Here is a 56,094-nt window from a genome sequence, read left to right as displayed (position 1 = left end):
CACACGTGTGAGTGAGAGCGTGCACGTGTGTGTGTGTGTGCACGTGTGTGTGTGTGTGTGTGTGTGTGTGTGTGTGTGAGTGTGAGTGTGCTGAGTGTGTGTGTGTGTGTGTGTGTGTGTGTGTGCACACGTGTGAGTGAGAGCGTGCACGTGTGTGTGTGTGTGCACATGTGTGTGAGTGTGTGCACATGTGTGTGAGTGTGTGCACATGTGTGTGAGTGAGTGTGCACGTGTGTGTGTGAGTGTGCACACGTGTGTGTGTGCGCACGTGTGTGTGTGTGCACATGTGTGAGTGAGTGAGGGCATACCTGTGTGTGCACATGTGTGTGAGTGAGTGTGTGTGTGCACACGTGTGTGAGTGAGGGCATACCTGTGTGTGTGAGTGTGCACACGTGTGTGTGTATGAGGGAGTGAGTGAGGGCATACCTGTGTGTGAGTGTGTGTGTGCATGTGTGTGTGTGAGTGTGCACATGTGTGTGAGTGAGTGTGAGTGTGCACACGTGTGTGAGTGAGTGAGGGCATACCTGTGTGTGTAAGTGTGCACACGTGTGAGTGTGTTCACATGTGTGTGTGTGAGTGTGCACATGTGTGTGTGTGCACATGTGTGTGTGCACATATGTGTGAGTGTGCACGTGTGTGTGTGAGTGTGCACACGTGTGAGTGTGTGTGCACAATTGTGAGTGCACACGTGTGTGTGTGCACATGTGTGTGTGTGCACACGTGTGAGTGTGTGTGTGCACATGTGTGTGCACACGTGTGTGTGTGCACATGTGTGAGTGAGTGAGGGTACATTTGTGTGTGTGTGCACATTTGTGTGTGTGTGTGCACATGTGTGAGTGAGTGAGGGCACATTTGTGTGTGTGTGTGCACATGTGTGTGTGAGTGTGCACATGTGTGAGTGAGTGCATACTTTGTGTGTGTGTGTGCACACGTGTATGTGAGGCATACGTGTGTGTGCACACACGTTTGAGTGAGTGTGTGTGCACACGTGTGAGTGTGTGTGTGCACATGTGTGTGTGAGGACATACATGTGTGTATGAGTGTGCACATGTGTGTGTGAGTGTGCACACGTGAGTGAGGGCATACATGTGTGAGTGTGCACATGTATGTGACTGTGCATACACGTATGTGAACATGTATGTGACTGTGCATACATGTGAGTGTGCATACATGTGACTGTGCATACACGTATGAGTGTGCACACGTGTGTGTGAGTGTGCCCGCCCCACCCACACCGTTCCAGCCGTGGAGGACCCCCTGAAGCCCCTCACCCCAGGGCTGAGGCTGGACCTGGTCACGTCCGGGGCGGTCCCTGCGTGTCCCGAGTCCCCGCTCCTGCACCCCTCACCCCATGGATCGGCCCGGGCATGGCCCGTTGCGGGTCTGGAAGGCGATGCTGTGGTCTGGGCTGTGCAGGGTGGGAGAGGAGCAGCTCCGGGGGGGGCACTGGGGGGGTGCTGACCCGGCCGTGGTCATTCAGTGCCTCTTACGGATGGGGCCCTCTGGGCTGTCCGCCGGTGCTGGGCTCGCTGCTGAAGCCCTGGGGAGCAGGAGGGGGGCACCCCGAAAGCGCTGGGCTCTGGGCTCTGTCCCTGCCTGGCCATGGCATCCTTGGGCCTCAGTTTCCCCCCCTGCAAAGGGCTTTGTGCTGATGACTTGGAGCATCCCAGTGGCTGGTCCAGGTCTCCCTGCACTGCTCCCATGGGATGCTTGTCCTCTGGGGGGGGGACGGGACGATGACACAACGGTGCTGGTGGTGTCCCAGTGACCACCCTGGCTCGTGAGACATCCCCAGGCTTGTCCTGAGCTAAACCATCCTGGTTTGGTGCTGTCCCACCATAGCAAAGCCCCGGGGGTGCTCAGGAGCCCCTGGCTCAGGGACACCCCGGCAAGGGAGATGTGGTGTGGGCATTTGTGACACTCCGGGTCAGGCCAAGGGGGCTCTTTACCATCAGCTGGTACCCAAAGGCCCCCCCCCCCACCCCATCCTGGGGTGCTGGGTGCTCAGTGCAGTCACTGCAGTGAGCCCCAACCTGAGCACAACCCCGTCCCCTTGCTCCCATCACCCAGCAGAGCCCTGGGGCACCCTCAGCCGCTCCTCCCACCTCAGCACCCTGACCCCAGAGGGTGAGGATGGGGCAGGATTCAGCCTTGGCTGTGCGATGCTGGGGCTGCTCTCAGGATTGGGGATGTTGGGAGGGGAAAGAGCTCTATAGGGCTGATGGCGGGCTTGGAGCTGTGGTGGCATCACCATGGCAGGATGCTTTGTGGTGGCATCACCTTGGTGGGTACCCTGCAGTGGCACCACCATGGCAGGATGCTCTGTGTTGGCACCACCATGGCAGGATGCTCTGCGGTGGCACCACCATGGCAGGATGCTCTGCGGTGGCACCACCATAGCAGGATGCTCTGCGGTGGCACCACCATAGCAGGATGCTCTGCGGTGGCACCACCATAGCAGGATGCTCTGTGGTGGCATCACCTTTTGGGATACTCCATGGCACAACCCCGGTGTGACACCCACTCATGACACTGCTGTGACAGGAGCAGGGGGATGCCCTGAGCCCCCCCCCCCCCCATCACCCAGGAGCTGCCTTGGGGCTCATCCCCCCCAGACCCCACCCCAAGGGGCTCCTGCATCCCCCCGCTGCAGTTTGATGTCACGTAACCACGATCACCACGGACTGACCCCCAGCCTGGCCCAGGGGGGCAGCCCCCCCCCCGCCCTGTCCCTATGGGGGGGACACATCCTGCGTGTGCCCAGGATTGCGCAGGGAGATATTTAAAATAAAGGATTTTATGGAAAGCCTCGGGAAAGTTTGGTTCCTCCTTGTTCCCGTGGCCTGGGGTCATTCCCCGTTCCTGGAATGTGGGATTTGACCCTCCCGGGATGCTCAGCCCTCAACTTCCCAACGGCATATTTGGATGAGGGTTGGGATTTTGGCAGGACAAGGACCTTTTCCCTTCCCCTCATCGCTTCATTCATGCTTGTGTCACTGTTCTTATCCCTCCCTGCTCTGCAAGCGTGGCAAGGCAGCAAGGGGAGGTGGGAGAATCCTGTCCCCCTTCCGAATCCCTGGGCTTTTCCTTATTTTTCCCCCTGGAGCTGCCGAATTTCCCGGTTTATTCCCAGTTCCTCCCATCTTGGCCTCACTGGGAGGGAAAGGTCTGGTCGGATGGAGAAGGGACCCCTTTGCCTTCACGGATGGAGGAGGTTTGGGGGCACCTCCAGGGCAGGTCCAGTTTTATTGTTGAAGGAGCCCCCAAACCCTGGGAATTCTGGGCTGTCCAAGTGTGTTTTCCCATCTCGGAGCATCCTCGTGGAGCTCCTGCATCCTCCTCCCACTGCTCAGCACCCAAAGGGAAGGTGGGAAGGGAGGCCATGGAAGTCCTTTCCATGGATTTAGCCCCAAATGCTGCTTTCCCAAAGACCCCAAACCTGCTCCGAAGCTGCTGCTGCTCCAAAGCTGCTTCTCCCATAGCCAACAAGCCCAATGAACCTGCCCCAAGGGATGGAAGGATAACGTGGCTTCTTATGGGTTTAATGGTTAATGAAGTCACGTCCTGCCTCCTTCTCCTCCTCCATCACCTTCCCTCTGTGGTTCTCCCAGTGCCAGAGACCTTTAGCATCTTGGATCCCCCCCATTGTTTCCTGCTCTCCCCGACCCCCGGGCATTGGTGCCCCCCCCCAGAGGATACCTCCAGCACCCCCTCATAGCCCCGCAGTCCATCTCCCCCTCCCCAGCTGCCCCATGCACAGGCTCTGCTGTCCCACCACCATCACCCCGATGTGAGCTCCCCATGGGCACCCACAGCCTGAGGGGGGCTGGGGGGTTGCAGACCCCTCACCCCCACCAGTACCCCGGCCTCGGCCCCAAACTGCCCCCATCCCCACTCCTAATGCGGCCCCAACCTCTGCCTTTGCCCCAGTCCTGTCCCCACACCTACCCCAGCCTTGTCCCTTCCCCAATCCCATCCATCCCTGCCCCATCTGTATCCCCACCCTATCCCCATCCCCATTCATCTGTATCCCCATCCCTGACCCTATCCCTACCCTCATCCCCATCCCTATTCCCATCCCCGTCTGTATCCCTATCCCTATGCCTATGCCTATCCCTATCCCTTTCCATATTTCTTTCCCTATCCCCATCCCTACTTCTATCCCCACCCACATACCTATTTCTGTCCCTATCCCTATGCTTATCCCCATCCCTACCCCTATCCCTATGCATGCCTATCCCCATACCTATCCTGCCCATCCCAATGCCTATCCTTATCCCTATCCCTATCCCCACACCTATTCCTACTCCAATTCCTATCCCTATTGCAATCCCTTTCCTTACTTCTATCCACACCCCCACCCCTACTTCTATCCCTATCCATATGCCTATCCCTATCACCATCCCCATCCCTATCCCTATGCAAATGCCTATCCCCATACCTATCCTTGCCCCAATCCTAGTCCCTATCCTTATCCTTATCCCTAGCTCTGTCTCTTCCCTATCCCTATCCCCAGACCTATTCCTGCCCCAATTCCTATCTCTATCCCTAAGGCAATGCCTACCCCCACACCTATCTCTATCCCTACCCCTATGCGTATGCCTATCTGCATCCCTATCCCTACCCCAGTCTTTATCCCATCCCTATACATACACCTATCCCCACACCTATTCCTACCTTGACTCCTATCTCTATCACAGAGCCTTTCCCTACTACTATCCCCACCCCCACACCTGTTTCTGTTCCTATCTGTATGCCTACCCCTATCCCCATCCCTATCCTTGCCCCAGTCCTAGTTCCCATCTCTATCCCTATCCATGTCCCTATTAGCTATCCCTATCCCCACGCCTATTCCTACCCGAATTCCTATCTCTATCCCAATGCCTACCTCCACACCTATCTCTATCCCCATCCCTACCCCTATCCATACACCTCCCCCCATCCCCATCCCTACCGCTATCCATACACCTCTCCCCATCCCCATCCCTACCCCTATCCATACACCTCTCCCCATCCCCATCCCTACCCCTATCCATACACCTCTCCCCATCCCCATCCCTACCCCTATCCATACACCTCCCCCCATCCCCATCCCTACCCCTATCCATACACCTCTCCCCATCCCCATCCCTATCCCTATCCATACACCTCTCCCCATCCCTACCCCTATCCATACACCTCCCCCCATCCCCATCCCTACCCCTATCCATACACCTCTCCCCATCCCCATCCCTACCCCTATCCATACACCTCTCCCCATCCCCATCCCTACCCCTATCCATACACCTCTCCCCATCCCCATCCCTATCCCAGCTCCTACCCCTATCCCCACCCTCCCACCACCCTCACCCTCGTCCCCCGTCCCCCCCTCCCTCCCTATGGGGCTGGGCCGCTGCGGCCGCTCCCTCCCGCTGTTTACAGCCAACACGGGGCCGGCGGCACCAGCGGGCCGGGACCGGCTGCGCCCGGGGCGAGGGGTACAAACCCCGGCCCCGGGACCCGCCCCGGGACCACGACCGCGACCATGGCCACAGCCGCCCCCCGAGCGCCGGTGCCCGCAGCCCGCGAGCACGCTCTGGCCGCCACCCGCGACTACAGCCGCAGCCCCCGGCTCAGTGAGTGCCCCCCGAGCTGCGGTCCCCATGGGTGCTATGGGGGCGGCGCCGGGCGGGTGGGCGCTGGGCCCTGGGGACCCCCATTTGTCAACGGCGGGGACGCTTGGGAGGGTGCACAGCGGGGTGACGGGGGCGGTTGTGGGGCTGTCACCCCCCCGCTTGGCGCTGGGGAAGGTGGGGAGGGTATCGCTGCCCCCCAAGGGCTGTGGGAGCTATGGGTGCCGCTTGGGGTGGTGGAGCCCGTAGTGACCCCCTTGGCGTGGGGGACCCACGCAAACCCCTCTTGGTGCTCCGGGACTCCACGGCCCCAGTGTGGACTCCAGCGGGATGTGGTGGTGCCATGGGTCCCGCCAGGGTGTCCTGGGGGTCATCATCCATGTGGGGAGCTGGGGACCCCCCCTTGTGCTGCTCCCAATGGGGATGGGTGGGGAGCCGCTGGTGGAATGTGGCGTTACCGCGACCTCCCCGCGCCCGTACCCCGGGCCAGGCGCTGTGCGGGTCTCCCCGCGCAGCACCCATGGGTGCTGGGAGCTCTGCCCGCCCCCCCAGCGCCCCGTCCCCAGGCTCGGAGCCGCCAAGGACGCTCCCTGTGACCTTCCCTGTTCGCTGTCCCCTCCCGAACCGGCTCCGCCCGGAGCTCAACCGGCTCTGCCCGGCTCCCGCCGTGGCTGCCGGCAGCAGGGAGTCACCCATGGGTGACTCCTTCCCTCGGCAGGGCACGGGGCCAGGGCTGGGGTGCGCGGCGGGTGCCAGCCAGCACCCATGGGTGAGGGGTCATGGCGGCTCCCATGGGGTCCCAGCATGGGGGCCCGGAGTGAGGGCCCACTATGAGATCCTGGCAGCCTGGGGTCCCAATAAGGGCGACCAGTATGGGCTCCCAGCGGCCTGGGGTCCCAGCAGTGTGGGGTCCCCGGGTGGGGTCCCGGCACAGGGTCCCTGCCTGGCACTGGGCACAGCAGCACTCACACGGTCCTCACTGCAGCCCGGTGCCCGGATCCATGGGCAGCAGGGGGTGAGCAGGGCGGTGGGGCAGGAGCAGGGGCAGGGGCAGGGGCAGGAGCAGGAGCAGGAGCAGGAGCAGGAGCAGGAGCAGGAGCAGGGGCAGGGGCAGGAGCAGGGGCAGGAGCAGGAGCAGGAGCAGGAGCAGGAGCAGGAGCAGGAGCAGGAGCAGGAGCAGGAGCAGGAGCAGGGGCAGGAGCAGGAGCAGGAGCAGGAGCAGGAGCAGGAGCAGGAGCAGGAGCAGGAGCAGGGGCAGGAGCAGGAGCAGGAGCAGGAGCAGGAGCAGGGGCAGGAGCAGGAGCAGGAGCAGGGGCAGGGGCAGGAGCAGGAGCAGGAGCAGGAGCAGGAGCAGGGGCAGGAGCAGGAGCAGGAGCAGGAGCAGGAGCAGGAGCAGGAGCAGGAGCAGGAGCAGGAGCAGGCAGGGGCAGGGACAGGAGCAGGAGCAGGAGCAGGAGCAGGGGCAGGGGCAGGAGCAGGAGCAGGAGCAGGAGCAGAGCAGGGGCAGGGACAGGAGCAGGAGCAGGAGCAGGAGCAGGAGCAGGAGCAGGGGCAGGAGCAGGAGCAGGAGCAGGAGCAGGAGCAGGAGCAGGAGCAGGAGCAGGAGCAGGAGCAGGAGCAGGAGCAGGGGCAGGAGCAGGAGCAGGGGCAGGGGCAGGGGCAGGAGCAGGAGCAGGGGCAGGGGCAGGAGCAGGAGCAGGAGCAGGAGCAGGAGCAGGGGCAGGAGCAGGAGCAGGAGCAGGAGCAGGAGCAGGAGCAGGGGCAGGAGCAGGAGCAGGAGCAGGAGCAGGAGCAGGAGCAGGAGCAGGAGCAGGAGCAGGGGCAGGAGCAGGAGCAGGAGCAGGAGCAGGAGCAGGAGCAGGAGCAGGAGCAGGAGCAGGAGGAGCAGGAGCAGGGGCAGGGACAGGAGCAGGAGCAGGAGCAGGAGCAGGAGCAGGAGCAGGAGCAGGGGCAGGGACAGGAGCAGGAGCAGGGACAGGAGCAGGAGCAGGAGCAGGGGCAGGAGCAGGAGCAGGGGCAGGAGCAGGAGCAGGAGCAGGGACAGGAGCAGGGGCAGGAGCAGGGACAGGAGCAGGAGCAGGGGCAGGGACAGGAGCAGGAGCAGGAGCAGGAGCAGGAGCAGGAGCAGGCAGAGCTCTCCCGAGAGGCAGGACCGGGATCCGCAGCCGCTTCCCAGCGGAGCCGTTGGCACAGCGAGCGGAAGAAACACTTCCCACCTCCTGGCCTCTGCCTTGTTCCAGCTGCATGGGAAACATCCCAGCCAGCAATGCCACTGCCTGCAGAGGGGCTCGGGGCTGCTGGCACATGGTCTGCCCCACGGCCTGCCCCGTGGTCTGCCCCATGCCCTGCTCTGCGGAATGCTTTAAACTCAGTAACTGCAGCCTGGGAGCAACTTGGGGGCAGGGGGAAGATGGATGGAAGGATGGGTGGAGTGATGGATGGATGGAGGGATGGGTGGAGTGATGGATGGATGGATGGATGATGGATGGAGGCAGGAATGGATGGATGGATGGATGGATGGATGGATGGATGGATGGATGGATGGATGGATGATGGATGGAGGCAGGAATGGATGGATGGATGGATGGATGGATGGGTGGATGGATGGATGGATGGATGATGGATGGAGGCAGGAATGGATGGATGGATGGATGGATGGATGGATGGATGGATGATGGATGGAGGCAGGAATGGATGGATGGATGGATGGATGGATGGGTGGATGGAGGCAGGAATGGATGGATGAGTGGATGGATGGATGGATGGATGGATGGGTGGATGGATGAGTGGAAGGATGAAACAGGAGGTCAAGGGCAGCAGCCCAGTGGCACAACGGCTGTGCTGTGCAATCCCAGCCTGATAAGGGCAGTTTGGTGGGACACTGGGCTTCTCTGCCGTGTCCCAGCCAGCCCTGTTACCTGTGATGCTCATCTCCTGCCAGGACTCTGCACTGGGTCTGGGCATGATGGCAGCCCCAGGCCGGGGATGGTGCCTTTGGGAGCTGTGTCTGATGGGGTTTGGGATGTGGCTCTACCCAATGGCGACATGGGAAGCAGGAGAGGAAGTATCAGGGAGATCCCCAAGCCCTGGGCACCCTGACACATCCCTGCTTGGGGCTGTGCTGGGCAGGGGCTGGGTGTTGAGCTTGGGAGGCTGTGCCCCCAGTCCAGGTCCTTCCAGGCTCCACGCAGGAGCCATGGGGTGATTGAGGGGGAATGAGGGGATTGTGGGGCTCAGGGAGGCTGATGGTGATGGAGATGTGGGGTGATGGTGATGGAGACGTGCGGTGATGTTGATGGAGACGTGGGGTGATGTTGATGGAGATGTGGGTTGTTGGTGATGGAGATGTGGGTTGTTGGTGATGGAGATGTGGATTGCTGGTGATGGGGATGGAGACGTGGGTTGCTGGTGATGGAGATGGGGATTGCTGGTGATGGGGATGTGGGTTGTTGATGATGGAGATGTGGGTTGCTGGTGATGGTGATGGAGACGTGGGTTGCTGGTGATGGGAATGTGGGTTGCTGGTGATGGAGAGCCAGGATGCTGGCAATAGAGACATGGACTTGCTGCTCCCGTGGCCCTTTTCCCACCTCACCAGCACCCCACTCACTCCCCGGCACTGCCGCTGCAGCATCCCAGCACTTCCAATCATGGCTAACCCGGAGAAGAGGCTGGGATCCCATTGCCCTCCAGACCCCTGGCAAGCAGAGCTGGCCTGCTGGCCTGTCCCCTGCCGTGGGGTCGGGGGGCTGATGTGCTCCTGGGGCTGCAGCCATTGCATGTCCGTATCCCAGTGCTGCCCGGCTGGGGTTGTGCCATTATCCTCCCACCCCCATGGCATCACCCCACCCCCCTCTATGGGGCGAATGCTCTGCCCCACAGCATGCCTCACTCCCCAGGCCCCACACCTCCCCTCTCCACCACTTCTCCATCACTTTCCTCCTGGGGCCACCCTTCCCTTAACCCATCTGGTGCCTCCATCACCCGTCAGCATCCCGGCCGCGCTCCTTCCCCCACCAGCCCTGTTTTGTCTGCGGCCCATAGACCAGCGCCAGCCCCACAAACGAGGTGTTTGGGGGGGGGGGGGCTCTTTCTTCCTCGCGCCCCCTCGTTGCCTTCACGCTTGGCTGCTCCTGCCTTTCTTTGCCTCCCCTCCCGTGACGTGCAGGTGTGTATGGGAACCCTCGGCCGCCGGGGCCCTAATTAGTGGCATAGAGTGTGACCCCCCGCCGGGCTTTTCAGCGGCTCTGCCGCGCTGGGGCAGGCCGTGGGTTTGACAGCGCGGCACAAAGTGACCCACGGCACAATGGGCAGGTTGGGGAGGGGGAGCGCGGTCACTTAGGGACTGTCGGAAAAGTCCCAGGGCGGCCCCGGCGCTGCGGCGGGCAGGGGCTTGGAGGGGCAGGATGAGGCCGCCCGGCTCTCGGGTGCGGGACGCACCCGATGATGGATGGTGCTGGCAGGCAGAAGGGTTGGGGCTTGAAGGGGTTGCACCTGCGGCATCAGCCTGGCACGGGACGGGACGGGGTAAGCTTGGCACTTGGTGAGCAGCACCCAAGGGGGATGCGGGATGCATCCAGAGCATCCCATGGCTGCCCTACCCCATGGGTGCAAGTGCTCCATGCAGGTCTCTGAGGGACACTAGAGATGTATCCTGGTGCCCCAGGGTGGCTCTGGACCTGCTGAGGCACCTCCTCATCCCTGTCCTTGCTCTGGACCAGAGGATTTTGGGGGGTTTACGGGGTATTTATCAGTCCCATTCCTCATCTTTGCTGCAGCTCAGTGCCCCTTCTGCCCACCCCATGGGCTTCAGCACACGTGGTGGGAGAAGGGTTGGAGGTACTGACGGTTGTATGCAACCCCCTGGTCTGTGGTTTGGGATAGGAGTCTGTAATTGGGGATAGGGGTCTGTGACTCGGGATAGGGGTCTGTAGTTTGGGATAGGGGTCTGTAGTTTGGGATAGGGGTCTGTAGTTTGGGATAGGGGTCTGTAGCTGGGGATAGGAGTCTGTGACTAGGGATAGGGGTCTGTAGTTTGGGATAGGGGTCTGTAGTTTGGGATAGGGGTCTGTAATTGGGGATAGGAATCTGTAATTGGGGATAGGAATCTGTGACTTGGGATGGGGGTCTGTAGTTTGGGATAAGGATCTGTGATTCAGGGTAGGGGTCGGTAGTTTGGGGTAGGGGTCTGTAATTCAGGATAGGAGACTGTAATTTGCGCTGGGGCCTGTGCAAAGCCCCTTGGTCGGTGCATGAGGATGAGCACCCCTCCCTGCTCACCCAGTCCTAAAGGCCAAGCTGCCCACCCCTGTGCAGATGGGAGCAACTCCTTACAGGGCAAATCCACCCCAGCCCACCCTGCATCCCCTCCATGGGGCGGGCGGTTCCCTCGGGAGCGCTCGGAGCAGGAGGAGGCCCGGAGCCGGGCTCCCCTCCATCCCTTCCCTGCGGCAAACGGGGCTCTCTTTGGAGCAGAGCCCTAAGGCGTGTGGCGCGGTGACGGCCGCCGGCACTGACTGGGAGCAATTAGCGGCGGGTGTAGCCGGGTCGGGTCCCCTTTGTCACCGGGGCCGCGGCGGCGGTTACCGGTGCGTGAGCGTCAGCGCTAACGGAGATCGCAAGTGACAGGAGCTGTGAAGTTGGGGCCGGGGGTGTGGAAAGGCCACGGTGAAAGCCTTCGCCTTTGCTCCGGCCCCTGCAGCCCGCTTCTCCCCCCCCCTCCCCTCCGGCCGCCCCATCGCCGTGCCCCCTCCCCGGCCATGAGCGGCCGCCGCAGCCCACCCACCCCGATGCTGCTTCTCCATCGCCCCCCTCTCGGGCATCACAGCTCAGCGGCTTCATTAGCGGAATTAGCGCTTTCCGGTGGCAGGGGCTCCCCCCCCCCCCATCCCAGCCCTCCTCCTCCTCCTCCTCCTCCTCCTCCTCCTCCTGCTCCTCTCCTTTCTCCTCCTTTTTCTCCTCCTCCTTGGTCCCCCCCCCAGCCCTGAGCCTCTCTGGCGGCCCTCGCTTGGGCTCACTGTTGTGATCTCCTTCCCTATCACGATAGAACCGATTCAACCGCGGAGATGAGGGTGTTGGAACCACACAACCGGCCGCGGTGGCTCTGGTACCAGTATTGGCACCGGCCCTGCCTGGCTCCCCCTCCCGTCCATGGATGGATGGGTAGGAGGGAAGGGTGGAAGGACAGAGGAACGGGAGGGAGGGATGGATGGAAGGGATGACCCAGTGCCACAGCCATACAGCACCAAGCAGTGCTGCCAGAGGGTCAGATGCCCTCCATGGGATGAGACAGCCCAGGGCACCAGAAGGAAAGCCGGGAAGATCCCGATGGATCTGTCAGCCATCAGGGCTGGGCTGCAGATCCCTGTGCTCAGGGACAAGGCCCAGTCCCCATGGCCGTGGAACAATATCCCATGTGGGTGGCTGCCCAAGAGCTGGGGCTCGGAGGAGACACAGGCAGAGAAGAAAAGAGCCCAACAAAACTCTGTTTGTGATGGAGCTGGAGGGGAAGTGGAAGGGGAATGGACACTTGGGGAATAAAGGAGACAAAAGGAGGGAGGCTGGCAGCAGAGAGAGCTCCAGGCTGCTGAATGGTGACCAGCAGGAGCCGGGAATAACTGGGTACCAGAGGGAAGGCTCATTGGCAAATTAGCTTGGGAGATGGGACCCTGTGAAGCTCATGGGTGCATCAAGGCCAAGGGCAAGGTTCTGCCCCTGGGTACGGGCATCCCCAGCACAAACCCAGGCTGGGGGATAGCGGATGGAGCAGCTCGGGAGCACACCTCACCCTGTGAGGGTGCTGAGGCGCTGGCACAGGGTGCCCAGAGAAGCTGTGGCTGCCCCATCCCTGGCAGTGCTCAAGGCCAGGTTGGACACAGGGCTTGGAGCAAGCTGCTCCAGTGGAAGGGGTTGGGGTTGGAGCTGGAGGAGCTTTGAGGTCCCTTCCAACCCACCCCATGCCATGGTTCTGTGATAGCAGCACTGGATGGTGCTGGGGGGGATGGATCCTGCCCCAGCACCCAACAACTGGGGGTGGCGATGGTGGGAGCCCCCCTGGCCCCACACTGTGTCCTTTCCCCTCAGCCTACAAGACTGTTTGTGGTGTCAACGGGCCCTTGGTGGTGCTGGACAACGTGAAGGTAGGACCCCGGCTGCAGGAGGGTGATAGGGGGACCCCTTGTTGTGGTCCCGGCTGCCAGCCTGTGCCCTGTCCTCTTGGGGTCTCATCCAGCTCCCTCCCATGGGCACGCAGCAGCCCCTGGGTCCCTGCCCCAGCTCCAGCCCTTGTCCCTTGTGCCACTACCCAAGCCCCAGCCCCTGTTCCCTATGCTCCTGTCCAAGCTCCTGCCCTGTCTCCAGCCCCATCACTGACCCTGGTCCCCACCCCATCCCATGCCCCCAGCACTGGGTGTCACTTTAGGGTCACCTCGGTGTCACCCTCCTGTCCCTGCTGCTGGACCGAGTGGGCTCTGGGCGCCCAGCGGGACCCTCGAGGGGCTGCGTTGCCCCGGGGCTGTTCCTATGGCCCCTTTCAGGCCGAGCGGGCGGGATGGAAATGAAGCAGCTCCATGAAAGAGCCGGGCCCTGGCGGGGGTTTCCTTCCCTCCCTTGTCCTTTATGGAAAGGTCTTTAGGGAGGAATTAAAGTCCGGAGTTCACAGGGCCCGGAGCCCGGGAGCGAGGCGGAGGAGATGGAGGTGGCAAACAGCACAGGGCTGGCTCATGGATGCTATCCCTGAGCCAAGGGGCTGCAGAGAAGTCCCCTGCATCCACCCCGGGGGTCCCGGCTGGGCTGGGGACCGGGGGGGATCAGTCGGTACCCCTGGTACCCATGGGTGCTGGGTGCCCTCTGGCCGATGGTGGCAGTGCGATGGGTCTGTCCGCTTCTGGGGTGTGTGTGTGGGGGGGAAAGGGGGTGAACTTGTGAGTGCTCAGGTCCTGGTGGGTCCGAGAGCACCCGTGGGGCAAGGGGAGCACCTGCAGCGATGGGGAAACTGAGGCACGGCGCAGGCAGCATCCTCCCCTCGATGCCTCCTCCTGCCCGGGTGGGCAGCGGCTGCAAGGGGTGGTTGGGGGGGGGGGGAAGTAAAGCCCCCCCCACTTCATCTCACCCTGCCCCTGTCCCTCCAGTTTGCCCAGTATGCTGAGATCGTGAACTTCGTGCTGCCCAATGGCACCAGCCGCAGCGGGCAGGTCCTGGAGGTGATGGGCTCCAAAGCCATCGTCCAGGTGAGTTTAGGGTGATGGGGACGTGATGGGACGGGAGGCGGGGTGGCATGGGGACGAGGTGGGATGCGGACACAGGGCACTGCATGTCCTGGGCTCTGTCCTGGGGCTCTGTCCCCCTCCAGCGGTTGCTGCTGTCCCAGCTACTCCAGGCTGTGTCCTGGGATAGGCAGTGTGATTCCTGGCTGGTCCATGGCCCTTCGGGAGCTGTGCCGGGGCTGGTGGTGGGGCACCGGTGGGGATGGAGCTGGTGCCTGCTCCGAGCAGGAGCATCTGGGTACCAAATCGAAACGATGACATCTGCCCAGCATCAGCAGGATGCAGGGAGCAGGTGTGGGCATGACCCCATCCTGCTGGTCCCCATCCTGCTGTCCTCCCATCCTGTTGCCCCCATCCCTCACCCAAGCTGCCCTCCCAGGCTGCCCACCCACTATCGCCAATGGGAAGAGCCCATCCGGGTGATGCTGCCACCTCCTTGGGACCCCATATCCCTGCTTAGGACCTCCCGAAGCTGCCTTCTGCTCCACCCCAGCAGGAAAACCTCAGACCTCCTGCCATCCCCCCCCAATCCCTAGCACTCTATGGGGCCAGGACCAGGCTGGGCAGTGTGTTCCTGGGGTACCCCAAACTGGGGCAGCCCAGCAGCGGGGTTTCACTAGGGCTGGTTCGGGGCTCTCAGGCTCCATTATCCAGGAGCATGGAGAGAGCCATTATCCAGGTCCTCTCCTGCCTGGATGTCCCTTCATCAGCCACCCATCGCGGTGTCTGCATGGCCAACGCGGTTAGTGAGCACCAAACCTTGCTCCTCTAATGCCACCCGGTCATCTGCAGTGCCCTTTTAATCCTATTAGGGAATCAGCCTCGGGAGGGGAAAAATAGGGATAAAAAGGGGAAAAAGGGGGAAAAAACGAATAAAAGGGGGGAAAAAGGTGCTTTTTGCAGCAGCATCTTCATGGGGGGGGTGGCCTGCAGGGACCTGCACCCATGTCAGTGCTGCGCCCCTCACCAGCCCTCGTGCCTCCGGCATTCCTGGGATGCTCCCGGCATTCCCAAGCTGCCCTTTATCCCGGGAGCAGCACAGCTCTAATTAAAGCAGCGATCTGGAGGTTAATTCACATAAATGGTGTCAAATATTATACGGATCAAACCGCTCTGGGTTAACGCACCAGGGCCGAGGCCCCTGGCCTCGATGCATTGAGCGTGCTCTCCCCCTTCCCCTGCTCCCCCCACCCGGGAGCCCCCCTCAGAAGGGGGTTTTCTTAACCCCAGGGGCTCCCCGCTCTTTTCTCACCTCTTCCCGATGGGTTTTCGGGTGAGCGGATCCCGTCCCATCCCGATGGATGGACCCCCCCCCCCCATTCTCTAATCCCCTGTAATTGCCCCCCGCCGGGCTCCTGCCCCCGGGGTCTCCGCAGGTGTTTGAGGGAACATCTGGAATCGATGCCAAGAAAACCTCCTGCGAGTTCACCGGGGACATCCTGCGCACCCCGGTGTCCGAGGACATGCTGGGTGAGCCTGGGGGGTGCTGAGGGGGGGGACACCCCAGGCACAGCCACACTGGGGGGACATAGCACAAGTAGTATGGGCGGGCGGTGAGCACATCCCTGGGGATGCTCTCCAGTCCCGTCCGGTGAGTGCGAGGGATGGAGGGGCACAGGCAGCACGGTGAGATGGTGATGGTCGCCTTCATACGGGATGGAAGCATCCCCCGGGGTGCTCTCTGCCCTGTTATCCCTGGAGGAATGGCTTGGGCTGGACTGGGAGAAGGTTTTTGGGTGAGGGCAGTGAGGGTGCTGAGGCGCTGGCACAGGGTGCCCAGAGAAGCTGTGGCTGCCCCATCCCTGGCAGTGTTCAAGGCCAGGTTGGACACAGGGGCTTGGAGCAAGCTGCTCCAGTGGAAGGGGTCCCTGCCCGTGGCAGGGGTTGGAGCTGGAGGAGCTTTAAGTTCCCTTCAACCCAATGCATTCCATCCTCCCCATCCCCGCTGAGCCCCGAGATGCGGGCAAGCATAAGCACCAAAGGGGGCTGCTCCGCATCCCCATGGGGACCCCCCTCCCCGGGCAGAGCCGGGTGCTGGAGCCCCCCCCAGGGCTGTTAAAGCCCCCCCCTCCCCTCCGCAGCCCCATCAGAGGGCGCAGCAGCCCCGGAGCAGCGCCGGGGCTCGCAGGGGTCGCTGCGGTCGCTGCGGTCCCCGGCGCAGGGACCCGGCTGCCACTCGGCCTCGCTCCTTGAGCATCTCCGGCCGCCTCCTTCCCCCGGTGCCGGCAGCGGGGAGCGGGCAGGGCCCCGCTGCAAAGGGCAGCGCAAAGGGCAGGCTGCCTGCGTGCGGTGATGCGCAGACAGGTCCATGCCCCCCCCCCGCCCGCTCCTTTCCCAAGCAGATCCCTCCCTACCCCTGTGCAGGCTCCGGCTGTGAGTGCCCAGGATGGGATGGGAGCCATCCCGATCCTCCCTGCCCAGTATCAAAGGGGGGCTCCCCCTCTTTTTGCCCCCGCACTGGGGTCCCCCAGAGCTTTGTCTCTTCGTGCCGTTGAGCACCAGCGCCATTGACCTTTCATGCTGCGTGCTCCAGCCCTGCATCAGCCTGATCTGCTCTGACAAGGACGATGGCTCCTGCTCGGCTGGGGACCAGAGGAAGGTCCCATGGGGCAGCGGGTGGGATGCTGCGGGATGCAGCGTGATCGGCATCGATCCCACGGCTCGGAGCCGGTCGATGTGGCTGAGCAGGAATAGGGATGCAGATGCTCTCTGGGAGCATTGTACCCCTCCTGAGCACCGCTTTTGGGGGGGGTCTTGGTATCACCCCACCTGTACAGGAGCTGTGGAACCCGAGGGGAGGTGACGGACGGTGGCTTAGGGGGGTCTCTGGGTACTTGGCCCCATGTGCTGGCATCTTCCTGCTCCAGGGGCTGTGGCGTCACCCATAGGAGCAGGATGGGAACCCCACATCCATGGGCAGGGTGTTCCCAGGGACCAGCAGCTCTCTCCTTGCAGGTCGGGTCTTCAATGGCTCTGCAAAGCCCATCGACAGCGGTCCCCCGGTGATGGCTGAGGACTTCCTGGACATCAATGGTGATGGCCCTGGGTGCTGTGGGAGGGGACCCAGCTCCATAGGGGAGTCCAACCCCTCCCCATTGGGGTGCCCTGGGTGCCTCATTTCCCTGTGCTGCTCCAGGCCAGCCCATCAACCCCCACGGCCGCATCTACCCCGAGGAGATGATCCAGACCGGGATCTCGCCCATCGACGTGATGAACAGCATCGCCCGGGGGCAGAAGATCCCCATCTTCTCCGCTGCTGGTCTCCCCCACAACGAGGTGGGTCCCCGTGGGGTGCTGAGCCCCCAGTATGAGGCAGAAGAGGAGGATGAGGGTGGAAGAGGAAGCATTTGGGGCGGTTGGAGACTCTTCTGCATCCCTCCCCTCCCTGCTGTGCTTTGGCTCCATGCTCAGCTCTGCTCACCATGATGGGCCAGACCCACACTGCTGTGGTCCCCCATCCATGCAGTGTGATGGGCTGGGGCATCGCTACCCCGTGCCTCAGTTTCCCCATCACAGCAAGAGATAAAGCAAAGCCCACCCTGGCTCTCTTCCACTGGTCCCCCCCATCTCCATCCCCTGCCCTCGGGGGGGCGGATCCTGGTCCCGGGGGTGCTGTGAGCCATCGGGGGGGGGTCCATGTGCTGTCCCATGCCCTGCAGATCGCAGCACAGATCTGCCGCCAGGCCGGGCTGGTCAAGAAGTCCAAGGACGTGATGGATTTCCATGAGGACAACTTCGCCATCGTCTTCGCGGCCATGGGGGTGAGCTGGGGCAGGGCAGCCCCCAGTGCCCCTATGGGATGCGTGGGCAGCCGCGCTCCCTGCATCGCCTCGTCCCTGCCTGCCCCCGGAGCCAGCCCGCTCCTGCTGACCACGGGTCCCCCCCCGGGCAGGTGAACATGGAGACCGCTCGCTTCTTCAAGTCCGACTTCGAGGAGAACGGCTCCATGGAGAACGTGTGCCTGTTCCTCAACCTGGCCAATGACCCCACGTGAGCCAGTGCCGCGGCTCCAGCACCTGCTGCTCCTCCTCCTTCCTTCCTCCTCCTCCTTCTCCTCCTCCTTTTTCTTCCTTCCTCCTTCTCCTTCTCCTTCTCCTTCTTTCCTCCTCCTTCTCCTCCTCCTTTTTCTTCCTTCCTCCTTCTCCTTCTCCTTCTCCTTCTTTCCTCCTCCTTCTCCTCCTCCTTCTTCTCCTCCTCCTTCTCCTTCTTTTCTCCTCCTTCCTTCCTCCTCCTTCTCCTCCTCCTTCTTCCTTCCTTCCTCCTTCCTTCTTCCTCCTTCTCCTCCTCCTTCTTCCTTCTTCCTTCCTCCTTCCTTCCTCCTCCTTCTCCTCCTCCTTCTTCCTTCCTTCCTCCTTCCTTCCTCCTCCTTCTCCTCCTCCTTCTTCCTTCCTTCTTCTCCTCCTCCTTCTTCCTTTCTCCTTCTTCCTCCCTCCTTCCTTCTTCCTCCTTATCCTCCTCATCATCGTGTCCTCCTCCTCCTCCTCACTGAAGGACCCCCTGGGCCTGTTGGCAGTGACCAGCAGGGGACTCATCCCCCAGCCCCACACCTTGTGGGTCCCCATCCCATCCTGCAGCACTGGGAGCCCCGGGCGGGCCATCACCCAGTCCCACCTCAGGGACCCCAGGAGGTGTCCATGGGTGCCCTGGGAGGGCGGGGGGGGGCTCGGGAAGGGGAGCTGGGATGCGGGATTCTCACCGTGTCCCACGGCAGCATCGAGCGGATCATCACCCCTCGCCTGGCCCTCACCACCGCCGAGTTCCTGGCCTACCAGTGCGAGAAGCACGTCCTGGTCATCCTGACCGACATGAGCTCCTACGCCGAGGCGCTGCGGGAGGTCAGTGCCTGCCCCCCGGCACCCATCCGGGTCCTCCCTGTGCGGCTGCGGGTGCTCGGGGTGCCCAGGGCGTTTGGGGCACTTGGGATGCTTGGGGCCTCCAATAACACTGGGGCTCCCATGGTCCTTGGGGTGTCTGGGGTTCCTGGGGTGCTGAGGATACTTGGGGCATTTGGGATGCCTGGGATGCTCAGGGTGCTTGGGACACTTGGGGTGCTTGGGGTGCCCAGGGTGTTTGGGGCACTTGGGATGCTTGGGGCCTCCAATAACACTGGGGCTCCCATGGTCCTTGGGGTGTCTGGGATTCTTGGGGTGCTGAGGATACTTGGGGCATTTGGGATGCCTGGGATGCTCAGGGTGCTTGGGGTGCTCGGGGTGCCCAGGATGCCTGGGATTCCCAGGATGCTCTGGGTGCTGGGGGTGCTTGGGGTGCCTGGAATCCTTGGAGCACTTGGGATGCTTGGGGTGCTTAGGGTTCGCAGGGTGCTTGGGGTGCCCAGGGTGCTGTAAGCACTTGGGGTACTTGGGGTGCTTGGAGTACCCAGGACCCCGGGTCTCCCAGGGTACGTGGGGTGCTCAAGGTACCTGGGGTGCCCATGATGCCGTGGGTGCTTGGGGTGCCCAGGATACTTGGGGTGCTTGGGCTGCCTGGGATACTCATGGTGTCTGGAGTGTTTTTGGGTTCCCAGAGTACTTGGGGTGCTTGGGATGCCCAGGTTGCCTGGGGTACCCAGGATGCTTGGGATGCCCAGAAGAACTGCATGAGCTTTAAGGTCCCTTCCAACCCAAATCATTCTATGTTTCCCCTATGAACTGGGGCATTTGGGATGTTGAGGTGCCCACGGTGCTGGGGGTTCCAGGGGCTCCCAGGATACTTGGGGCACTTGGGGTGTTCAGGGTGCTTGAGGAGTGCTTGGGGTGCCCAGGGTGCTGGAGCACTTGAGGCACTTAGGGTGCTTGGGGTACTAGGGATACCTGGGGTGCTTGGGATGCTAGTGGTGCCCAGGGTGCGGGGGGTTATTGGGGTGCTCGGGGTGCGCAGGATACCTGGCACATTGGGATGCTCAGGGTGCTGCGAGCACTGGGGGTGCTGGGGGTGCTTGGGGTACTCAGGGTGCCCAGGATACATGGAGCACTTGGGGTGCTCAGGGTGCTTGGGATGCCCGGGGTGCACAAGGTGCCTGGGGTTCTGGGGGTGCTTGGGGTGTTTGAGGTACCTGGGGTGCCTATGGTGCTGGGGGTGCTTAGAGTACCAAGGATACTTGGGGTGCTCAAGGTGCTTGGGATGGCCGGGGTGCCCGAGGTGCCTGGGGTACTGGGGATGCTTGGGATGTTCGGGGTGCCCACGGTGCTTGGGGCGCTTGGAGTACCAAGGATACTTGGGGTGCCTTGGGGTGCTCAGGGTGCTTGGGATGGCTGGGGTGCCTGAGGCGCCTGGGGTACCGGGGATGCTTAGGGTGTTTGAGGTACCCGGGGTGGCTCGGGGTGCTTGGGATGCTTGGGGTGCCCGGATGCCGTGGGTGCTCGGGGTGCTTTGTGATGCTGGGGTGGGGGGGATGCTCTGTGGTGCTCCGCGCAGCCCTCGCTCCAGCCGCATCCCGCAGGTATCGGCCGCCCGGGAGGAGGTTCCGGGCCGCCGCGGCTTTCCCGGTTACATGTACACGGACCTGGCCACCATCTACGAGCGGGCCGGGCGCGTGGAGGGCAGGAGCGGCTCCATCACCCAGATCCCCATCCTCACCATGCCCAACGACGGTCAGCGGCGCCCGGGGAGCTGGGGGCAGCCACTGGGAGAACAAAGCTCGCGGGGATGCTTTAGGGTTATTCCCCCCCCCCCCCAAATCATCCCTCTGGTCCCAGCTGGAGCAGAGCGCTGGGGTTCACCTAAAGGATGCATTGGGGCAGTCACTGGGGGGTGCAGACCTGGGTTTGGGTGCCCATGGAAGCATGGAAGCCTAAACCAGGCAGTGTTGTTCAGCCCGGTGATGGGGGAGCTGCCTCCTGCTCAGCCTCAGGGCAATGCCCATTCCCCATGGCCACGCTGCTCTGGTGACCCCCAGCACGGGGCATGGCCGTGTCCCATGCCTGCCCATGCAGCCAGACCCGGTTTGGGGGCTCACCCCCTCCTCATCGTCCCCCAGACATCACCCACCCCATCCCCGACCTGACGGGCTTCATCACCGAGGGGCAGATCTACGTGGACCGGCAGCTCCACAACAGGCAGGTTCGTTCCCAACCCGTTCCCGGCTCACGTGGGGCCGGGAATCACCCGAGAGCACCGGGATGGGGATGCTGAGGGCATCTGGAGCCCAACGTGGGGCAGTGGAGCCCGTGCCTGCATGGGGGAGCAGCAGGAGGATGTGTTGGGGTCCTCTCGCCCTGCAGATCTACCCCCCCATCAACGTGCTGCCCTCCCTGTCCCGGCTGATGAAGTCGGCCATCGGGGAGGGAATGACCAGGAAGGACCATGGGGATGTCTCCAACCAGCTGGTAAGGGGTGGCCGGGAGGGGGATGATCAATGAGCCCCTGCATGGGGATGGGATCTCGGTGCTCTTGGTCCTGGTGGCTTCAAGCATTTGCTTTTGGCACCTCCATGGCTTGAAGGGGAGCTCTGGGGAGAGATGGAAGGTCCAGCTCTGGGGCAGCGGCACAAGAGGGACCTGGAGCTGATGGAGTGAGGCCAGAGGAGGCCATGGAGATGCTGCAAGGGCTGGAGCAGCTCTGCTCTGGAGCCAGGCTGAGAGAGCTGGGCTGGGGCAGCCTGGACAAGAGAAGGCTCCTCAAGGGGAGACCTGAGAGCAGCTCCAGTGCCTGAAGGGGCTGCAGGAAAGCTGGAGAGGGGCTTGGGACAAGGGATGTAGGGATGGGAAGAGGAGTTTGGGCTTCCAAGAGGGAAGAGTTGGATGGGATACAAGGAAGTTCTTCCCTATGAGGGCGGTGGGACATGGGAAGGGGTTGAAGCTGTGGCTGCCCCATCCCTGGCAGTGCTCAAGGCCAGGTTGGACACAGGGCTTGGAGCAAGCTGCTCCAGTGGAAGGGGTCCCTGCCCGTGGCAGGGCTTGGAGCTGGATTAACCCAAGCCACCCCCTGCTCCCTCCTTGCTGCACCCGTGGCTCTCCTGCAGTACGCCTGCTACGCCATCGGGAAGGACGTGCAGGCCATGAAGGCGGTGGTGGGGGAGGAAGCGCTGTCTCCCGATGACCTGCTCTACCTGGAGTTCCTGCACAAGTTCGAGAAGCACTTCATCAGCCAGGGTAGGGCACGGGGCCCGAGCCGGGGATCGGCTCCGCAGGGGCACCCCCGTAGCATCTCCCTGTCCCCTTTGCCTCCTCCTCCATCCAGGCCCCTATGAGAACCGGAGCATCTTCGAGTCCCTGGACATCGGCTGGCAGCTCCTGCGCATCTTCCCCAGGCAGCTCCTGAAGCGCATCCCCGAGAGCATCCTGGCTGAGTACTACCCCCGGGACACCAAAGCACCGGCGCAGGACCCGGCCACCACGGCCCTGTGACCCCCCCCTCCCGGGGAGCAGCCTCATGTACCCCAAAACCCACCCGGACCTGCCAAAGGTCCCTGTGGTGGGGCTGCCGACGGGGTTGGGTACCGGGAGGGTGGGCTCTTGGCAGTGGCATCGCACTGTGGGGAGGAACCTCATCTCTTGCTTAATGAAACCAGTGTGGTCGCCAACCCCATTTGTGCTTCCCATTGGGGCCACTTCCTCCCCATTCTTGGGTGCTTCTGGTCATAGAATCCCAGAGTGGTTTGGGTTGAAGGGACCTTAAAGCTCCTCCAGCTCCAAGCCCTGCCACGGGCAGGGACCCCTTCCACTGGAGCAGCTTGCTCCAAGCCCCTGTGTCCAACCTGGCCTTGAGCACTGCCAGGGATGGGGCAGCCACAGCTTCAACCCCTTCCCATGTCCCACCGCCCTCATAGGGAAGAACTTCCTCGTATCCCATCCAACTCTTCCCTCTTCCAGCTGGAAGCCCTCATCCCATCCCTGCATCCCTTGTCCCAAGCCCCTCTCCAGCTTTCCTGCAGCCCCTTCAGGCACTGGAGCTGCTCTCAGGTCTCCCCTTCAGGAGCCTTCTCTTGTCCAGGCTGCCCCAGCCCAGCTCTCTCAGCCTGGCTCCAGAGCAGAGCTGCTCCAGCCCTCGCAGCAGCTCCACGGCCTGCTCTGGCCTTGCTCCATCAGCTCCAGGTCCCTCTTGTGCCTGGATCAGGGCTGCAGTGGGGTCACCCCAGAGCGCTGCAGAGGGGCAGGATCCCCCCCTCACCCTCCCCTGGACCCCCAAAGGGAACCCCGGACTTTGGGGTTGAAGCAGGAGCTCAGGTCTCGCTCCCCAGGGTCCCCCACAAGAACAGGGTCACTGTGGGGGTCCCCATCTGCATCCCAGGCCCTTCGTGCCCCCAGCTGGGGCTCAGCTCCCGTGGGGGCTCCGTGGGCACCAAGAGGAAGATCACATCCCCATCCAGCCCCGGCCGTGTGCAGGGGCTGCCCGTGCCGTGGATGGGTACCCACGCACAGTGGGACCAGGCTGGCGACACGGAGGGGACATGGGACATCACAGCTCCGGTGTGATCCAAGTCCCTTTATTTGGGGGTCCGGGTGCCATTTACCTCCTTAAATAGGGAGATTTGAGTCTGCAAAGGGGAACGCAACAGCCAGCAGGCACCCTGGGGTGGCAGAGCGTGGCTGCCCGCTCCGGTCCCATAGGGTCTTGAGTCAAACCCCATCTGCAGCAGCTCCAGTCCCACCCCTGTCCGTGTCCCCTCAGTAGACACATGTGGGACCTGGTGTTACCGCACTTTAACTGAAGCCCAGGAGCATGGAAGCTGCTGGAAGAGAAGGATGGGAGCCCATCAACTCCTCACCCATCTCCTCCTCACCCATCACCTCCTCACCCATCTCCTCCTCACCCATCTCCTCCTCACCCATCACCTCCTCACCCATCTCCTCCTCACCCACCTCCTCCTCACCCATCTCCTCCTCACCCATCTCCTCCTCACCCATCACCTCCTCACCCATCTCCTCCTCACCCATCTCCTCCTCACCCATCTCCTCCTCACCCACCTCCTCCTCACCCATCTCCTCCTCACCCATCTCCTCCTCACCCATCTCCTCCTCACCCATCTCCTCCTCACCCATCTCCTCCTCACCCATCTCCTCCTCACCCATCTCCTCCTCACCCATCTCCTCCTCACCCATCTCCTCCTCACCCATCTCCTCCTCACCCATCTCCTCCTCACCCATCTCCTCCTCACCCATCTCCTCCTCACCCATCACCTCCTCACCCATCTCCTCCTCACCCATCACCTCCTCACCCATCTCCTCCTCACCCATCTCCTCCTCACCCATCTCCTCCTCACCCATCTCCTCCTCACCCATCTCCTCCTCACCCATCTCCTCCTCACCCATCTCCTCCTCACCCATCTCCTCCTCACCCATCTCCTCCTCACCCATCCCTCCTCACCCATCTCCTCCTCACCCATTCCTCCTCACCCATCTCCTCCTCACCCATCTCCTCCTCACCCATCACCTCCTCACCCATCTCCTCCTCACCCATCACCTCCTCACCCATCACCTCCTCACCCACCTCCTCACCCAGCCCTGGCTCCAGGCAGGGTGATGCCTCCTCCCCTACCCTGGCTCCCCGCTGCCTCTGGCTGGGCGGGCGAGCGGCCGGGTCCTGGGGAGGCCACTGGAAAGCCGGGGCCTGAAGGGGGAGCACCCGGATGGAGCCGCCCCGAGGTCCTCGTCCCCTGCGGAGAGATGGGAGATGTGGGTGAGGGCAAAGGCAGAGCCAATGGGGACCCGGTGCTTGTCACCAGTAGGGACCACAGAGCATCAGGTGGGGTAAGGGGACAGCGAGGGACGGGGGTGCTGGCACCTCCGCAGTCATGGAACCATGGGATGGGTTGTGTGGAAGGGACCTTGAGGCTCCCACCCCTGCCACGGGCAGGGACCCCTTCCACTGGAGCAGCTTGCTCCAAGCCCTGTGTCCAACCTGGCCTTGAACACTGCCAGCGATGGGGCAGCCACAGCTCCTCCATTCAACCCCTTCCCCAGTCCCACCACGCTCACAGCGCTGATCCCACAGACTGACCCCGCTCCCCTGGGATGCTCCCTCCACGCGGACCTCATCCAGCCCCATTATCCCCCTCCCAAGCCCTTCTCCGTACCAGGATCCGGCCATTCCTCAGCCTCAGCATCGCTGTGCTCCTCCGGGGCCGCATCCAGGGCACGGCGCCGGCGCTGCAGGATGGCCTCGAGCTGCTGGTCCCTGCCCTTGAGGCTGCTCTGCCGCGCTCCAGCCCTCCTGCTCGCCCTCCTCATGGCACCCTGGGGACCAGGGCACACAGCGGGGTGCTGAGGGGCAGCATCCCGGCACTGGGACACAGGGATGACAAGGGACAGGGGCTGGATGCTCACCAGGATGCTCTGCAGCTCCAGCGCCGCGCTCCTCCGCTTGCTGCCCGTCACCGATGCACCCTGCAGGAGGAGATGCGGCCTCATCCTGCTGCTGGTGCTGCCCAAACCCATCCCAAGTCCTTGGGTCCTCCCCGAGAACATCACCGCATGGGATGGGGACCCGTGGTCCCTCCCTACCTGTCCCAGGGGGGCCCGGTCCTTTGCGGGCCTCAGGACCACGCCGTTCTTTATCCGCTCCATCATCTCCTGCACGGCTCGAGCTTTGGCATCCTCAGCTCCTGGCTTGCCTGGGCAGGGAGCACCACACTGAGACCCTGCACGCCCGTGGCAAGGCTCAGTCCCTGCTGGGGGTCAGGAGACGGCACCTCCCTGCGGTGTCCCCATGCCCGGGGTCCATCCCTTGCTGCCAACCCCAACCATGACCCAGGGCTGGTAGCACCCTGCTCATCCCCATCACGCGCTGGGCAGGAGCGGGGGTGCTGCGTCCTGGGCACCTTCCTTTAGGGAATGAGGGGCTCACAGGGTGCCCCTTCAATGGCACCAGGACCCCCCAGTACAGATGCAATGGGGCCCATGGTGGGGACTTACAGCGCTGCAGGTTCACCAGCCCCTTCCTCTGTCTGATGGCCACGAGCGGGCTGGAAGGGAGAGGGGAGGTCAGAGCCCATCCGAGCTGCACCAGGACCCCCAACACCAGACACGGTGCCCAGTGACCCCCATCTGTATCCCATGGGGACGATGCCCAGGGATGGCGTGGGGACAATTCCCAGCGCCGTGGGGTGAAGGTTTCCCGGCCCAACTCATCTGCTATGGCAGGGACAGCCCGGAAGCCCCACGGCACCCATGGGGTGTCCTTCGGTGTCACTTACTCCACAGGCACAGTGGGTGCAGGTGGTGGCAGCGGTGGTGGTGGTGGTGGTGGTGCAGCCATCGCTGGGGCCTGGCTCTGCACCAGTGGGTCCTGGGCCAGCTTCTCCTGCAGCAGCCCCACTGCAATGGGGTGAAGTGAGGGCTGCTGCCCCTCGGAGACCGAGACACCCCTTGGGCATCCCTATGGGCAGCTCTATGGGCATCTCTATGGGCACCCCTACGGGCATCCCTTGGACATCCCTATGGACACCCCTATGGACACCCCTATGGGCATCCCTACGGGCATCCCTTGGACATCCCTATGGGCATCCTGACAGACATTCCTATGGGAACTCCTATGGGTATCCCTATGGGCATCCCCTGGGCATCCCTCTGGGCACCCCTATGGGTATCCCTATAGATGTCCCTATGGGCACCCCATGGGGATTCCTCTGGGCATCCCTTGGACATCCCTCTGGGCATCCCTCTGGGCACCCCTATGGGTATCCCTATAGATGTCCCTATGGCACCCCATGGGGATCCCTATGGGCATCCCTGGGGCTCCTGCTCCCACCTTCCTCCTGCAGCTCCCGCAGGCGCTGCTCAGCCTCCTGCAGCCGCATCCTCAGCTGCAGCTTCTCCTCCTCAGCCACAGCCAGGGCTGCCCGGGCCTCATCCAGCTCCTCCGGGCCCGGGCGCTTCCCCAGCTCCTCCTCCAGCTCCTGCACCTACGGGAATGGGGGTGCTGGAGCTGGGACCACGGTGCTGGCCCTGTTGGGGCCATGGGGGCTCCACGACCCACATTGGCCACTTGCAAGGAGCTTCAAGCTATGGTGAGGGCGACTGTGGGCTGGGTGGTGGCAGCTTGGGGGTGCTAACCCAGGGTGGGGGCTAACCCCACTGTGTGGTACCCCAGCCATGGGACCCGACAGTGCTGGTGGAAACCCATGGAAGAACGGCCTGTTTGGGAACCAGGCATGGGATGGGCACGGAGGGGGTGATGGGGGTCTGGAGAACAACCCCTCATGGCTGGGTACCAGCATGGGATGGGCATGGAGAGGGTGATGGGGGTCTGGAGAACAACCCCTCATGGCTGGGTACCAGCATGGGATGGGCATGGATTGGTGATGGAGGGGTCTGGAGAACAACCCCTCATGGCTGGGTACCAGCATGGGATGGGCATGGAGGGGGTGATGGGGGTCTGGAGAACAACCCCTCATGGCTGGGTACCAGCATGGGATGGGCATGGAGAGGGTGATGGGGGTCTGGAGAACAACCCCTCATGGTTGGGTACCAGCATGGGATGGGCATGGAGGGGGTGATGGGGGTCTGGAGAACAACCCCTCACGGTTGGGTACCAGCATGGGATGGGCATGGATTGGTGATGGGGGTCTGGAGAACAACCCCTCACGGTTGGGTACCAGCATGGGATGGGCATGGATTGGTGATGGAGGGGTCTGGAGAACAACCCCTCATGGTTGGGTACCAGCATGGGATGGGCATGGAGAGGGTGATGGGGGTCTGGAGAACAACCCCTCATGGTTGGGTACCAGCATGGGATGGGCATGGAGAGGGTGATGGGGGTCTGGAGAACAACCCCTCATGGTTGGGTACCAGCATGGGATGGGCATGGATTGGTGATGGAGGGGTCTGGAGAACAACCCCTCACGGTTGGGTACCAGCATGGGATGGGCATGGATTGGTGATGGAGGGGTCTGGAGAACAACCCCTCATGGCTGGGTACCAGCATGGGATGGGCATGGATTGGTGATGGAGGGGTCTGGAGAACAACCCCTCACGGTTGGGTACCAGCATGGGATGGGCATGGATTGGTGATGGAGGGGTCTGGAGAACAACCCCTCACGGTTGGGTACCAGCATGGGATGGGCATGGATTGGTGATGGAGGGGTCTGGAGAACAACCCCTCATGGCTGGGTACCAGCATGGGATGGGCATGGAGAGGGTGATGGGGGTCTGGAAGAACCTCCCCATGTTGGGCACCAGAGTGGGATGGGCATGATGTGGGGGGCTGATCCTGGTCACATCCAGTTCCTGCACCCACAGGAACCTCCACCAGCGCGGTGCCGTGACCCATCCCTATGTCACCCCCTGTGTCACCCCTGTGTCACCCCTGTATAACCCCTATGTCACCCCCATGTCATCCTTATGTAACCCCCTGTGTCACCCCCATGTCATCCCCATTGCCACCCCTATGTCACCCCCATGTAACCCCCTGTGTAACCCCCATTGCCACCTCCATGTCACCCTTGTGTCACACCCATTGTCAACCCTATGTAACCCCCTGTGTCACCCCCATTGCCACCCCTATGTCACCCCCATTGCCACCCCTATGTCAACCCCTTTGTCACCCCTATGTAACCCCCTGTGTCACCCCCATTGCCACCCCTATGTCACCCCCTTTGTCACCCCTATGTAACCCCCTGTGTCACCCCCATTGCCACCCCTATGTCACCACCATTGTCACGCCCATTGTCACCCCATGTAACCCCCTACGTCACCCCGTGTCACCCCCATTGCCACCCCTATGTCACCACCATTGTCACCCCCATGTCACCCCCATTGCCACCCCTATGTAACCCCCATTGTCACCCCCATTGCCACCCCTATGTCACCCCCTTGTCACCCCCATTGTCACCCCTATGTAACCCCATTGTCACCCCCATTGTCACCCTTATGTCACCCCCATTGTCACCCCTATGTAACCCCCATTGTCACCCCCATGTCACCCCCATTGCCACCCCTATGTAACCCCATTGTCACCCCCATTGTCACCCTACCCCCACCCCCTATGTCACCCCCATGTCACCCCCATGTCACCCCCATTGTCACCCCTTGGGGACAGCCCTGACCCTCTGGCGCTGCTCCCTCCTGGCCTCCTCCAGCTCCTGGGTGAGGCTCCCCACGTCCTGCAGTGCCGCCAGCAGCTGGGCACTGGGCCCCGTGCCCTGCAGCAGGATGGAGCTCTGCCGCTTCGCCTCCTTCTTCTGCACCAGCATCTGCCATGGGGACGGGGGCTCAGCGGGCCCGGAGCAGGAGGAGCTCCCTTTGCCGTGGGCAATGGGCTTGGCTGCCCTTGCCCCGGAGGCTGGGAGTGAAACCCACGGGATCCCAGCCCAGGGAGCTGCGATGGGTGACCCCGAGCATCCCCATCCCCTTGGTGCCGGAATATCGGGGTGTCTCCATCACTGAATCAGAGAGGTCTGGGGTGAAGGGACCTTAAATCCCATCCACCCCCAACCCCTGCCACGGGCAGGGACCCCTTCCATAGAGCAGCTTGCTCCAAGCCCCTGTGTCCAACCTGGCCTTGAGCACTGCCAGGGATGGGGCAGCCACAGCTGCTCTGGGCACCCTGTGCCAGCGCCTCAGCACCCTCCCAGGGAAGAGCTTCCCAATATCCCATCTCCAGCTCCCATTGAGGGACGCCAGCGGCAGCAGCACCCCGCTGCTCTCCCACCCCATGGGTGCCTTTCCCCCCCCCCCCCCAGCACCCATGGCCAGGGTGCCCCGGGCCCTGCCTGCACCTCATGGGCGAAGGCTTCTGCGTGCAGGCGCAGGTCCTGCTCCAGCTCGAGCTGCTGCACGGCCTCGCAGTAGTCCTGGGTGATGATGTGGGACACTGCAGGACAGCGACGTCTCAGGGGGTCCACGGCACCCCAGCACCTCGGCACCATGTGGGGACACCCAGGCCCCAGCGCCATCCGTCGCCATCACCGGCTCCCCCGCACTGGGTGGCACTGGGGCACCCAGCACCCATCTCACCTCTCTTGAAGGACCTCAGCGCCCGCTGGCTGGTGCCCAGGGCCGCCCGCAGGCGCTGCTGCTCCTCCTGCCCCAGCTCCAGCTGCAGCGGGACAGGGGCCGGGATCATCCAGGGGGTCCCCCCATGGGATCACCCCCGGGACATCAGGGAGGTGATGAAGGGTTGGATCCAACCCCTGAGCTCAGTGAGGAGCTGCAGGGATGAGCAGGGGGTGAGGATGGAGGGGAAGGGCTGGGAGGTGCCATTGGGGGGGGTCCCATTGGGTACCTGGTCCTGCAGGTCCTGCTTCTGCCGCTGCAGCTCCTGGATCTGGCTGCTGAGGTCCTTGCGCTGCTCCAGCAGCCACGAGACCTTGTTCTGCAGGGCTGGGGGCAGAGCGCAGGGAATGCGGGGTGGGAATGGGGAGCGCAGAGCCCATCCCTGGGGCTGGGATGCCACAGGGACCTCCCCAGCTCACCCCCGTCCTGCTGGAAGCTGAGGCGGGGAGGTGAGGCAGGGGCAATGGGGTGGAAGAGCGAGTCCCTGGGCTGTGCTCAGCACCCTTCTCCTGCCCAAAGCTGCCCTGAGCATCCTCAACCCATGGGAAAAGAGCTTGGATGATCCCAAGGGAGGGTTTGGCTGGAAGGGGGGTCCCTGAGGGCGCATCTCCAGGTACGGACACAAACCCAGGCAGAAGAGGGAAACGGGGTGGGAAACCAGGATGGGAAAGAGGGAAGCTGGGCAGCAGCACTTTCAGTTCAGCTTTTCCCTCTGGCTTCAGATTCACTTTCTCCTGTTTATCCGGAACAAGGACCAGGAACAACCCAAACGCCAGGGCCAGGCTGAGCCGAGCTTAGGCAACCCCGGGATGGGGCTGGTGCTGTGCTGCTTCTAGGTGGGGATGGGACGGGATGGGATGGGGATGGGATGGGGATGGGGATGGGATGGGGATGGGATGGGATGGGGATGGGATGGGATGGGACGGGATGGGATGGGGATGGCGTGGGGATGGGGATGGGATGGGGTGGGATGGGATGGGGATGGGATGGGATGGGGTGGGATGGGATGGGGATGGGATGGGGTTGGGATGGGATGGGGAAGCTGAAGGCATAACGATAGTCTAGCAATGGCGGAGCGATGGGGATGGGATGGGGATGGGATGGGGGTGGGGATGGGATGGGGATGGGATGGGGGTGGGGTGGGGATGGGATGGGGATGGGATGGGGATGGGATAGGATGGGGATGGGATAGGATGGGATGGGATGGGGATGGGATGGGGATGGCGGTGGGATGGGATGGGGATGGGGATGGGGATGGGATGGGGATGGGGATGGGGATGGGATGGGGATGGGGTAGGATGGGGATGGGATGGGGGTGGGGTGGGGATGGGATGGGGATGGGATGGGGATGGGATAGGATGGGATGAGATAGGATGGGATGGGGATGGGATGGGGATTGGGTGGGATGGGGTGGGATGGGGATGGGGTGGGGATGGGATCACCCTGGCTCACCCTCAAGCTGCTGCTCATAGCAATGGGCAGGGTCAGGGTCCTCCTCAGGGGGCACCTCCTCGAGCAGAACTTCAGGGGCTGCTTGGGCCAGGCTGAGCCTCTTCAGCTGCTTGTTCTCCTGCTTCACCTGGGGTGGGATCATGGAGCCATGGAAGGCTTTGGGTTGGAAGGGGCCTTAAATCCCATCCAGCTCCAACCCCTGCCACGGGCAGGGACCCCTTCCACTGGAGCAGCTTGCTCCAAGCCCCTGTGTCCAACCTGGCCTTGAGCACTGCCAGGGATGGGGCAGCCACAGCTTCAACCCCTTCCCATGTCCCACCGCCTTCATAGGGAAGAACTTCCTTGCATCCCATCCAACTCTTCCCTCTTCCAGCTGGAAGCCCTCATCCCATCCCTGCATCCCTTGTCCCAAGCCCCTCTCCAGCTTTCCTGCAGCCCCTTCAGGCACTGGAGCTGCTCTCAGGTCTCCCCTTCAGGAGCCTTCTCTTGTCCAGGCTGCCCCAGCCCAGCTCTCCCAGCCTGGCTCCAGAGCAGAGCTGCTCCAGCCCTCGCAGCATCCAGGTGGGTGCTGCCCTGGGTGCTGTGGGGATGCAGCCGCAGCCTCGCACCCCCAGGCTGCTGCAGGGTGACCCTGGCAGGGTGCTGGAGCCCAGCCCCACCTGCGCCGCGTAGGCCTCGGCTCGCTCCCGACACGTCCGCTCGATCTCAAACTCGGTCTCCAGCGCCGAGAGCTCGGCCAGCAGCGCCTGGGATGCTGCAGGGGCGCGGGATGGATGCAGGCACCGGCTCAGGTCCCCACTGCACCCTCCCACCGGCTCCATCAGCACCGGCTCCAGGGAGGGCTGAGGTCGCCCCAAGGCACAGGACCGGGGCAGGATGCGGCGCTGATGGGACGGGGCTCACCTTGCTCCAGCTCAGCCAGGCGCTGCTCAGCTTCACCCAGCTCCTGGCCATGGCGGGGATGCTGTGGGGGGAAAACACACCTGGAATTCCATTGGCACGGCACTGCCTTGGCATGGCTTTGTGTTGGGATAGCATTGCACTGGCATTGCAGTGGAACAGCACCAGCTTGGATGGCATTGCATTGGCACAGCACTGTGCTGGGATGGCATTGCATTGGCATGGCATTGCATTGGCACAGCACTGTGCTGGGATGGCATTGCATTGGCATGGCATTGCATTGGCACAGCACTGTGTTGGGATGGTGTTCCATTGGCATGGCATTGCATTGGCATGGCATTGTGGATGACATTCCATTGGCATGGCATTGCATTGGCACAGCACTGTGCTGGGATGGCATTGCATTGGCATGGCATTGCATTGGCACAGCACTGTGTTGGGATGGTGTTCCATTGGCATGGCATTGCATTGGCATGGCATTGTGGATGACATTCCATTGGCATGGCATTGCATTGGCATGGCATTGTGGATGACATTCCATTGGCATGGCATTGCATTGGCACAGCACTGTGCTGGGATGGCATTGCATTGGCATGGCATTGAATTGGCTCAGTAATCCATTGGCACAGCATTGCATTGGCACAGCATTGTGTTGGGATGGCATTCCATTGGCATGGCACTGCCTTGGGATGGCTTTGTGTTGGCACAGCGTTGTGTTGGGATAGCATTGCACTGGCATTGCAGTGGAACAGCACCAGCTTGGGATGGCATTGCATTGGCACAGCACTGTGCTGGGATGGCATTCCATTGGCATGGCATTGCATTGGCACAGCATTGTGTTGGGATGGCATTCCATTGGCATGGCATTGCATTGGCACAGCATTGTGTTGGGATGGCATTCCATTGGCATGGCATTGCATTGGCACAGCATTGTGTTGGGATGGCATTCCATTGGCATGGCATTGCATTGGGATGGCTTTGTGTTGGCACAGCGTTGTGTTGGGATGGCATTCCATTGCCATGGCATTGCATTGGCTCAGCATTCCATTGGCATGGCATTGCATTGGCACAGCACTGTGGATGGCATTCCATTGGCTCAGCATTCCGTTGGCATGGCATTGCATTGGCACAGCACTGTGCTGGGATGGCATTGAGTTGGGCCAGCATCCTGTTGCATGGCATTGGCTTGGGATGGTATTCCAATGGCATGGCATTATGTCGGCCTGGCACTGCTTTGGCACAGCATTGTCTTGGTGTGGAATTGTTTTGGCATGGAATTGCATTAGCAGAGCACTGTGTTGGTGGGGTGTTGCATAGGTGTTGTGTTGGCATTCTGCTGGGATGGCATCCCATTAGCATGGCATTCCATTAGCATGGCATTGTGTTAGCATGGCATCCCATTAGCATGGCATCATACTGGCATCCCATTAGCATGGCATCCCATTAGCATGGCATTGCACTGGCATCCCATTAGCATGGCATCCCATTAGCATGGCATTGCACTGGCATCCCATTAGCATGGCATCCCATTAGCATGGCATTGCACTGGCATTCCATTAGCATGGCATCCCATTAGCATGGCATTGCACTGGCATCCCATTAGCATGGCATCCCATTAGCATGGCATTGCACTGGCATCCCATTAGCATGGCATCCCATTAGCATGGCATTGCACTGGCATTCCATTAGCATGGCATCGCCTTGGCACTGCACTGGCACAGCGTTCCCCTGGCATTCCATTGGCTCCGGGCTCCCGGCTCGCACCCAGCCCTGAGCCACCGGATGCTGCCGCGCTGGCACAGAGCCGGGGCTGGACCCCCACTGTATCCCTATGGGATACCTGCACCACGGCTGCCTCTTCCTCTTCCTCCTCCTCCTCTTCCTCCTCCTCCTCGCTGCTGCCCGACTCCAGGATGGCTGCAGAGGAACCAGAGGCACCAGGAGGTCCCCAGCATAGGAGGAACCCCGGGAGGTGCCTGAGCCCTTTGCTCTCCTCACCCTGCTCTATGAGCAGAGGGGCTGAGCCCCCCTTGCCCCATGAGCTGGTGATGCCCCCGCTGCCGACATCCCTGCCAGGTGCTGGGAAAGCCATCCCTGAGCATCCTGCTGGTGAGGCCAAGAGGCGCCTGGATGGGCTTGGCTGATGGGGGACACGGGGGGACACTGGGACAGCCCCCAGCATCACCGAGCTTCCCCTCACTGAAGCAGCCCCATGGCACTGGGGTGAATGGTTTGGGGGGGGGAGACCCCACTGAGGAGCACATCCCCATGGGACCATCGCTGGGTGGTGCCCAGTGGTGGGGACTGGGATGCTCCATGGCTGCATGCGGGTCCCTTGTCCCCTAGTGCTCCGGCATCCCCCTTGGTGAGGCAGGAATCCAGCCCCTGCCACCGACCCTTCCCATAACAGCTGGAATCTGGCAGGGAATTCCCTCTGGAATCTAAATCCCCCCCAGTTTGTAACCCAGGCACCGGCTGCTGGGACCTTGCAATGCTGGCATGGGCTGGGGGGTCCCCATGGCACCCACCGGGCACCAGGAGCCCTCACTGGGAGCTGCACAGGGACCCCAGTACCAACTGTGGGGCTTGGATGTGCAAACGCTGCTCCCCAGGGCCTTGGCTCTTGTGAGATGAAGTTGTTTTGAGCATGAAAACACCCTAAAGAGGAGCTGGGATGGGCACTGAGCAGCACAGGGAGGGATGGAGGGATGCATGCATGCATGGATGCATGGATGGATGGATGGATAGATGGGTGGATGGAGGGATGGATAGATGGGTGGATGGAGGGATGGATGAATGGATGCATGGATGGATGGAGGGATGGATGGATGGATGGATGGATGGATGGATGGATGGATGGATGGATGGATGGATGGATGGATGGAGGGATGGATGGGTGGATGGATGGGTGGATGGATGGGTGGATGGATGGAGGGATGGATGGAGGGATGGATGGAGGGATGGATGGAGGGATGCATGGATGGATGGAGGGATGGATGGATAGATGGGTGGATGGATGGATGGATGGATGGATGGATGGATGGATGGATGGATGGATGGATGGATGGATGGATGGATGGATGGATGCATGGATGGATGGATGGATAGATGGATGGATGGATAGATGGGTGGATGGAGGGGTGGATGGAGGGATGGATGGCAGGATGGATACATGCAAGAGGGGATGGACAAAGGCACATCACACATGGGAGCTGCCAGTCCACCTAAATACACCCCCCTGGTCTTTCACCCCCTTGCAATGGAGCTGAGCAGAGGAACAACCCCCCCCCTTCCCCCAAGCCCAGTTCAGGGCTGGTTTCACCCTTTGCAAAGGATCCGTGAGCCCAGAGGCCACGGTGATGGTCGCAGCCAGAACCACCCCACCATGGGCTGCCCGACCCGTGCGTGAGCCCATCGCATCCTTCAGCGCAGGGAAGGGACCTCACCTGTGAGCTGCCCCGTGCCTTCTGCAGCCCAGGCCATGGCGTGGGGCCGGTGGGAGCCAGCACCCTGGAGCACAGCTGGGACCTGGGGCAGGGAAGTGAAACCCCGATGTCACCAGTGACGATGGGGGCTGAGCACCCAGCTCCGGGCAGGACTGGTCCTGCCCCGGCCGCAAGGCAGGCTCAGGGGGAACTGAAACCCCTCGTGCTCCAGCTATGAGCTGCTTTGAGCATGAGGGTGCTGAGGCTGCTGCTGCAGGAACTCAGCAGCAAGCACCCCCCTGGTCACCATCGACGAGAGCTGGGGTTGGAGGAGCTGCTGCGAGGGCTGGAGCAGCTCTGCTCTGAGCCAGGCTGAGAGAGCTGGGCTGGGGCAGCCTGGACAGGAGAAGGCTCCTGAAGGGGAGACCTGAGAGCAGCTCCAGTGCCTGAAGGGGCTGCAGGAAAGCTGGAGAGGGGCTTGGGACAAGGGAGGCAGGGATGGGATGAGGAGTTTGGGCTTCCAAGTAGAAGAGGGAAGAGCTGGGTGGGATACAAGGAAGTTCTCCCCTCTGAGGGCGGTGGGACATGGGAAGGGGTTGAAGCTGTGGCTGCCCCATCCCTGGCAGTGCTCAAGGCCAGGTTGGACACAGGGGCTTGGAGCAAGCTGCTCCAGTGGAAGGGGTCCCTGCCCGTGGCAGGGCTTGGAGCTGGATGGGATTTAAGGCCCCTTTAACCCAACCCATTCCATGATTCCACGGCCCCACCTGGCGCCATTGGAAATGTCACCCCCCAGCTCTGTCACTCATGGGGCTGCAGCCTCCAAACACCCAGGAAAATCAATGGGCTCCGTTCCCGTGGGATGGGGATGAGGCTGCTCCGGAGCCTCTGCAGGCAGAGATGCTTGGGGGGCAGCTCTGCATTAACGCTCACCTTGTAAGTGCTCCATCAAAGGAGTAATCCCAGCTCCTGTATAAGGCAGAGCTCCTCGCACACCCTTCACAGGTGGGCTCTGGAGCATCCTTGGCCCAGCCCTGGGAATAACGAGAGATTCCAATGTTATCCATCACATCTCCCGGGATTCCCGGGGTTTAGGGTGGGGAACGAGGTGCTTTGAGCAAATCCAGCCCCAAACCTCCCATCTTAAGGCAGGAGACGAGCGTGGTCCTCACAGCCCCCACGGCCTCACCTTCTCCCCTTGCAACCACAGGGGGGGCTTTCCTCATCCCCTCCTTTCAATACTCACAGGGTTCCAGCTTCAGCCGTCCCTTGGGTTTCCCTCCCATCACGCAGGGAACGGGATTTACCTGGATGTGGCTCCGCTCCAGGAAACGGGTGTCCATAACAGCTCCCACACCCCGTGGCCACAAGCCGTAGCCATGGAAAACGGGATTTGGCAGCTGGAAAAGCACAGTGATCCGTGCTGGCTAAGGCCGTGGCAACAGGGATCAAAGAGACTCCATCAGAGGGGCGTTAAAGCTGCTCATCTTCCCCCCGTGCATCCTCAGCACTGCCTGAGCAGCCCTGGAGCTCTGCATCCCGCAGGAAGCGCCCTGCTCCCGAGTTTGCCATGGCTCCTGCAGGATGCTCAGAGAGCAGGAACCAAGCTTCATCCCCAGCCCAAGGCTCCTCCTCCGCTCCCAGCAGTGGCTCTGGGCTCTCCCCAGCCCTGCTCCATCTGCCTGCGCCCGAGGCGATGGAAACTGTGAAGCGCAGCTTGGAGGGGAGCTGTGAACACACAGCCAGGAGCATCCCTGCAGCCATCCCCTCCTCCGGGCTGGAAACATCACCTTACAGCTTCAGTAGGATCAGGGAATCAGGGCATGGATAAGGAAGGGACCTTAAAGCTCCTCCAGCCCCAACCCCTGCCACAGGCAGGGACCCCTTCCACTGGAGCAGCTTGCTCCAAGCCCCTGTGTCCAACCTGGCCCTGAGCACTGCCAGGGATGGAGCATTCCCAACCTCAGCACCCTCACAGGGAAGGCACTCCCAAGATCGAGGAACGCTCAACCCTGTGCCTCAGGGAAGGGACAAAAGCATCGGGCTCACCCCACTGCTGGCCCAGGCAGCGGGGAGCCGGGGCAGGGAACAGGGGACATTCCCTGCATCCCCCATGTGTGCCCTGGGAGCAAAACTACAGCCCCAGCGCTGCGAGCAGCTGGTCCAGGAGCTGCTCCTCAGCTCGGCTTTGCTTCCAGTGCTTCTGCCTTCGCTTCTCCGAGCCCCCAACAAGAGCTCTGTGGGGAAGCTACCTGCATCCCGCCCGCCTGCATCCCCCCAGGGGCACCTCCGGGTCCCCTCAACACCTCTCCTCTCCTCTCTGGGGTTCTCTAACCCCATAAAGCCCAGGAGCAATGAATGCAGAGGGTGATGCCCTTGTGTGATGGAGCCCAGCCCCTGCGAGCTGCAGGGATGCTGCCGCAGCAGCCGCTGGGAAGAACTTCAGCCATAGCCGTTATTAGAGGAGCAGCTCTCAAACAAACCCCATCCTCTCAGCTCACCATGAGCACACCCAGCCAGGGGCAGGGGGGCTCTGCCTCACCTTTGCCATCAGCCAAAACTGGCCACAATGAGCCGTGGTCCTAAGGAATTCCTCAAGAAGCCTTCCCAAGCCATGAAAGAGGAGCAGCACCAAGCCCTGCCTGCTGGGTACCACGGGGACATCAAGCCTGGCGCAGGCTGGAGGTGAAACCATGGAAAAAGGGGGGTTTATAAGGAACAAAGAGCAAAGCTTCACCTCCTTCTCACTGTGATCATCCGGATCTTCCCCCCTTTTGGAAAGGGGGAGGCCTGGGATGTGCAGCAGCACCGGGAATGCCGAGGGATGACACCCACGGGAAGCTGCAGGAACTCACTCCGTGTCTTGCTCCCCATGGAGAGCATCACCCTCCATGAAACACACTCCCAGGGCCAGAGAGAGGAGAGAAGCGGCCGTTTCCAGCACCACAATCACCCAAGGCACCAGGTTGAGAGCTTCAGGTCACCCCCCCACAGCCACAGAGCGCTGGGGGGGACGGGACACACCAGCATCCTCATTCCCAGTGGGAATCCGTGGGGAGCTGGACACTTGGCTCGCTTTATTCTCTCTTTAATGAATGGCTCTGTGTAAACCTCAGTTCAATGGCGAGCACGTCCTGCTGCCAAACCACCCCACGTGCCAGCTCCTGCTTGTAGAGCCCTGCGAGGTGGGCAGTGCCAGGGAGGGGAGCTTGGACCCTCCTTGTGCTCAGCTGGAACCAAGCATCCTCCTTGCACGCAGTCCTGGAGCTGGATGGAACCCTCCCTCTGCATCCGGTCCCTGCAGTCAGTGCCCGGTGCCAGCGTTCCCAGCAGCTCTTCCCAGGAAAATCCCGCTGGGATACACTAAGGAGGGATGGAGTGAGAGGCCTGGGGTCAGTGCTGCTGCCCCACAGCCCCCTGCACAGTCTGGGGCTGCCCCGCTCCCTCAGGGCAGCATCCCTGCTCAGTAGATCTTCTGTCGGCTGGGCAGGATGGCCTCCTTAATGAAAGAGAAGATGAGGAGGATCCCAGAGCGCTTCCCCCTCTTCCCCTTGGTGAAGTAGTTGGAGACCACGTCGTCTGTGGAGATAAAGGGGAGCAAAATCAACCACCAAACAGCACCCTGGGATGGGGGTGGTTTCAGGGCCTGAAATGCATGATCTGCCTTCAAAGTACGGGAGCTGCTCCTTTGATCCCATCTGGCTTCCTTTAAAACATGGAAGTTACTGGTTTGATCCCATTTGGCTGCCTTAAAGCATGGAAGTTACTGGTTTGATCCCATTTGGCTGCATTTAAAGCATGGAAGTTGCTGGTTTGATCCCATCCAGCTGCCCTTAAAGCATGGAAGTTACTGGTTTGATCCCATTTCATTTGGCTGCCTTAAATCATGGAAGTTACTGGTTTGATCCCATCCAGCTGCCCTTAAAGCATGGAAGTTACTGGTTTGATCCCATTTGGCTGCATTTAAAGCATGGAAGTTACTGGTTTGATCCCATTTGGCTGCATTTAAAGCATGGAATTTGCTGGTTTGATCCCATCTAGCTGCATTTGAAGCATGGAAGTTACTGGTTTGATCCCATCTAGCTGCATTTAAAGCATGGAAGTTACTGGTTTGATCCCATCTAGCTGCATTTAAAGCATGGAAGTTGCTGGTTTGATCCCATCTAGCTACATTTAAAGCATGGAAGTTACTGGTTTGATCCCATTTGGCTGCATTTAAAGCATGGAAGTTACTGGTTTGATCCCATTTGGCTGCCCTTAAAGCATGGAAGTTACTGGTTTGATCCCATTTGGCTGCATTTAAAGCATGGAAGTTGCTGGTTTGTTCCCATCCAGCTGCCCTTAAAGCATGGAAGTGACTGGTTTGCTTTCATCTGGCTGCATTTAAAGCATGGAAGCTGCTGGTTTGCTTCCATCTGGCTGCATTTAAAGCATGGAAGTTTCTGGTTTGCCTCCACCTACCCTACCTGATGCTCCCATACGCCACTGACAGGGAGCCCAAATCCTGAGCTCCCTGTTTTGAGCTGCAGGGAGAGTCCACAGAAAGCAACAGGAGAGATGCAGGATGGGGAGCAGGAAGAACCCCTCATTCTGCTCACTCACCCCTCACCCTTTTCCCTGCCTTGGCTTTGGAAGGGTTTACCCCACGTGCTGCAGCCTGCCCCTGCTCCACGCTGCAGGAATGGGGTGTGCACTGGGCTGTGCTGAGCCCAGAGCCCTGAGGAAGGCCATCACTCACCTCCAGGCTGCACTGTGGAGGGCAGGACGTTCTCCCCAGCCGACAAGGAGACGAAGAAAGCAAAAGGGATTAACCAGAGGCAGAAGGTGAAGTAGGCAAGAACCTGCAGGCAGAGACACAGGCAGTGAGAGCAGAGCCACAGCGCAGGCAGCACATCCCAGCTGCTGCCCCAGCCCATGGGGTACCCCAAGTGTCTCCCTGAACCCCCCCAGGAGATAAAGGGTTCTGAAGGGGCAGAACTGCACCTCAACCTCTCCCAAGCCTCAGGTGCTGAGATAGTGTCCCACAGTGGAGCTGGGACGGGGAGAAACAGCATCCAGGAGCATCCATGGAAGGATGCAGGAGAAGCCTCCACTGCTCCCAACAATTCCCAACGAGAATGAAGGAAGCAGGATGTTGGCTGGGCTGCTCTGAGCCAGGAAATCCCCTTCACGCTCCCAGGGGGTAAAAGGAAGAGGCAAGACCTGGGATTGCTCCTCCTGGCCCAGGAAGGGCCACTGGGGTTTGGGGAGAGCAGAGCTGCTGCATCAGCCTCTCTGTGCCCCCAAACGCTGGTTAAACTGCATAAAAACCTGGGGGGTCCTCACTTTGGTGCAGATTTTCTCTTTGGTTCTTAGAATCTGCACTAAGTGGCAGCTGTTTTGGGGCCAGACAAGCCCCTTTGGTGAGCCTGGACCTTCACATGAAGATGGTGACAGAGTTAGCGCATCAGGGAGATAAAAATAGCGAGTGGCAATTCCAGAAGGGAAGGGATTTGTGGTCAGGACATTTAAAATGATCTCGTTTTCCACTGTCCTGGGGTTTAGCACATCACAACAGCGCAGTCTGTGCTTTGCACCCAGTGCTTTTCATGCCTTTGAGTGGCTGAGGAAGCCCCAGGCCCCATCCTGGAGCAGAAGCTGCAGCTCCCGTGCTGAGGGCACAGGAGCCCCGAGGGAAGGGCTGTGAGAAGCATCCTGAGCACAAGGGCATGTCCCAGCCTCCAGCAGCTCCACTGGGCAGGGAGAGCAGGGACTGACTCCTTCCCAAAGGCCTCTCACCTCAGAGAACAGGTAATACTCCTCAGCGAAGTACTGGAAGGCCAGGTAGTGATTGAATATAACCAGCCCTGCAAAGGAGAGAGCAGAAACAGCTCAGCCCAAAGGTGCTGCAGGAGGAGGGAGCAGCTCCTGCTGGGAGCTCAGCCCCTCGCACCCGCATCCTGCTGCTGCTGCTGCTGCTGCTAAAAGACTTTCACAGCTCTGGCTGTGAGCAGCACGAGCCCCATCCCTCAGCTCAGCCCCAGATCCCTTGTCCCCGTGGTGCTTTACTCGCCCTGGCCCAGGGGAGCCCAGCCTCACACTTGCTAATGCTGCCCAGAGCTGAGAGAAGCACAGAGCCCACACTCACACCCCGGGGGGGGGTCAGCAGCTGCTGCAGGGAGCAGCTCCTCCGCCTCTGCCATGTGTAAAGCAAGTGAAGCTGAAACGCGGGCAGGACACGAGGGTTAGCGCTGGCCCCCGCACTGGAAACACCACTGAGCTCTTAAGAGGCAGGGACTGGAGCTGCTTTTGCCTTTCAGCCAAGCCAAGAAGACCCCAGCTCCAGCCCAGGAGCCCCAGGGCAGGCAGGAGGCAGTGTCCCACGTGGATTTATCCTCTCTTCATCCCCACCAGATCCAGACCCACTCCGGCTCCAGAAAACACAGCCCTGCTCTCTACCCCATGGGAGAACAAAGTGTCCAGGGGGGACACAGGGGCTTGGAGCAAGCTGCTCTAGTGGAAGGGGTCCCTGCCTCCCTTGGAGGGGCACTAAGCTCCCTTCCAACCCAAACCATTCCCTGGCTCCATGCTGATCCTGCCTACACGAGTGCTCGGAGCAGCAAAGGCGCTCGAGCTGCACGCAGACACGCTCTGAAACCTGCATTAGGGCTCTTGGGAGTCACTGCCTGGATGCCACCTGAGGTGTCACTGCCCAGCACCCGGAGCAGGGGTGAGGGCACATCCATGCCCAGCACAGAACACGCAGGAGGCTCCGCAGCTCGCAGGGGCAGCTCCAAAGCAGGTTCAGTGGCAGAGCTGCTGGTGCTGCGGCCCACATCTGCTTTGGGGTCAGGCTGGGACACGGCTCTGCCTGCTCATCAGCTCAGCACAGCAGGCAACCATGGAATGCTTTGTGTCAAAGGGGCCTTAAAGCTCCTCCAGCCCCAAGCCCTGCCATGGGGACCCCTTCCACTGGAGCAGCTTGCTCCAAGCCCCTGTGTCCAACCTGCCCTCGAGCACTGCCAGGGATGGGGCAGCCACAGCTTCAACCCCTTCCCATGTCCCACCGCCCTCATAGGGGAGAACTTCCTTGTATCCCACCCAGCTCTTCTCTCTTCCACTTGGAAGCCCAAACTCCTCTTCCCATCCCTGCATCCCTTGTCCCAAGCCCCTCTCCAGCTCTCCTGCAGCCCCTTTAGGCCCTGGAGCTGCTTTAAGGGCTCCTCAGGGCTGCTCCACCCCAGCCTGGGTTAGCGCTGGGGCAGGACCTTGCCCTTGGCCTGGCTGAGCTCCACGAGGCTCCCACGTGAACCCATGGACGTGTCAGAAAGCGATTTTCCTCGGGAATGATGGGCTTTTGTGTCAGAGCTTTCCCTGCTCCAACCAGGAGCTCCCCCTGACGGCGGAACCCTCCCAGCCCTCCGTGCCTCCAGCCTGCGCTCACACCCCGGGTAAGGACTCACGGGTCTTTCGGGGGGCTCCAACCCCTCCTGCCCTTTGGCCACTGAGCACCCAGAGCAGCTCTGCAGGGAGCACACGGGGCTCTCATTCCCACAGCGCTGCTCCAGGAGTCTGGAGCACAACCAGAGCTGGGAAACTCCAGTTTCCACCCCCCGCCCAGCCCCACTTATCACAGCCCCACCATAAACCACAAGGACAAAGCCCTGGACAAAGCTCAAAGTCCTTTGGGACGGCACGGAGGCTGCAGGAGCAAAAGGCAAACCTCTGCTGCCACCCAGAGCCCACCCGGGGATGGGGTGACAGCGGCACCCATGGGGAGGTGACAGCGGCACCCATGGGGAGGTGAGAGTGGCACCCATGGGGAGGTGACAGTGGCACCCATGGGGAGGTGAGGGTCACCCATGGGGAGGTGACAGTGGCACCCATGGGGAGATGACAGTGGCACCCATGGGGAGGTGACAGTGTCAGCCACAGGAAGGTGACAGTGGCACCCATGGGGAGGTGACGGTGGCACCCACGGGGAGGTGACAGTGTCAGCCACAGGAAGGTGACAGTGGCACCCACGGGGAGGTGACAGTGTCAGCCACGGGAAGGTGACAGCGGCACCCATGGGAAGGTGACAGCGGCACCCACGGGAAGGTGACAGTGGCACCCACGGGGAGGTGACAGTGTCAGCCACGGGAAGGTGACAGCGGCACCCACGGGAAGGTGACAGCGGCACCCACGGGAAGGTGACAGTGGCACCCACGGGGAGGTGACAGCGGCACCCATGGGAAGGTGACAGCGGCACCCACGGGAAGGTGACAGTGGCACCCACGGGAAGGTGACAGTGGCACCCATGGGGAGGTGACAGTGGCACCCATGGGAAGGTGACAGCGGCACCCATGGGAAGGTGACAGTGCTACCCGCGGGGAGGTGACAGTGGCACCCATGGGAAGGTGACAGTGGCACCCATGGGGAGGTGACAGTGGCACCCATGGGGAGGTGACAGTGGCACCCATGGGGAGGTGACAGTGTCAGACATGGGGAGGTGACAGTGGCACCCATGGGGAGATGACAGTGGCACTCATGGGGAGATGACAGTGGCACCCACGGCGAGGTGACAGTGGCACCCACGGCGAGGTGACAGTGTCAGCCATGGGGAGGTGACAGTGGCACCCATGGGAAGGTGACAGTGGCACCCATGGGGAGGTGACAGCCCCACTCACCACAGGACAGGATGAAGTTGGAGGAGGTGAGCACGATGAAGGGGAAGGTCTGCAGCAGCCCAAAGTAGACGAGGTTGGTGAAGAGCCCCACTCCAACCATGAAGCCAGGGAACTGTTCGAAGAGGTAGAGCCCCACCAGCACGGCCGAGGAGAACTGGGGGAGAAAGTGGGGTGAACACGGGGGTTAACATGGGGTGAACTGGGGGGTTAACATGGGGGTGGACATCTGTGGACATGGGGTGGACATGGGGGGGAACACTGGGTGAACATGGGGGTGGACATCGGTGGACATGGGGGGGAACATTGGGTGAACATAGGCTGACCATGGGGGTTAACATAGGGTGAACATGGGGGTGGACATCGGTGGACATGGGGGTGAACATAGGGTGACCATGGGGGTTAACACAGGGTGACCATGGGGGTGAACATGGAAGGGAACCCGGGGGGGGGGAACCCGGGGTGGAACATGGGGGTGAACACAGTGAACACGGGGGTGAACACGGGGGTGAACACGGGGGTGAACACGGGGGTGAACACGGGGGTGAACATGGGGGGGACCACGGGGGTGAACACAGTGAACAGGGGGGTGAACATGAGGATGCACATGGGGTGAACACAGGGGTGACCACGGGGGTGAACATGAGGATGAACATGGGGTGAACATGGGGTGAACACAGGGGTGAACACTGGGGTGAACATGGGGTGAATAGGGGTGAACATGGGGGTGAACACAGGGGTGAACACTGGGGTGAACATGAGGATGAACATGAGGATGAACATGGGGTGAACATGGGGGTGAACACAGGGGTGAACACACTGAACACAGGGGTGAACACAGTGAACACAGGGGTGAACACAGGGGTGAACATGAGGATGAACATGGGGGTGACCACGGGGGTGACCACGGAGGTGACCACAGGGTGAAGGCAGCAGCACAGGCAGGAACCCTGCCATGCTCAAGGTGGCTTTAGTGCTGACAGCACCACACCAAGCCACGCACCTCCCGCTCAGCACCAGCCCCTCGGGAAGGATCCGAATGGAACCCCCCAGCCGCGCTGGGCCAGGGAAGCGCTTCCCGAGTGCTCCCCATGCTGTGGGTGCTGTGCCAGCTCCCCGGGGTGACGGCAGTGAGGACCCCCCCCAGGTGTGTGTGTGTGTGCACGCAGGGACTTACCCAGATCATGTACTTGATGATCCTCTTGGTGACAACCGTGTACTCCTCGATCAGCTCCGCCAGGTAGTAGAGCCCGGCCGCTGCGGAGGGAGGTGGGGATGAGCGGGGACACAGGAGGGAGCGCGGCACATGCGGCTGCTGGCTTCAGCCTAAGAGCCTGAGGGCAGGGGGGACCCCAATCTCTGGGGCAGCCGCAGGACATCGGAGACACCGATGGGACCCCCAGACTCAGGGGCTCTCGGAGGTCTCAGGGGCACTCAAGGAGCCCCCAGTTTCTGGGGTCCCCAAGGGGTAACAGAGGCACCCAGAGGACCCCAATGTCGGGGGCACCCTCGGGACATCAACGGCAGCAACCCCCACTGGCAGAGGCCTTCAGGGCACCCCCAACCTCCGAACCACCCAAGGGATCCCCAGTCTCAGGCACCCTCTGAGCTCCTGGGGGCACCCAGAGGCCCCCCCAACCCCCGGAGCACCCAGAGGCCCCCCCAACCCCCAGAGGCCCCCCAACCCCCGGAGCACCCAGAGGCCCCCCCCAACCCCCGGAGCACCCAGAGGCCCCCCCAACCCCCAGAGGCCCCCCAACCCCCAGAGGCACCCCAACCCCCGGAGCACCCAGAGCCCCCCCCCCAACCCCTGGAGCACCCAGAGGCCCCCACAACCCCCAGAGCACCCCAACCCCCAGAGGCCCACCCAACCCCCAGAGCACCCAGAGGCCCCCCCAACCCCCGGAGCACCCAGAGGGTGCTGGAGGCACCCAGGGGACCCCAAAGTCAGGAGCTGAGGCCTGGGGGGGCAACCACGAGACCACCAACCTCAGGCCCTCTCTGAGGCCCCGGGGGCACCCATGGGACCCCAACCTCGAGGGGGGGGGAGGTCTCTGTGGGCACCCATGGGACCCCCAACCTCCAGGGCACCCCCTCATCCCCCCGTCATATCGCGATAGCCCGCGGGAGGAGGCTGCGGCCTCACCGATAGCCAGGGTGACGAAGGCCACCTGTATGAGCAGGGAGAGCCAGCTCAGCGCGTACATGAACCACATGGCGGGGCCGGGGCCTGGGCCGGGGTCTGGGCCTGGGCCTGGGCCGGGGCCTGGGCCGGGACCGGAACCGGAGCCGCCGCTCCCGCTCCGGGCCCGCTTCTGCTCCCGCTCCGGCGCTGACCACGCGGCGCCGGAACAAGCGAGATCACCCGAGCCTGCGCGGCCCGGCCGCTGCACGGCGCCACAGCGCCCCCTGCTGGCGCGGAGGGATCCTGCGGGGAGTGGGGGGGGGACACGACCCCGAGACCCCTAAAAGGGCAGAGGGATCCTGGAATGGGGGGGGATGGAAACACCCGCGAGCAGTGTGGGACCCCCGAAATCGTATGGGGCCCGCAAACGTTATGGGACAGCCGCAAACGGCGCACGGACCCCCAAACCGCGCGGGGACCCCCCCAAAATGCCATACAGGAACCTCCCAAATCACACAGGGACACCCCGACTGCACACGGACCCCCAAACACACATGGGGACCCCAATGAAACAGTTCAGAGAGCCCCTGAAGCCATACAAAGACACCCCCCCCCCCCCCCAAAACTTACAGGGACCCCAACTACATAGGGACACCCCCCCCTACCATACAGGGACACCTCAAAACTATTCAGGGACCCAAAACCATAAAAAGACGGCCCAAGCCTTAAGGGACCCCCAAATCTCTGTAATGACCCCCCCCAACCTGTGTAGGGACCCCCTGCACCCATATAGGGACCCCTCCATGTGTATAGGGACACCTCATACAGCTCTATGGGGTCCTCGGCGCCGCAATAGGATCCCTTTGTCCAGCCACGCAGCTCCCCCATCCCTAGGGACCCCTTCTGCACCCATGCACCCCTGAGGCGGTAAAGGGACCCCTGGGCTCATATAGAGACCCCCTTTACCCCTATAGGGCCCCACAACCCCTACAGGGACTCAGGAGCCACAGGGGGGCCCTGGGGACCCCAACACCCGTGTGGGGACCCCTGCGCCCCTAGGGAGACACGGCACACGTGCAGGGATCCCCTGCTCCCTAGGGACTGGGAGACACTGGGCGTCACCGGGGAGACACTGGGTGTTACCGGGCTGCACTGGGGTACACTGGGCTGTATTGGGATACACTGGGCTGCACTGGGGTACACTGGGCTGTATTGGGATACACTGGGCTGTCCTGGGATACACTGGGCTGTATTGGGATACACTGGGCTGTATTGGGATACACTGGGCTGTATTGGGATACACTGGGCTGTACTGGGGTACACTGGGCTGTATTGGGATACACTGGGCTGTACTGGGATACACTGGGCTGTATTGGGATACACTGGGCTGCACTGGGGTACACTGGGCTGTATTGGGATACACTGGGCTGTACTGGGATACACTGGGCTGTACTGGGATACACTGGGCTGTATTGGGATACACTGGGCTGTACTGGGATACACTGGGCTGTATTGGGATACACTGGGCTGTCCTGGGATACACTGGGCTGCACTGGGGTACACTGGGCTGTATTGGGATACACTGGGCTGCACTGGGGTACACTGGGCTGTATTGGGATACACTGGGCTGTACTGGGGTACACTGGGCTGTACTGGGATACACTGGGCTGTATTGGGATACACTGGGCTGTACTGGGATACACTGGGCTGCACTGGGGTACACTGGGCTGTATTGGGATACACTGCACTCTACTGGGATACACTGGGCTGTATTGGGATACACTGGGCTGTATTGGGATACACTGCACTCTACTGGGATACACTGGGCTGTATTGGGATACACTGGGCTGTATTGGGATACACTGCACTCTACTGGGGTACACTGGGCTGTATTGGGATACACTGGGCTGTACTGGGGTACACTGGGCTGTACTGGGATACACTGGGCTGCACTGGGGTACACTGGGCTGTATTGGGATACACTGCACTCTACTGGGGTACACTGGGCTGTACTGGGATACACTGGGCTGCACTGGGGTACACTGGGCTGTATTGGGATACACTGCACTCTACTGGGGTACACTGGGCTGTACTGGGATACACTGGGCTGCACTGGGGTACACTGGGCTGTACTGGGGTACACTGGGCTGTATTGGGATACACTGCACTCTACTGGGGTACACTGGGCTGTACTGGGATACAATGGGCTGCACTGGGGTACACTGGGCTGTACTGGGGTACACTGGGCTGCACTGGGATACACTGGGCTGTACTGGGATACAATGGGCTGCACTGGGGTACACTGGGCTGTACTGGGGTACACTGGGCTGCACTGGGGTACACTGGGCTGTATTGGGATACACTGCACTCTACTGGGGTACACTGGGCTGTACTGGGATACACTGGGCTGCACTGGGGTACACTGGGCTGTACTGGGGTACACTGGGCTGTATTGGGATACACTGCACTCTACTGGGGTACACTGGGCTGCACTGAGATACACTGGGCTGTACTGGGATACAATGGGCTGCACTGGGGTACACTGGGCTGTACTGGGGTACACTGGGCTGCACTGGGGTACACTGGGCTGTATTGGGATACACTGCACTCTACTGGGGTACACTGGGCTGTACTGGGATACACTGGGCTGCACTGGGGTACACTGGGCTGTACTGGGGTACACTGGGCTGTATTGGGATACACTGCACTCTACTGGGGTACACTGGGCTGCACTGAGATACACTGGGCTGTATTGGGATACACTGGGCTGTATTGGGATACACTGGGCTGCACTGGGGTACACTGGGCTGTATTGGGATACACTGGGCTGTACTGGGATACACTGGGCTGCACTGGGGTACACTGGGCTGTATTGGGATACACTGGGCTGTACTGGGGTACACTGGGCTGCACTGAGATACACTGGGCTGTATTGGGATACACTGGGCTGTACTGGGGTACACTGGGCTGTATTGGGATACACTGGGCTGCACTGGGGTACACTGGGCTGTACTGGGGTACACTGGGCCATATTGGGATACACTGGGCTGTACTGGGGTACACTGGGCTGTACTGGGCTGCGCTGGGCTGCACTGGGGTACACTGGGCTGCACTGGGATACACTGGGCTGTACTGGGGTACACTGGGCTGCACTGGGATACACTGGGCTGTACTGGGCTGCGCTGGGCTGTACTGGGGTACACTGGGCTGCACTGGGTGTTCCTGGGCTGCACTGGGATACACTGGGCTGTACTGGGGTACACTGGGCTGCACTGGGGTACACTGGGCTGTACTGGGGTACACTGGGCTGCACTGGGGTACACTGGGCTGTACTGGGATACACTGGGCTGTACTGGGGTACACTGGGCTGCACTGGGGTACACTGGGCTGCACTAGGATACACTGGGCTGCACTGGGATACACTGGGCTGTATTGGGATACACTGGGCTGTACTGGGATACACTGGGCTGTACTGGGGTACACTGGGCTGCACTGGGGTACACTGGGCTGTACTGGGGTACACTGCACTCTACTGGGGTACACTGGGCTGCACTGGGGTACACTGGGCTGTACTGGGATACACTGCACTCTACTGGGGTACACTGGGCTGCACTGGGTGTTACTGGGCTGCACTGGGTGCACCTCCCCCGCCGGTGCCGGTATCCCCACTGGGGGCGGCCCAGCAGGGGGGGTTGGGCTCTGTGGGGCTCTTTGTGCTGGTTCAACCCCCCCTGCCTGGGACTGCGGGGAGGGGGCAGCGCAGCCCGGCCCTGGCACCCCCTGCACCCCCCCTGCACCCCCTGAGTGACCCCTGCATCCCCCTGCACCCCCCCGTACCCCCTGTGTGACCCCTGCACCCCCTGTGTGACCCCTGCACCCCCCTGCACCCCCTGTGTGACCCCTGCATCCCCCTGCACCCCCTGAGTGAGCCCTGCACCCCCCTGCACCCCCCCTGCACCCCCCTGCACCCCCTGTGTGAGCCCTGCATCCCTCCTGCACCCCCCCTGCGTGACCCCTGCACCCCCCTGCACCCCCTGTGTGACCCCTGCATCACTCCTGCACTCTCCTGCACCCCCCAGCACCCCCTGCACCCCCCGTACCCCCTGTGTGACCCCTGCACCCCCCCTGCACCCCCTGTGTGACCCCTGCATCCCTCCTGTACCCCCCCTGCACCCCCCGCACCCCCATTCCTCCCTCCTGTGTCCCTCTTGCATCTCCCACATCCCCCTGCGTCCTCCCTGCACCCCCCTGCATCCCTTTTGCACCCCCTCTGCACCCCCCTGCATCCCTTTTGCACCCCCTCTGTCCTTCCTGCGCCCCCCCCCGGAACCCCCTACATCTGCCCTGCATCCCTCCAGCCACCCTGGAGCACCCTTTGCATCCCTCAGGCACCTCCCTGCACCCTTGTGTCCCTTCTGCGTCCCCTATATCTGCCCTGCACCCCCCAGGACCCCCCAGCACCCCCCTGCATCCCCTCTACGTCCATCTATATCCCCGCAGCACCCCCCAGCACCCCCAAGCACCCCCCTGCATCCCCCCTACATCCCTCTATATCCCCCCTGCATCCCTCCTGCCTCCCTGGCCCGGGGGGGCTGCAGCCGGGACCCCCCCGATCCACCCCTGGGGGTGCTGCAGGGGTAGAGGGGCTGCGGGACGGTGCCGCTGGGTGCCCGCATGTGGGTGCCGGGGGGTGCGTGCAGGGGGGTGCCCCCTCGGGAAGCCCCTTCTGTGCCCCTCTCCCGTCAGTGCCCCGCTGCGTGCGGAGCATCCCTGGACCAGCCCCATTCTCCTGCCCCATCCTGCCCCATCCTCCTGCCTCCATCCTGCCCCATCCTCCTGCCCCATCCTGCCCCATCCTCCTGCCCCATCCTGCCCCATCCTCCTGCCTCATCCTCCTGCCTCCATCCTCCTGCCCCATGCTCCTGCCCCATCCTGCCCCATCCTCCTGCCCCATCCTCCCCCATCCTCCTGCCCCATCCTGCCCCATCCTGCCCCATCCTCCTGCCCCATCCTCCTGCCTCCATCCTCCTGCCCCATGCTCCTGCCCCATCCTGCTCCATCCTGCCCCATGCTCCTGCCCCCATTCTCCTGCCCCATCCTGCCCCATCCTGCCCCATCCTCCTGCCTTCATCCTCCTGCCCCATCCTGCCCCATCCTGCCCCATCCTCCTGCCCCATGCTCCTGCCCCATCCTGCCCCTGCCCCATCCTGCCCCATCCTCCTGCCCCATGCTCCTGCCCCATCCGGCCCCATGCTCCTGCCCCATCCTGCCCCATCCTGCCCCATGCTCCTGCCCCATCCTGCCCCATCCTGCCCCATGCTCCTGCCCCATCCTCCCTCCATCCTCCTGCCCCATCCTCCTGCCTCCATCCTCCTGCCCCATGCTCCTGCCCCATCCTGCTCCATCCTGCCCCATGCTCCTGCCCCCATTCTCCTGCCCCATCCTGCCCCATCCTGCCCCATCCTCCTGCCCCATGCTCCTGCCCCATCCTGCCCCTGCCCCATCCTGCCCCATCCTCCTGCCCCATGCTCCTGCCCCATCCTGCCCCATCCTGCCCCATGCTCCTGCCCCATCCTCCCTCCATCCTCCTGCCCCATCCTCCTGCCTCCATCCTGCCCCCTCCTCCTGCCCCATCCTCCTGCCCCATCCTCCTGCAGCTCGGGTCAGGCTGCTCTCTCGTGGGCTGTGGCTGCAACCTGGGCCCCCCGGCCCCCCCAGCCCCTGGGATCTGCTGGGAGGAGCCGGATTCCAGCCGGTCCTGGAAGCATCAGGTGAGGAACATTCGCTGCCATCCATCGGGAAGCTCCTCGGGAGAGGAAGGTCCGGATTAGCGGGTTCGTGCCGGGAGGTGGTGGCAGAGCCCGCGGTGGGGCCTGCCCCTCCGTGCCCCCTGCCCCGAGGATTCCCCTTTTCCCTGTGAATCCCTTCCCTCCCCTCTGCGGAGCTGCTGATGTGGCTCCTGCCCAGCCCGGGGGAGGCTGCGGCTGGAGCAAGGAGTGGGTTAAGCGGGGGCTGTTTTGCCTTTGGCACCCCGATGTGAGCATCAGCACCCCTTCATGCTGCCGGGGGGTCTGGCACCCCAAGAAACACGGGCACCTTGAGCATCCCGAGAGCCCTGAGCACCCCAAGTCCCGTCCCCGTCCCCCCAGCATCCCCTGAGCATCCCAGGTACCCCAAATGCCCCATGCACCCCCTGCATCCTGGGTACCCCAAGAACCTCAAGTACCCCCCGAGAATCCCAAGCACTCTGGGCACCCATGAGCATCCCTGGTGCCCCAAGCATCCCAAGCACCCTGAGCACCCCAGGCACCCCCGATACCCCGAGCTCCCTGGGTACCTTGGGCATCCTGAGCACCCCAAGTACCTCAGGCACCTCATGCACCCCAAGTACCCCAGGTACCCCACGCATCCCAAGTACCCAAAACACCCTGGGCACCCTATGCACCCCAATTTCCTCAGGCACTCCAAGCATCCTGGGCACCCCGAGCACCCCAAGCACTCCAGGTTATCCGTGCATCCCTGGCTTCACCATGCACCCCAAGTTTCTCAGGCATTCTGGGCACCCCAAGCACCCCAGCACCCTGAGTACCCCAGGGTGTCCAGGCACCCCAAGCACCCTGAGCATCCCAAGCACCCTGAGCGTCCCAAGCACCCTGAGCATCCCAAGCCTGCTCCTTACCCCTGCACCCCTAACACCCCGGAACAACCAGGCTGCACCCCCAAGCACAGCATCCCCATCACCCCTCTCCCCTGTGCCGCGATGCCCCCATCCCGGCGCCCGCATCCCCGGGGGATGCTCACTGGGGCGCCCTCCCCACGCTGAGGACCAGAGGGTGCCGGATGCAGCTTGGGGTGCTCCCCACTGATGGCTTTGGTCCCCTCCTTGCGCCGCAGCGCCCGTGGCCCCGCGCTGTCCCCGGGGCCATTTTCGGGGTGGTTTTTCCCCACCTTTCCCTGTTTCCCAGCCCCAAAGCGGCTCCGGGGCACCGAGGCGAGGTTAACGCCGGGGGGCACCGGGAGCCACCGGCTCCGCCGCCCCTTCGCCCGCCTCCTTTCCCACCTCCCCGCTCCCATGGAACGGAGCATCCCGATTCACCCCGCAACATCCCAGGTCTTGCTCCCCGCCAGCCCCTCTGCATCCTTAGGGACCAGAGGGAAGGGTCCCCTCCATGGATCCTGCCTGACACCCCTCAGCCCCCTGCATCTGCACGGGGAGGGGTTTGTGCCCCCAACACTGAACGTCCCCATCGATGGGGTTTTGTGCCCTCCCAAGCCCCATACATCCCCATCGATGGGGTTTTGTGCCTTCCCAAGCCCCATACATCCCCATCGATGGGGTTTTGTGCCCTCCCAAGCCCCATACATCCCCATCGATGGGGTTTTGTGCCTTCCCAAGCCCCATACATCCCCATCGATGGGGTTTTGTGCCTTCCCAAGCCCCATACATCCCCATCGATGGGGTTTTGTGCCTTCCCAAGCCCCATACATCCCCATCGATGGGGTTTTGCCCCCGAAATCCCACACATCCCCATAGATGGAAGTTGCCCCTAAGCCCTGAGCATCCCCATGGATGGGTTTTTGTGCCCTCCCAAGCCCCATACATCCCCATCGATGGGGTTTTGTGCCCTCCCAAGCCCCATACATCCCCATCGATGGGGTTTTGTGCCTTCCCAAGCCCCATACATCCCCATCGATGGGGTTTTGTGCCTTCCCAAGCCCCATACATCCCCATCGATGGGGTTTTGTGCCTTCCCAAGCCCCATATATCCCCATCGATGGGGTTTTGTGCCTTCCCAAGCCCCATACATCCCCATCGATGGGGTTTTGTGCCCTCCCAAGCCCCATACATCCCCATCGATGGGGTTTTGTGCCTTCCCAAGCCCCATACATCCCCATCGATGGGGTTTTGTGCCCTCCCAAGCCCCATACATCCCCATCGATGGGGTTTTGTGCCTTCCCAAGCCCCATACATCCCCATCGATGGGGTTTTGTGCCTTCCCAAGCCCCATACATCCCCATCGATGGGGTTTTGTGCCTTCCCAAGCCCCATACATCCCCATCGATGGGGTTTTGTGCCCTCCCAAGCCCCATACATCCCCATCGATGGGGTTTTCCCCACCTCTCCCTCTCAAACCTGAGCATCCCCATGGATGGGATTTTGCCCCTGGAATCCCCACATCCCCCTGGACAGCATTTTGCCCTCAAATTCCTTGTATCCCTATGAACGGTGTTTACCCCCCAAACCTCACACATTCCCATGGGTGGGATTTTGCCCCCGAAATCCCACACATCCCCATAGATAGATGTTGATCCTAAGCTCTGAGCATCCCCATGGATGGGATTTTGCCCCCCAAATCCCACACATCCCCATGGATGGATGTTGCCCCCTAGATCCCACACATCCCCATGGATGGATGTTGCCCCCAAATCCCACACATCCCCATGGATGGATGTTGCCCCCAAATCCCACACATCCCCATGGATGGATGTTGCCCCCAAATCCCACACATCCCCATGGATGGATGCTGCCCCCTAGATCCCACACATCCCCATGGATGGATGCTGCCCCCCAAATCCCACACATCCCCATGGATGGATGTTGCCCCCTAGATCCCACACATCCCCATGGATGGATGTTGCCCCCCACCCACACATCCCCATGGATGGATGCTGCCCCCAAATCCCACACATCCCCATGGATGGATGCTGCCCCCCAAATCCCACACATCCCACCCACACATCCCCATGGATGGATGTTGCCCCCAAATCCCACACATCCCCATGGATGGATGCTGCCCCCCAAATCCCACACATCCCCATGGATGGATGCTGCCCCCCAAATCCCACACATCCCCATGGATGGATGCTGCCCCCAAATCCCACACATCCCCATGGATGGATGTTGCCCCCAAATCCCACACATCCCCATGGATGGATGCTGCCCCCAAATCCCACACATCCCCATGGATGGATGTTGCCCCCAAATCCCACACATCCCCATGGATGGATGCTGCCCCCAAATCCCACACATCCCCATGGATGGATGCTGCCCCCCAAATCCCACACATCCCCATGGATGGGATGTTGCCCCCAAATCCCACACATCCCCATGGATGGATGCTGCCCCCCAAATCCCACACATCCCCATGGATGGATGCTGCCCCCCCAAATCCCACACATCCCCATGGATGGATGCTGCCCCCAAATCCCACACATCCCCATGGATGGATGCTGCCCCCCAAATCCCACACATCCCCATGGATGGATGCACCCACACATCCCCATGGATGGATGCTGCCCCCAAATCCCACACATCCCCATGGATGGATGCTGCCCCCAAATCCCACACATCCCCATGGATGGATGCTGCCCACACATCCCCATGGATGGATCCCACACATCCCCATGGATGGATGCTGCCCCCCAATCCCACACATCCCCATGGATGGATGCTGCCCCCAAATCCCACACATCCCCATGGATGGGATGTTGCCCCCAAATCCCACACATCCCCATGGATGGATGCTGCCCCCCAAATCCCACACATCCCCATGGATGGATGCTGCCCCCCCCACACATCCCACACACACATCCCCATGGATGGATGCTGCCCCCTAGATCCCACACATCCCCATGGATGGATGCTGCCCCCCAAATCCCACACATCCCCATGGATGGATGCTGCCCCCTAGATCCCACACATCCCCATGGATGGATGCTGCCCCCTAGATCCCACACATCC

The 56,094-nt window shown here is 61.9% G+C and overlaps 3 protein-coding genes across 3 annotated transcripts; 1 reads left to right on the top strand and 2 right to left on the bottom strand.

Annotated features, from left to right (window-relative positions):
• The first annotated feature begins 5,492 nt into the window (after positions 1–5,492).
• Positions 5,493–22,292, top strand: LOC130599651 (V-type proton ATPase subunit B-like). The gene is made up of 14 exons (XM_057410304.1): positions 5,493–5,615; positions 12,696–12,751; positions 13,742–13,840; positions 15,253–15,346; positions 16,832–16,909; positions 17,013–17,152; positions 17,536–17,637; positions 17,769–17,866; positions 18,588–18,711; positions 20,316–20,466; positions 20,853–20,935; positions 21,097–21,201; positions 21,837–21,966; positions 22,055–22,292. The coding sequence occupies exons 1-14, from the start codon at positions 5,525–5,527 to the stop codon at positions 22,219–22,221; spliced, it is 1,518 nt and encodes a 505-aa protein (XP_057266287.1). The 5' UTR covers positions 5,493–5,524; the 3' UTR covers positions 22,222–22,292.
• A 2,056-nt stretch (positions 22,293–24,348) lies between these two features.
• LOC130599682 (shootin-1-like) lies at positions 24,349–35,667 on the bottom strand. The gene is made up of 16 exons (XM_057410361.1): positions 35,607–35,667; positions 34,001–34,077; positions 32,164–32,224; positions 31,920–32,014; positions 31,261–31,387; positions 30,038–30,135; positions 29,770–29,851; positions 29,532–29,626; positions 28,860–29,006; positions 26,564–26,717; positions 26,010–26,130; positions 25,729–25,778; positions 25,318–25,427; positions 25,141–25,200; positions 24,891–25,050; positions 24,349–24,470 (listed from the first exon to the last, which is right to left on the bottom strand). The coding sequence occupies exons 1-16, from the start codon at positions 35,641–35,643 to the stop codon at positions 24,349–24,351; spliced, it is 1,596 nt and encodes a 531-aa protein (XP_057266344.1). The 5' UTR covers positions 35,644–35,667.
• A 3,252-nt stretch (positions 35,668–38,919) lies between these two features.
• TEX261 (testis expressed 261) lies at positions 38,920–46,464 on the bottom strand. The gene is made up of 6 exons (XM_057410288.1): positions 46,374–46,464; positions 45,405–45,484; positions 44,231–44,384; positions 41,361–41,428; positions 40,321–40,423; positions 38,920–39,161 (listed from the first exon to the last, which is right to left on the bottom strand). The coding sequence occupies exons 1-6, from the start codon at positions 46,441–46,443 to the stop codon at positions 39,046–39,048; spliced, it is 591 nt and encodes a 196-aa protein (XP_057266271.1). The 5' UTR covers positions 46,444–46,464; the 3' UTR covers positions 38,920–39,045.
• Positions 46,465–56,094: the final 9,630 nt, after the last annotated feature.

This window comes from Pezoporus wallicus, unplaced genomic scaffold (assembly GCF_028554395.1).
Source record: "Pezoporus wallicus isolate ANWC-B61680 ecotype Strahan unplaced genomic scaffold, APGP_CSIRO_Pwel_v1 contig_9622, whole genome shotgun sequence".
Classification (NCBI taxonomy): Eukaryota; Metazoa; Chordata; class Aves; order Psittaciformes; family Psittacidae; genus Pezoporus; species Pezoporus wallicus.
This window is presented reverse-complemented; position numbering and strand designations above follow the sequence as displayed.

What these genes read in the sequence shown, in the direction of transcription:
- LOC130599682 (XM_057410361.1), bottom strand. Translation starts at nt 35,643, where the DNA reads ATGGCCTGGGCTGCAGAAGGCACGGGGCAGCTCACAG. An exon ending in AAGAGGCAGCCGTGGTGCAG is followed by an intron (nt 32,225 to 34,000) that starts GTATCCCATAGG and finishes TTCCCCCCACAG; the next exon opens with CATCCCCGCCATGGCCAGGA. An exon ending in TGAGGAATGGCCGGATCCTG is followed by an intron (nt 24,471 to 24,890) that starts GTACGGAGAAGG and finishes ATCTCTCCGCAG; the next exon opens with GGGACGAGGACCTCGGGGCG.
- LOC130599651 (XM_057410304.1), top strand. Translation starts at nt 5,525, where the DNA reads ATGGCCACAGCCGCCCCCCGAGCGCCGGTGCCCGCAGCCCGCGAGCAC. An exon ending in CAGCCGCAGCCCCCGGCTCA is followed by an intron (nt 5,616 to 12,695) that starts GTGAGTGCCCCC and finishes CTTTCCCCTCAG; the next exon opens with CCTACAAGACTGTTTGTGGT. An exon ending in CCTCACCATGCCCAACGACG is followed by an intron (nt 20,467 to 20,852) that starts GTCAGCGGCGCC and finishes ATCGTCCCCCAG; the next exon opens with ACATCACCCACCCCATCCCC.
- TEX261 (XM_057410288.1), bottom strand. Translation starts at nt 46,443, where the DNA reads ATGTGGTTCATGTACGCGCTGAGCTGGCTCTCCCTGCTCATACAGGTG. An exon ending in CAACTTCATCCTGTCCTGTG is followed by an intron (nt 41,429 to 44,230) that starts GTGAGTGGGGCT and finishes TCTCCTTTGCAG; the next exon opens with GGCTGGTTATATTCAATCAC. An exon ending in CTCCACAGTGCAGCCTGGAG is followed by an intron (nt 39,162 to 40,320) that starts GTGAGTGATGGC and finishes TTATCTCCACAG; the next exon opens with ACGACGTGGTCTCCAACTAC.